Source organism: Beta vulgaris, chromosome 6 (genome assembly GCF_026745355.1).
Source record: "Beta vulgaris subsp. vulgaris cultivar EL10 chromosome 6, EL10.2, whole genome shotgun sequence".
Lineage (NCBI taxonomy): Eukaryota > Viridiplantae > Streptophyta > Magnoliopsida > Caryophyllales > Amaranthaceae > Beta > Beta vulgaris.
In genome coordinates this window covers 44937032-45009120 of record NC_079207.1, presented here as the reverse complement: position 1 = coordinate 45009120, position 72089 = coordinate 44937032, and the positions used below count along the sequence as shown (strand labels likewise).

General features: G+C 36.8%; 1 protein-coding gene across 6 annotated transcripts; it reads left to right on the top strand.

Moving 5' to 3' along the window:
- The first annotated feature begins 34697 nt into the window (after window positions 1–34697).
- On the top strand, window positions 34698–61445 carry LOC104896931 (shaggy-related protein kinase kappa). 6 transcript variants are annotated; one of them, XM_010683718.4, is made up of 13 exons: window positions 34702–34881; window positions 35098–35346; window positions 38404–38496; window positions 38591–38650; window positions 38734–39006; window positions 41069–41143; window positions 46505–46561; window positions 46682–46822; window positions 46926–46976; window positions 48646–48741; window positions 51686–51769; window positions 51894–51996; window positions 60881–61445. In XM_010683718.4, the coding sequence occupies exons 2-13, from the start codon at window positions 35200–35202 to the stop codon at window positions 60967–60969; spliced, it is 1269 nt and encodes a 422-aa protein (XP_010682020.1). In that variant the 5' UTR covers window positions 34702–34881; window positions 35098–35199; the 3' UTR covers window positions 60970–61445. The 6 variants fall into 6 exon arrangements, 4 of the variants coding, with proteins under 4 accessions (XP_010682020.1, XP_019105879.1, XP_019105878.1 ...); XM_019250334.3 differs by having other exon boundaries at window positions 34704–34870; window positions 38401–38496; XM_019250333.3 differs by having other exon boundaries at window positions 34704–34881; window positions 38401–38496.
- Window positions 61446–72089: the final 10644 nt, after the last annotated feature.

The following is a 72089-nucleotide window of genomic DNA, read 5'->3' as shown; positions in this document are numbered from 1 at the left end:
GAGGTATATATGTATTACATCTTTTGTTATTTTCTGATTTACGTTAATTTAATGAATTATTGTTTGGTTATATGATTAGGAATGTATATATGTAAATTGTTTGGTTATTATGTGATTGGGAAAGTATAAGTTGAATCATAACCAAACCTATATGGACATACCTTAGTAGGGTGGGAAGGGAAATCTAAGGAATGGATTGGTTTGTGTTATTTTATTGCAATGTGCATCATTTTCCTAGATACCCGTTTGAGGCTTACTCATTAGGAGTAAGTCTTGAATAGTCCCCAGTTTGGGACTGTCTTTGAGTTTCTGATCTCATTTAGGATGTGAATAAATGTTTGGTTTTTGATTCTAAGAAAGATCCCGCTCATTTCCCTAAGCGTTCTCTGGGTACATATGTTGATAGTTTAACTATTATCTTCATCGTGTACTTGGAGAACTGTAGGGAAGTGCTGCCAGATTTTTCTTAGAATTTAATATCAAATGTTCATTCACTAGCGAGAGGAGAAACTCAATGATGAGTTAGGTTGGAGTGATAAGGACCCAAATGGTCATGACTGCATTTGATAAACCACTTTGAATGATGTGATCGATTGTGTTCTTGCTTGGTGTCTCTAGTGTATGAATATGGATCAAAACTGGATGTATGGTAATCGAATTTCGGTGACATTTCTAGAAGGGGTTAATGAATTTATCAGAGTTGCGTTAGAACATCAATCGCACAATGGGTCAAAGTTAGTCTTGTGTCCTTGTTGTGATTGCAATAACTCAAGGGGTATCGTGATATGGATCAAATTAAAGATCATTTGATTCGTCGTGGGTTTAAGAGTAACTATACTAGGTGGACATGGCATGGAGAGTTTTATGATATGGGTATGAGCTCCACTAGCTTGTGTGATGATTTGCATGTTGATGAGGTTGAGGTTGAGATTGAAGGAGATGCTGATAATGAGAATGATAGGGTAGATGATGAAAATGATATGGTAGATGATGAAAATGATAGAGTAGATGAGATGTTGCACAATTTGGAGGATGAAGGAAACGATTGTCCGCATATGTATGATAGTATTTTTAGTGCAGCGGAAAATCTATGTATCCGGGGTGTAAGAATTTCACTAAACTTTCTGGCATCCTCACATTGTTCAATACACTAGTGGAAAAATAAGGAAGGGCTGCGCTAAAAAAAGCCCTCAGGGCTGCGCTTTTTGACAGCAGCCCTTTCAATAACAGCCCTTCACTTTTTAAGTAGGGCTGCGCTTTTACCTAAAAAGCCCAGCCCTTCCTACCAAAAAAAAAATTGACATTTTTTTTACTCATATATTAATCTCACATTTTCTGGATTTTAACATTTGCATTAAACTTTAAAGTAAACAATCCAAATCCAAAAGGGGAATAGGATATATGATCAGGAAAACTAAAACTAAAACAGGAAATTAAAAAATGTTATCACATAGAGAATTCTACAATGCAACTAAACCCAAACCAAAAAAAAAAGAACGAAACGAAAATGAAAAAAAAAAGGAACAAAAACTAATATACAGAAGAGAAGAAATTATAGATCTGAAAATACAAGAACATTAATCAAAACAATGATTAAGAAATTATAGATCTGAAAAGTCAAAAACTGCCTCCAAACATTGACCTAATAATGTTTAAATACGTAAAACAAAACCCTGATACATAATTAAGGAAATAATAAAATTCAAAAATACTTAAAATGCCTATTTCGAGCCTTAAACGAACTCGGATGGCTTAAATCATCTATACGTCACGGCATAGCGGTGAGTTTGACTCGTTGGCCCGTTCCGCTTCCAGAAAGGTATCACAGTAGGCAATCGGACTCCGTCTGCATGATTAGTGCAAATCATTTCAGGCTTTTTGTTGCGTTTCTGGGAGTTTTTGAGAGAGAAGAGAGGATGAGAGAGAAGGAGGAAAGGGAGGAGGGGACGTGAGAGAGGAGAGAGAAGGAGGAAAAGGGAGGAGGGACGTGAGAGAGGAGAGAAAAGGAGGGATAATATATTTGAAGCCCGCTTAATATTTACAGCCCGCGAATTTTTTATTTCAAATTTTTTTAAGAAGGGCTGCGCTTTTCTTCAAAATTGCAACCCTACATAACAGAAGGGTTGCGCCTTTGAAGAAAAGCGTAGCCCTTCACTTAGTAGGGCTGCGCTTGTAGAAAAAGCGCAGCCCTTCTGAATGTAAAAAGGGTTGCGCTTTTTCTACAAGCGCAACCCTACTAAGTGAAGGGTTGTGCTTTTCTTCAAAGGTGCAGCCCTTATGTTATGTAGGGTTGCGCTTTTGAAGAAAAGCGCAACCCTTCACTAGTAGGGTTGCGCTTGTTGAAAAAGTGCAGCCCTTCCTGCGCAGCCCTTCCTTTTTTTCCCCTAGTGATATGAAATCGAAGCATAGTTGGACAGATAAAAGTCTAAGTGAGTTGTTCACATTTTTACAAGAATTGCTACCTAAAGGGAATGAAATGCCCAACTCTACCTACGAGGCAATGAAACTGTTGTGTCCATTAGGTATGGAATATGAGAAGATACATGCATATCAAAATGATTGTGTGTTGTATCGAAATGGGTACCAGGATTTGCGTGAGTGTCCTAGGTGTGGAAAGTCTCGATAAAGGTAAAAGAGAATAATGATGAGGGGATGAGAAAGAAAGAAACTCCGATGAAGGTTCTTTGGTATCTTCCAATCATTCCGCGATTTAGGCATTTATTTTCGGATGAAAAGAATGCTAAATTATTAAGATGGCATGTGGACGAGAGGAAGAAAGATGGGACGCTTAGACATCCAGCCGATTCTCCGCAATGTAGAAATATCGACCGAAAGTTTCCCGATTTTGGTAAAGAACCTCGAAATCTTAGGCTTGGACTTTGTACAGATGGGATGAACCCATTTGGCACACTAGGTACCCAACATAGCACTTGGCCGGTTCTACTGACAATTTATAATCTCCCTCCCTCATTATGTATGAAGCGTAAATTTATTATGCTATCGCTTCTTACTTCGGGTCCTAAGCAACCCGGAAACGACATAGATGTGTATCTTGACCCACTTCTTCAAGATCTGAAATTGTTGTGGATGAAGGTGTTTCCATGTTCGATGCGTATGCGAAAACTAACTTCACATTGCGTGCCATGATATTTTGCACGATTAATGATTTCCCGCCTTATGGGAATTTGTCAGGGTATACGGTTAAAGGAGCAAAGGCATGCCCTATTTATGATGAGGATATGATTGACAAGCGATTAGATCATTGTAGGAAGAATGTGTACCTGAATTATCGTACATGGCTTCCTTTAGATCATCCATTCCGTAAGAAGAAAAAGTTGTTCAACGCAAAAGTGGAGATGAGAGAAGCCCATGTACCCTTACGTGGAAAAGAGGTTTCTAATAGGGTAAAGGATATTGAAACAATTTTTGGCAAGCCCTTCAAAAGTGTCTCAAAGAACTTATACAAGAAAAGATCTAAGTTTTGGGACCTTCCGTATTGGGAATGTTTGGAAGTCAGACATTGTCTTGATTTAATGCACATTGAGAAAAATGTTTGTGATGCCGTTGTCGGAACATTATTGAATATGCCTGGGAAGACAAAGGATGGAGTTAAAGCTAGGAAAGACATGGCTTAAATGGGCAGACCAGAACTAGCACCTCAAGAGCGAGGAGAACGCTATTATCTTCCACCAGCTTGCTACACTTTGTCTAAAAAGGAGAAAACCAATTTTTGTGAGTCCCTGCATAGGTTAAAGGTTCCTGCTGGATACTCGTCAAATTTCCGAAACCTTGTCTCACTGAAGGACCTGAAACTTTGGTTTGAAATCTCATGATTGTCATATCTTGATGCAGCATTTATTCCTGTTGCAATAAGAGGAATTTTGCCTTCCCAAGTAAGATATACGATCACAAAGTTGTGTTTCTTCTTCAGAACTATCTCTAGCAAGGTGATTGATCCTAACACTCTAGATAACTTGCAAGCCGATGTAATAGAGACGATGTGCCGATTTGAAATGTACCTTCCACCATCGTTCTTTGACATCATGCCTCAATTGATAATCCATCTTGTCAAAGAAATTAAACTTTGTGGGCCCGTTTGTATGAGGTATATGTGGCCTTTTGAAAGACATATGGGTACTCTGAAGGGTAAAGTGATGAATCCAGCTAGACTAGAAGCAACTATTGTCTAAAGAACAGTTGCTGAGGAAGTATCTGAATATGTAAGTCAGTATTTAGCACGTGCATTAGTTCAAGAAAGGTTCATGGCTTTTGCGGCGCAGTTAGGTATTAAAGTACCAACTCCTTCCACTCCAGTCGTTCCTAATAGCTGTCAATCGGGGGCAATGATCCATTTGTGGACTTGCAGGTATATTTTCATTTTATATATGTTCTAATTATTATATTATGCTTCTAAAACACTTAATTGATGTCATTCTTCTCTCATTGGATGTTAAGAGTCAAGTTCCATGTCGCTTGGCAATAGCGGATATCTCGGGACCGATCATTGTAGCTGAGGGTACCGTTCATCCATGACAGGAGTCATCGTCACACTCTACGACCGCCGTGAAAGTGAGTGTTGATGATTTTTATGCGGATTACGCAGATGCTCCAATTCCACTCCCTACTCATTCATCACGGAACTCAGTCAAGCTGAGGGTTCTTTCATAGAATGGTCGAAAGTGTTGGTATTTTTAGTCTCAAATAATCAGGTAACTTATGTTTAGTATTATGATTTTATAATAAGAAATCTAAATGTATATACTTAGAAATCTTGATTTATTATAACGCCCCGAAAATTTATAACCTTAATTAAACACAATTGCTCATACTTAGCAACGGAAATGGAACTTAAGCCTGTGAGATATGGCCCACCAATACAATGCAACCATAAATAGTCCTTGATAATTATACATAAATACTCCACTCAAATAATAATAATAATTTCTCTAACACAGGATATTGTACAAGTTCCCTTGAACACGTTCCTTATTAACAGTGCTCTTGCAATGGCTATGCTCATACCTAAAATAGAAAAAAGAAACATGATGAGCCGAAGTTTAGTAACATACTACCCTAACAACGTCAATTCATTTCAATTCATTTTATTTGCAAACAGGGACAAGAGAATATAGTAAAACATATTTCAAATTCGTAATGAAATAATAGTAAAGTAAACAATTAAAAATAGCATCTTGATACTTCATAAGTTCCCATTATCTTTTCATCTTTTAACATGGTAACTGGCGAGTATGGACATATGGGACGTCTCCCACCATGTGATGACCCTCAAGGAGCCCAGCTCCCTTTTTGGATACACCACCATGCGATGATCCTCAAGGAGCCCCTCTCCCTTTTTGGATACACCACTCGCACCAAAATAGCATGCGGTACCCCTCAAGAAGCCCAGCTCCCTTTTCGGATGTACAGCGGGTGCGAAGGTACGTGCACGACTATAAAGTAGATAAGCGTAACATTATACTGCCAGAACCTCTTTCACTTTTATTTATCATGTTTCGTTTCTTTTGCATTCATCGGCATAAGCCATAGATCTTTCATGAATCATACTTGAGCGTCAATAACTCATAAGATCGTCAATTACGAAACTCATTCGAAAACAATTTAAGTATCCCACAAACCATATAAAGAATCACATCATAAGATTCTTAACATAATTATTAAAAACATCATTTCACAAACACATTTCGAAGGGGATCGTGGGTGTTAGCAATAGATGTTACCTTGATTCCTGCTTAATAATCTTGAAAGCCGGGGGAGGCTGTAATATCCTTTCCATTTAATCTAACCATGAAATGATGCAACAAAATATAAATATTCGATTTATTTTAACAACTGGCCTTTAGTTATTAGTAGTACTTTTATTATGGAGTATCGTTGGTGACGTTACAAAGATTCATTATTTAAGCTTTTATAATTAGCTTTACTTACGTTACTATATTTAATAGAATTATAATTTAACTTATCATTTGTTTATACTACTAGGTACCTTATTCAATTTAATATGTAAATTAGCTTCAATAAGTTTTATAATAATTTAAGTTACCGTGGCTCAACTAATCATAAATTACTAATATTCATTTATTATTTTCATATTACAAGAGTAAATTGATAATTACTAAGTGACGTTATTGCTAAGTTTTCTTGTCAATTCGTAATATTATACGTTTATTATCATAAATAGTTGTCGTAAATTTATAATCTAATATACTAACTTAAGTAAGTCTAATAATTTCATATAACAAAAATAAGGTGAACCACTGATGTGTCCAAGTTATCCGCCAATCTTGGGCGGATTTCGAGGCGTTTTTGGTGTCGGTATGAGCTTAGTGTCGGGATTTAGGAGAGATTTAACGTTAGGAGGTGTTGCCGGAGGATGTTGTGATTTGAGGAGTCTAGGGAGTAGTTGACATGGTGGCACACTCGAGGGCCGATCTTAGCCCTCCGATCACTTTTTGTATCCTGGAGGGAAAGGATGTTAAGTTAGCTTTTAGTTTAGCTTTAACTAAAAAGAAAGGTAGAGAGAGAAAGAGAGTTCCATAGGTTTCTTCTACTCTTCCTTATTAGATTTGTAATGAATTTTATGGCCTTGCTAGCTTAAACTTCCATCTTGGATTTGGTTATTGAAGCTCTAATCTACTTGTGAGAACTTCTTACTCTCTATTTTCTTATGGTCATTGTGATGCTTCTTGTATGTATTTCCATGATATTTGCATAATCTTTGCTAGGAACGTTACTAGTATTGTTGTGTGAATCATCTAATGCTAGTTTTAGGTGCATAATCGGATTGTTGTGTTCCTAGCTCCATGTAGCATACTAGGTGTTTGATTAAATGCTGAACATTAATCTTGTGCACTTAGAGAAGCATAGCTTATTACTTGAATGTTGTTGCTTTAATAACATTAGTAATCCTATTGTGTTCCTCGTTTTTAATGCTACTTTGGTTTGAACTTAAGTGCGATTCATTTGAGTTAATTCATAGTAAGAGCGGTTCAAACCACGCAGATCGTGTGTTAGACCACGATCTAGGAGGATAGAAGTATCGACTTCTCGATAGGTGACCATAGGAAAGGTTGAGGGTTAAGGTTTCGTGATCACAAAGTAGGTTAGGGTGGATGCTAACCGAGTCCAAGGCCTTTTTATATTGTAATCTCTTCGTGTTTTAGTATTGTGAGTAGTTTAGATCACTTACATTGTTCCAAATCCCCCTATTCGGTTACTTTGGCCTTAGCACATACTAGGGTTCTTAATTCACTAATTTCCGATCAAGTTCCTTTGCTCCCTGTGGATACGATCCCTACTTCCATTATACTTGCTTAGTGTGCATGAAAGTAGGTTAATTATATTTGGTTAGGAGTACACGGCAAACGCCTACCAAATTTTGGCGCCGTTGCCGGGGAGCAATGCATTACTTGTTTGTAATTAGTGAATTTTTATTCCTTAGGTTGTATTGCTTTGTAGTTTATGGTTAATACTCGTGCTACTAACCAACATCCTTTGCAGTACGATCGAGATTTGGAATTAACTCTTTTCAGGTTGAGAAGAGAAGGCGTGAAAACTTTAAGGAGCTTCCTTTTGCTATCGAAATAGAAGAAGAGATGCCTCCGAGAGTCGAGCCACGCACATTAAAGGAGCTCACAGCTCCTAACCTTGATCAGCAACCTTTGTGCATTACATTCCCACAGGAAGATGAAGGGGAAAATTTTGAGCTGAAATCGGGATTAATACATTTGCTTCCGACATTCTATGGGCTAAATGGTGAGGATCCGAATAAGCATCTTTCGGAGTTCCATGTGGTGTGTAGCAGCATGAAACCAAGTGGCGTGTCGGAAGAGAAGGTGAAACTCAAGGCATTCCATTCTCATTAAAAGGTGGCGAAATGATTGGCTATATTACCTTCCACCGGGTAGCATTTCTACGTGGGCTGATTTGAAAAAGGCTTTTCTCGAGCAATATTTCCGACTTCAATGTCTTGGTGTTGAAAAAGGAGATAAGCAACATCGAGCAAAAGAGTGATGAAACCTTTTATGAGTACTGGGCTAGATTCAGGAAGTTATGTGCTAGTTGTCCTTATCATGGCTATGCAGATGAAGACTTAGTGCTTACTTCTATAATGGATTAAGTGGTGAAGATGCACGAATGGTGAATGCAGCAAGTGGAGGTTCAATTGTGAATAAAACTGCACAAGCTGCTAAAGATTTGATAAACGAGCTAGCTGAGGGCTCGAGACAATTCACTAGAAGATCAGGAGCTCGTCGTATGGCTACCGAAAGTCCTGGAACTTCTAAGTTAGAGGATCAAGTGCAAGCATTGACATCTATGGTTCGGGAATTCATGACAAAAGACAAGAATACTCAACATGTGAAAGCTTGTGGCATTTCTCTTCAAATCATTCCACAGATTTTTGTCCTCATTTGCAGGAGGAAGCGAGTGAAGAGGTAAAGGCGGCCGGATTTCAGGGCCAAGGTTTTCAGAAGCGGTATGACCCGTATTCCAATACATATAATCCTGGTGGCGGATCACCCCAATTTGAGATATGGTAATGCTTCGGGAAACCAGCAGGGACGCACCAGTATAACCGTCCTCCACCTCCTTACCCGAGACACCAGGAGCAAGGAGCTCCACATTTTAGGCCACAAGGCCAAGTACAGGGACCGAGTACCAGCATGTCAACTGAAGATATGATTAATGCTTTAACTAAAAATGTGACTAACATGCAGGGAAATATGGTTCAATTTCAGGAGGAGACCCGATCGAGCATCAAGAATCTGGAGCAACAAATGAGTCAGGTATCTGGAGCAGTGAGCCGATTAGAGGCTCGAGATTCGGGAAAGCTACCGTCTCAAACGAAGCTCAATCCAAAATAGAATGCAAGTGCAATCACTTTGAGGAGCGGAAAAGAGATAAAAGGAAGAGATAAAGAGGTCGAGGAGGAGATTGTTGTTTATGAGCCAGAGCCGGAGCCTGAGCCAGAGCCCGAGCTCGAACCTGAGCCTTTCACATCTCATGAGAAGTCCAAGCAACCACCACCTCCACCACTTTAGAGCCATTCCTCCTTTTCCAGAAGCACTGCGAGATACTCGGAAAAAAGAATGTGATCGTGATATTTACGAGACTTTCCGTAAGTGTGAGGTAAATATTCCCCTTTTGGATGCTTTAAAGCAAATTCCTAGGTATGCTAAATTTCTTAAAGAAATGTGTACAACAAAAAGGAAACAAAGGTTAAGGGGAGCCCAAAAGGTAAAGGTTAGCGAGCATGTCTCTGCCATGTTCCAAAAGGCACTTCCTCCGAAGTGCAGTGATCCGGGCATGTTCGCTATCCCTTGCGTGATTGGGAACACCACATTTCCTAGGGCTATGCTAGATTTAGGGGCTTCGATTAATGTTATTCCATATTCTTTGTATGAGTCTTTAAAACTAGGCACCCTACATGAAACTTGTTGTGATTCAGTTAGCTGACCGCTCTAATGCTTACCCGAAAGGGATAGTAGAAGACGTGTTGGTTAAGGTCGATAAGTTAATCTTTCCTGCTGACTTTTATGTTTTAGATATGGAGCATGACAAGCACGCTACTCCTATTTTGTTAGGAAGGCCATTTCTAAAAACTGCTAGAACAAAAATTGATGTGCATAGTGGATGTCTTACGATGGAATTTGATGGAAGCCTTGTAGAGTTTAACATCTACGATTCCATGAAATTCCCGAGAGATGACCACTCTTGTTACTCCATAGATGTCATTGATTCATACTCGCAGGTTTTTTCGATATAGGTGGAGAAAATTCTTTGCAGGTAGCTCTTGAACATAGCTTGGAAGGAAATGATGTTGAGTAGGTTTTAAGTGCTAACTTGCAGGAAACAGTCCAGGCTTTGGAGGAACATGTGACTCTTCCACTCGTTCCTTCCTTTGTGGGTCCTTTGCCTTTGACTATCCCTCCGGGGAAGCTTTTACCATCTATTTTGCAGGCACCCGTAGTTGAGCTGAAATCATTGCCTGAGCATTTGAAGTATGCATTCCTTGGAGATGGAGATACACTACCGGTGATTATATCAAGCAAGCTCTCCCAGGAACAGGAAAGAAAACTCATCGAGGTGCTAAAAGAGCATAAGGCGATCGGGTGGGCTATAGCAGATATCAAAGGAATAAGCCCAACCACTTGTATGCACCGGATTTTGTTGGAGGACGATGCAAAGCCCGTGCGACAGCCTCAAAGGCGGCTTAACCCACCTATGATGGAGGTGGTAAAAGCCGAGATTCTGAAACTTCTCCAATCTGGTATGATTTTTCCAATTTCTGATAGCAAATGGGTTAGTCCGACCCAAGTTGTTCCAAAGAAGTCTGGAGTCACAGTTGTAGAGAACAAAGATGGTGTCTTAGTTCCCACCCGTGTCCAAAATGGGTGGCGAGTCTGCATTGATTACCGTAGGCTTAACGCGGTAACTAGGAAGGATCATTTTCCATTGCCTTTTATTGACCAGATGCTTGAGAGATTAGCTGGTCATGCTTATTATTGCTTCCTAGATGGATATTCTGGATATTTTCAGGTGGCCATAGCGCCGGAGGATCAGGAGAAAACAACCTTCACGTGTCCTTTTGGCACGTTTGCTTACCGAAGGATGTCTTTTGGACTATGCAATGCCCCTGTGACTTTTCAGAGGTGTATGGTAAGTATCTTTTCCGAATATATGGAGCGATTTGTCGAAGTTTTCATGGATGATTTTACCGTGCATGGAAACTCCTTTGAAAATTGCTTGGAGCACTTGACTATGGTTTTGAAACGATGTATTGAAACTAACCTTGTGCTTAATTCTGAAAAGTGTCATTTCATGGTTGAGCAGGGAATTGTGTTAGGTCATGTGGTCTCTGTGAAGGGTATAGAAGTTGATAAGGCAAAAATTGATACTATTCAGTCCTTACCTTACCCTACTAATGTGCGAGAAATCCGTTCTTTTCTTGGTCATGCAGGTTTTTACCGCAGGTTTTTACCACAGGTTTATAAAAGATTTCTCGAAGATTTCATCTCCTCTTTGCAGGTTGTTACAAAAAGATGTAGAGTTTGTGATGGATGAAGTATGTAAGAAGGCATTCGAGGATTTGAAGGGGAGGCTAGTTTCGGCTCCTATCATTCAACCTCCAGATTGGTCCCTTCCATTTGAGATTATGTGTGATGCAAGCGACTATGTCGTAGGTGCAGTGCTAGGACAAAGAGTTGGAAGGGTGCCACATGCCATCTATTATGCTTCTATGACACTAAATGAGGCACAGCCTCTCCGTCATTTAATGGCGAAGAAAGAAGCCAAACCTAGGCTAATTCGGTGGATTCTCTTATTGAGCGAGTTTGATTTGGAAGTTCGAGACAAGAAAGGAACTGAGAACTTGGTTGCAGACCATTTGAGTCGATTGGTATCCTCTTATGATCTAGAACCAAGTTCGGAGAAGCCATGGCAAGAGCCTATTCGGGAAGAGTTTCCGGACGAGCAATTGATGGTCCTAGGATGCTTACACCCATGGTATGCCGATATTGTCAATTTTCTTGTTTCTAACTGTTTTCCTCCTCATTTTTCCAAGGCACAGAAAGATAAGCTCAAGAGCGATGCCAAGCACTATGTATGGGACGAGCCTTATCTCTGAAAGCACTGTGCAGATCAAATAGTAAGGAGATGTATTCCTGATGAAGAGGTAGCTTCTATCCTTACCTTTTGTCATTCCCATGCATGTGGGGGTCATTTTGGAGCAAAAAGGACAGCACGAAAGGTATGGAATGTGGTTTTTATTGGCCGAGTCTTCATAGGATGCATTTCATTTCTGCAAATCTTGTGATAATTGTCAAAGGGTCGGGAATATATCCCAAAGAAATGAAATGCCTCAAAGTGCGGTTTTATACTGTGAAATCTTTGATGTGTGGGGCATTGACTTTATGGGACCTTTCCCGACCTCATTTGGTTTCATGTATATTCTTTTAGCAGTGGATTATGTATCAAAATGGGTAGAGGCTAAGGCCACTCGTACTGACGATGCTAAAGTGGTTGCAGATTTTGTGAAATCTAACATATTTTGCAGATTTGGAATTCCAAGGGCATTGATTAGTGACAAGGGAACCCATTTTTGGAATCGAACCATTGGTGCACTGCTAAAAAAATATCATGTGACTCACAAGACCTCAACGGCCTACCATCCACAAACAAATGGCCAAGTGGAGGTATCTAATCGAGAAATCAAATCGATCTTGGAGAAAACGGTGAATCCAAGTAGGAAGGATTGGGCTTGCGATTGGAAGACGCACTATGGGCATATAGGACAGCTTATAAAACCCCATGGTATGTCACCATACCGATTGGTGTTTGGAAAGCCGTGTCACCTTCCAGTAGAGCTTGAGCACAAAGCATACATGGGTCAAAAACTTCAACATGGCCCTGGATGAAGCTGGATTGCACCGGAAGTTACAATTGCAAGAGTTGGAGGAGATAAGGAACGAGGCCTATGAAAACGCGGCAATTTATAAAGCAAAGACTAAGGCATGGCATGATAAGCTAATTATAAGAAAAGAGTTCAAGGTGGGCCAAAAGGTCCTCTTGTTTAGTCCCGCCTACGTCTTTTTCCAGGGAAATTGCGTTCTGGGTGGATCGGGCCATTCATTGTCGTGAAAGTGTTTCCACATGGAGCTGTGGAAATCCAAAGTGAAGCCACCTCAAAAATTTTGAAGGTAAATGGGCAGCGGCTTAAGCCATACTTTGAAGGATTCAAGCAAGTTGGAGCCGAGGATGTTCCTCTCGGTGACCCGGACTATGGTTAGGCCATATGGTTGTAAGTCGTGTCGACGACGGTAAATAAACGAGTTTGTTGTATATAGTGTAAAAAATTAGTTTCGTTTGGTTTTTGGAAGATATTATGCTTTTGGTTTTTCGTTTTGCAGGGAATAGAAGAAAAGCTCGTAGCTTGTGAAGTTGTTGTGTGTGAAATGTGGATGCGTGAATTGGTTATTGATGTGTGAAAAAAAAAAAAGAGAGCATGAAAGAGTAATGAGAGTCATAGGTGGACAAGAGTGAAGAGGGAGCACAAAAAAAAATGAGGGACGTTCTTTAGTTAGGAAGAAAATCAAAGAAGGAAATGAAGAAAAAAAAAACAGAAGACCCTCGCGAGCCGCAACCAACGTCGCAGGTCGAGACTGTGCAGGTCGCGACTCGCGACAGTGATCGCGACTCGCGATGACCCCAGGTCGCGACTCGCGACACTGATCTCGACTCGCGACAGAAGCCTATTTTTTTTAGCCGGCAGCTCACTTAAACCCTCTTTTTCTCCCTTAACCCCATTCATTCGAGCCCCCCTCCTTCCTCTCATACTCTCTCACTCTCAAAACTCACTCAAACTCCTCTTTTCATCTCCCACACTCCAATCTTCACCTCCAATCTCTTCTCCTCTTTCTCTTTCTACACACATTCTACACTTTCTACTCTCCTTCACATCATAATCACTCCACAATTTCTGAAAATTCACACCTTCTACCAAACCCTAGAATTTGGGGGTTTTTGATTTTGAGCACCACCATCCAAATTGAAGCTTGGAGGATCATTCTACATCTTAAGGAAGCTATTCACAAGTTCTAATCATCCTACACAACACTACTTGACCTACATTTTGGTATAACACTCTATTTTCTACTTCTCTTTGATTTTGCTTGAAATATCTCATTCTTGCTTAATTGTAGAGTTGTAGTTTGATTAAGTCATTGTTTGTAGTGATTGATTGAAATTGTTGAGTTGTTTGGTGTTGTTGGTGTGATTGTTGAACTCATTTGGGAATTGGTGGTTGGTTATTGTTGTGTGGAGGGTGTTTGGAGTGTAAGAGTGTCATTGTTGGTATTCTTGTGTTAAACTCCTGCTGTTGATAGTTCTTCTAAGTTGAAAGAACCATGAGCAAAAGAAGCCGAACCGAATCCGTCCCCCACATTAACTCCCGTGGCCTTAAGAAACTTAGTGACCAAGCTAAGAGACGTTGGGACCGCCTTGATAGACCGGGGAGGACAGTACAAGAAACTAAGTTCGCGGATTATCCTACCCTAGAAAAATTGGGGTTAGCTAGCTCAGTTGAATTTCTTCTTAACAAAGTTGGCCTCAAAGACTTTCTATGGAAGAGAGCCCGAACTTATGAAAGGTATACCCTGGAGTTTCTTTCAACCCTTCAAAAATATCCCGAAACTGAAGATGAATCTGCATATATCACTTTTTCTCTTAATGATCACCCATATAAGATGACTTTTGATCAGATAGAAAGTGCTTTTGATTGGGATTTTTTGGCTGAGGATGACTTTTCGGAGACGGAGAACTATAACCCTGCTGTCTTTTGGTATAAAATCACTGGTGGTAGCACGTGGCATAGCCACTGTAAGAGCACCGCCATTCCCCACCCCGCCTTACGCTATGTGCACCGTCTTTTGTCCATGACGGTGTTTTGTGCAGGTGAGCCCACCAATTTACCAGAATTTGATTTGAAATGTCTTTGGGCTATGACACCACAAGGGGAAGGGTGTCCAGATTGGGTCAAAATTTGGGTGGATAAGTGCTTAGCCCAGTCGGCCGAGGGGAAGACATCTGGGAAGTTGAGTATGGGGGCATGATCACCCTTTTAGCATCCCACTTAGGTGTCCAGGTGCCTGTGGACAGGAAGGGCGAACCCACATTGACCCCCTTAGGGACTGCTAGTGGTCGGCTTTCTCGTGATTCCAACTGTTATGATACCATTGCCTTGAGGAGTATTACCATGCTTAACTTCACAACCATAGGCAATGAGACGAGATATGTGTGGCTCTTTGGGTCAAGGAATGTTAGGTATATGACTTTACCGCAGGCGCGGGTGGCCATTACGGATCAGACTACCCATGAGGAGCTCTTCCTTTCCCCTGATGAGAAGTATGCCACCGTGGTGGCGGAGGAGTTAGGTCAGAGGGAACCACAGCCTCAGCCACAGCCACAGCCACAGCAATTCCAATACCAACAGTTTCAGCAGTACCACAAGCAGTATCAGCGGGAACAGGGTTACCTCCCTCACGCCCAATTTCAGGCTCAGGTAACTGAGCAACTATCCAGTGTTAGGGGCGATTTGGGGGAGATGCAGGATAGGATGTACGGAATGGAGGACCAATTTATTCAGTTGGTTCCATGGTTTCGGCCATGAACAACTTCTTGTGTCCCGTTATCCACCTCAGGGACCGGAGAACCAGGACTCTGGTACTCCGATCCCACATCCGAGATTGAGGCGGCGCGCATCTACGCCGCCAGGAGAGAGAGGCCCGTAGGGCAGCCCGCAGTTTGAGCGCGGGGGCCCCTCGGGATCTTAGAGCTTTTCCTTTCCCTTTCCCTCTTATTTGTTTTTGTCCTTTCCACATTGGGGACAATGTGCGTAATTAGCGTGGGGAGAGATTGATTAAATGTGGTGATATTTTAGTTTGTTCTATTTTGGTTTGTTTTGTTTATATTGTGGTAAATTGATGTAATTTGAAAAAAAAAAGTGACAAAAAGAAAAAAAAAAAGAAAAAAGAAGAATCCCGCTGAGTTGAAAACCCGCAAGGGCGGGCGACTCGGGAAAAATTGGGGGCTCGGATAGGTCGAAAACCCAAAAGGGCGGCCTATGCAAAAAGAGCTAGTTGAGCGGGTGAGTTTTGTGAGCCAAAAGAAGAAGAGAGATGAAAAAAAATGAAAATGAGAAGCTAGGATGAAAACCCGAAAGGGCTCCAAGTCAAAATGAGAGAAAAAAAAAGAGAGAAAAGAAAACTTGCTTTGATTCTCATTTGTCGGTGGTGGCGACATAAGGTGGCGGCATTCGGAGTCGGTGTTTTCGGGTTAGCTTAGGTTCTAAAACATCTCTTTTTGGCTTGTTTTTCTTTTGTCGTTTATGGTATGTTTTGGTCGGAGCTAGAAGCTAAGCGTGGGGGAATCACTCACCCTCGTGCCTTAGTTTCCTTGCATTTTGGGTTAGTTGGAGTAGGAGGTCATTGTTGATGATCGTGTCCCGATACCTTTTGGGATTCGAGGGTCATTTGTATAGGATGATTCTTTTGGGGTAGATTTTGTCGTTTGGCTTTTGTGTTTTGTGGTGGGCGAATCCGGAGGTAGAGGTTGGCGTGGTATGGCGTATTTTTGGGGGCTTGGGTGTGTCGAGTTCTCCTTTTCTTTTACTCGAGGTCGAGTAAGGTTTAAGCGTGGGGGAATTTGATGTGTCCAAGTTATCCGCCAATCTTAGGCGGATGTCGAGGCGTTTTTGGTGTCGGTATGAGCTTAGTGTCGGGATTTAGGAGAGATTTGACGTTAGGAGGTGTTGCCGGAGGATGTTGTGATTTGAGGAGTCTAGGGAGTAGTTGACATGGTGGCACACTCGAGGGCCGATCTTAGCCCTCCGATCACTTTTTGTATCCTGGAGTCCTTGTTCGTAGTCCTTTATGATGCATCTTCCGAGGCTTTCCGAGCTTTGCCCGAGTTCCGAGTTTCGAGGTCCGTGGTTCGAGCTTCATTGTTATTCGTCGCCCGAGGATTGATCACACTTCAGTTCTACAGCTCCATGGCTTCCTCAAAAGCCAAGTTATTTCTTCTCTCCTTGTATTTTTGGTGTTTTGGTGCGGTTTGAGGCAGAGAGCTCGTCGCGACCCGCGATCAGTAGTGTCGCGAGTCGCGACCTGCCTATTGTCGCGAGTTACGAGCTCTGGCGCGAGTCGCGACCCCTGCCGCAGCACTTTTTATTTTCTTTTCCTCCCTTGGAGGGAAAGGATGTTAAGTTAGCTTTTAGTTTAGCTTTAACTAAAAAGAAAGGTAGAGAGAGAAAGAGAGTTCCATAGGTTTCTTCTACTTGTGAGAACTTCTTACTCTCTATTTTCTTATGGTCATTGTGATGCTTCTTGTATGTATTTCCATGATATTTGCATAATCTTTGCTAGGAACGTTACTAGTATTGTTGTGTGAATCATCTATTGCTAGTTTTAGGTGCATAATCGGATTGTTGTGTTCCTAGCTCCATGTAGCATACTAGGTGTTTGATTAAATGCTGAACATTAATCTTGTGCACTTAGAGAAGCATAGCTTATTACTTGAATGTTGTTGCTTTAATAACATTAGTAATCCTATTGTGTTCCTCGTTTTTAATGCTACTTTGGTTTGAACTTAAGTGCGATTCATTTGAGTTAATTCATAGTAAGAGCGGTTCAAACCAACGCAGATCGTGTGTTAGACCACGATCTAGGAGGATAGAAGTATCGACTTCTCGATAGGTGACAATAGGAAAGGTTGAGGGTTAAGGTTTCGTGATCACAAAGTAGGTTAGGGTGGATGCTAACCGAGTCCAAGGCCTTTTTATATTGTAATCTCTTCGTGTTTTAGTATTGTGAGTAGTTTAGATCACTTACATTGTTCCAAATCCCCCCTATTCGGTTACTTTGGCCTTAGCACATACTAGGGTTCTTAATTCGCTAATTTCCGATCAAGTTCCTTTGCTCCCTGTGGATACGATCCCTACTTCCATTATACTTGCTTAGTGTGCATGAAAGTAGGTTAATTATATTTGGTTAGGAGTACACGGCAAACGCCTACCAACCATTGATGATAGTTAACTAAATTAGTTTAAGTCTTGTTGCTTGATTAAAACAATTAATTAAGGAAGTAACCTAATTAATTAGCCCATTGTAGCTTAGTTTAATTGAAATTAACAATCATATTTTACTTTAGGCCAACAAGTTGAGTAACATGGTCTATGTTTGGGCTTAGTTCATTTAAACAAACACAAGGAGAATAGAATGAGATTAATAAGTTAAGAGAGGTATTTGTATACCTCTACTCAATTGAGCAGGACCGAAAAGAGAAAGCAAAGGAGGAAGACTGGTTGGCAGCGGGGTCAGGGCTCCGACACAGCGGCACGGTCGTTATTCGTCGGCTTCCGTCGAGCAGCAGCATCTGGTGCAGCAACGTCTGGTGCAGCAGTGGCTGCAGCGTGAAGAAGACGAAGGTGGGGCGCAAGAGAGAAGAAAGAGAAAGGCGAGAGAAGGAGGGAGAATACAACTATGCAGGTGGTTGGCGGTGCGGTGGTGGCGCACAAGAGGCGCGGCGATGGTCTGGTGTGGCTGAATGCAGCGGCGCTGCGGCCTACGAGGGTGGTGGGCAGGGGGTTTGGTTCGAAACAGAGGAGAGAGAGAGGTGGTGTAGGGCGAAAATAACAGAGGTTTTAGGATGGTTTTGGAGACGTTTTTCCGGCGAGGATGGATGTTTTCCGGCGAAGGCAGTGGAATGGTGGTGGTGGTGGTTAACTGAGGGAGGAAATAATGGGTATTTATAGGCATAATTGGGGGGATAAATTTCATGAATTGGGTGGGTTGATTTGATGAAGAAAACTGAAATTTGGATGGGTTTGATTTAATAAATATTAGATTTTTAGGATGGGTTTGATTTGGATTGGAGTTTTTAATTGAAGAATAGATTGTTTGCTTATAAAAATTCATGGGTGGAGTTAAAACTCCATTGTTGGGTTGGTTTGAGAAGGAAATATGAAAATGGCTTGTTGATGAAACCGTAGCATCTGTTTTTGTTTTTGATTTTTCGTTTTCCTTTTTCTTTTTCTTTTCTTTTCTTTTCTCTTTTTCTTTTCTATTCTTTTCTTTTCTTTTCTCTTTTTCTTTTCCTTTTTATTCCTAACAAATTTGTTCCAACATTGGATTAGTAGTACATGCAAAGTTTTAGTGGTTACTTTGATTATTATTTCTTTTCTTGCTTTAACTAATATAATTATTTAATCTAACATAACTTGTTATTATTTGCAACATATATTTATTTAACAAATTAATTATTACTTTACCTAGGTATAGAGTAACAAAATTTAGTTATACCTTGTAATTAAAGGGAAATTTTAATCATTAATTATTATTAATTAATTTAGGCAAGTTTAAATTTTCGGGATATTACATTTATATATACCAAATAATCTTTATTTTATATATAATATGAATTAAAAAGAAGTCGATTTGAATTAGGAACATATACCTAAAGAAGGTGCGACGAAGAAGAAGAAAAAGAAAACAGTTGCTAATGATCCTTGCACCGATGAGTCTGCACATAGATACGTAGATCCGTTGATTAGCTTGTCACTTGAGGATATGTCTGATATGGTCAAGGATATGCATCAAATGTTTTGCAAAAAACCCGCAGATGAGCCTTTTAGTATCGAAGTTAGTCAGAGTTCCTACTTCAACTATACTACTTATCAGAGGATCATTCTCCCCCTACAAGATGTTTTCCAACTTCTGGCGAGAGAATGGCTTAATGTATCCATTTTGCAAGTATTTATGATGTGAGATTTCTCAAACTCTAAACTAATCAAAATTGATATTTATTATTATTATTGGTCTAATTATAAATATTTGGAGTGTAGGTACTTGTCAGATGAGAATGAGTTGAATGGAGATTCAAATATTAGTTTCATGTGTCCTAGTTTAATTTCGGAGACCATGCTACGCACTGAACCATCTGCTGCGACCAACTACATGGCAAGGTCAATGAAAGCCTATCGAGAGATGAGATACATCATGTTTCCGTACATTGAAAAGTATGTTGGTTAAACTAATTTTTACTTTGTTTTATCTTTATATATGAACTTGTAGTTAAATTATATGTTGAACATCACATTTTGTTGCATGCTTTAGGGAACATTGGATTCTTCTCGTCCTTTCTCTATCTAAAAAACCGTATATGTATTTGATTCACTTAGGTTAGATAGATCCTTAGCTATCAAGGACCCGATGCATACGTAAGTTAATAATTCTTATAATTCTTACATGTATTTATGATATTTTAAATAATTTATAACTGTTTGGAGTAATTCTTTTATTGTTAAAATTTTTTTGTACTTAGTGCATATACAAAATTCACGCGCCTTGAAGGTATCAAAAAAGCAACAAAATTGTCTTGGATACCTATAAAGGTAAAGCTCTTATGGTTTTGTATTTGATACGCATTTTATAGTTCTATTTAATATTTCTTTTTCGATTCTAATATGTGTATTTAAATGTGGTGTAGTGTGCTCAACAAACGGGAGGAGATGAATGCGGCTATTTCGTCATGAGATACATGTTTCTAATGTCGCTTTCTCTTTGAGTCAAATGATTTGAAGAGGTATTTATATGTTAAAAATTCGTTACTTTACTTATATAATTTTAAAGTTTATTAACTAAGTTAACATATTTATAGGATTTTCCTTCAAGCATTGAGCCATACACCATAGATGATATCAACGAACTCAAAGACAATTTTGCGCAATACTTTAAACATCTCGTGATGGAAGAAAAGGCCAAGTAACTTGTTAGTGTAGTAGTTGTACATTATTGGTTGAGTATTGCAACATTGGTTGAGTATTGTAACATTGGTTGCTTGCTTGAGATGATTTGAGATGTATTGAAACAGGTTTTGTTATATATATAACTTTTTCCCAACGATTTCTTGGGTTATCCAAATTAAAAAGGAGACTTTACCAAATTTTTCCCTCACAATTGTTAATATAAATGCTTGTTTAGTTTGGAATCATCAAATTTAGTAATATATAAACAAACCAACAAAAAAAGCTGAAAAAAACAAAAAAAAAAAAAACATACATCTGCGTCGCACATGGCAAAAGGTGCGACGCAAATGATAAGTAATGAGCGTCGCACATAGCACAAAGTGCGACACACATCATCAATGTGCGTCGCATAGAGGCAACATGCAACGCACATTGCCCCTGCCATCCAGGCTGGGCTGGGAAAGGTAATGTGCGTCGCACCTTGCCGTTGTGCGACACAAATCAACAATGTGCGTCACACATTGGGCAAGGTGCGATGCACATTGCCCTTCCCAGCCCAGACTCGATGGCAGGGGCAATGTGCGTCGCATGTTGCCTCTGTGCGACGCACATTGATGATGTGTGTCGCACAATGGCAAGGTGCGACGCACATTGCCCTGGGGTGCTAGGGAGGGTATTGTGCGTCGCACGTTGCCTCTGGTGCGACGCACATATTTTCTCCTCTGGGGGGCTGGGGAGGGTATTTTGCGTCGCACCGTATAAATAGTGCGACGCAAATAGCCAAAGTATCTGCGTCATTTTCTCGTACGACGCAGATCATTGTTAGCTCATCTGCGTCAAGACCTGTGTCGTCGGACCAAAGTCCGACGCAAATAGGGGTCCAGGGTTCGACGCAAATTGACCTTTTTCTACTAGTGATTTAAAGATTATAGTTAGATGATTGATTTATGAATCTAACACTAGTGGAAAAATATGCAAGGGTCGCGGTCAATACAGCCCTAAGGGCTGCGTTCTTGGCTAGCAGCCCTTGCTGTAGTAGCCCTTCAGCCAAAAGGAAGGGCTACGGTTTTTACCGCATTAGTACTTGAAGGGTTGCGGTTTAGGGAGAAAAATCGCAGCCTTTCACTTTTAGAAGGGTTGTGGTTTAATAGAAAAAATGCAGCCCTTCATCATCAAAAAGGGTTGTGTTTGTCCATAAACCACGACCCTTAAAATATAGAAGAGCTGCGGTTTATACCCAAAACCGCAACCCTTAAAAATTAAAAAAAAAAAACAATACCCACATGCCACACCCTGCTACCCCCAACCCACACCCACCTGCCCACCCACATACCACCTCCCACACCCCACCGAACCTCTTCCCACCTCCCACACCCCTCTGCCTACCTCTCACAACCCTCTGCCCACCTCCTACACCCCTTTGCCCACCTCCCACAACGCTATGCCTACCCATAGACCACCTCCCACACCCCTCTTCCCACCTCCCACAACCCCTACACACCCACCTCCCCACCCTCTGACCACCTCCTAGCCCAGCCCAGCACCCACCGTGGCAGCCCCCTCCCCTCGCCGAACACCTCCCTTAAAAAAAATAACTGAAATGCAATAAAAAAAACAAATTGTAAATAAATTTTAATATTTTGAAATAATGTATAAAGTTTATATATAATTGATAAAGTGTACATATATTAGGAAAATTATATCGCAAAATCCTCCCAAAATGTTCATAAGCAATCGTCACAAAGGTAAGTCACCAACTTATCCCGAACTTCATTTAATTCCTCTATGGTGAAGCACTTCAAACTTCTATTCATATAAACCTTGCAAAACAACCAACGAATAAAACACATACTATTAGAATTCAATCATTTACGGTAGTTAATAGTTCTCAAAATTACATATACCTTTCCGAAATTCAACCAACAATGAATTGAAGGTTAAAAATCTACACGCTAGTTATATTATCCCTTATATAGTCATATTCATAAAAAAAAATTGGAGTTAAATGACTCAAAATCTAATACTTGGACGCGAAAAGACCAAAATACGCCTAAAATGACATTTACGTTCCCGAAATTCGACCAACAACTAATGCAAGCCTAAAATGTACACAATAGTTACATTATACCTCATATTATCATATTTAAAAAGAATTTGGGGTTAAATGACTCGAGAACTGCAAATTGGACGCGAATCGGCCAAAATAGGCCTGAAATCATGTTTAAATTCCCGAAATTCGACCAACAACAAATGCAAGCCTAAAAATATACACTAGTTATATTATACCTTATATTATCATGTTCAAAAATAATTTGGGGTTAAATGAATCAAAATCTAATATTTGGACGCGAAAAGGCCAAAATATGCCTTAAATGACCTTTGTTGCGAATATGTACTACTTTGGTTTCTAAAGCAATTAACTATTACCCATCAATATAATCTAAACTAACATAATATATATACTAATAAGTTACATACCATTTGAAGATCATCGATGTTAGTGCAATGGTTGACGATATCGAATATGAACCTCATCACGTAATAGCCACATGCAAGTCCATCATCTTATTGCACACTCTCTAAATTTCACCAAAACATGCATCCAAAGACATTCATGTTAGATATGTATAAGTATGTAGCGAAAAATGATGTTTATATATATATGGACAAGCAAATTACTCATATTACCTCGATTGGTATCTAAACAAGAGCTTTTGCTATTGCAAGTCTTCGTCTAATAGTTTTCTTCATCACACTACATCAATACATCATTATAAGATCATGTAATATTAATAAGTACGTATATATTTAGTTTCAGTTAGGCTACCTATTTAACTATGATTTGAGTAGTAAGGACTATGGTGGTTGTCGATGCAATGAATCGAAATGGTAGACTTGGTTAGTTGACAAACATATCGCAACCAGTGTCCAATGAGCGCTACACCAACAAGGAAATATAGTATTAATCATATAACAATTAGAACTTAATTATCGAATAAATAGAAGTAAAGCGGGTTTAATAAACATACCTTTCAAAATAGGGGACAAGGATGATCTAACGAACTCCTAAACGAGATGATGCTTTCAAACTCATTTCGATGTAATCTTTCACTTCGGCTTTGTTTTTCAAGCAATTGTCGTCTCGTAATATGTTTGGATATAACCAACCAAAAAATATTTAGCCCACTTGATCCAATCAATTCATTGTATAATAACCTCATAAATGATATTGATTACTAGTAAACTTACTTATTATTGAAGTTGAATTGAAAACTAATTAGACATATACTTATTATGTATTACCTCATGAAAGTTTATATCATGGAAACACATAAATCGTCCCCACATAATAATTCTTTGATTTCAACCTTAGAAATGAAGGTTGATGACTCCTTAAGGTAGTGGAATCGTTGCGCCCCTAAAATAAACTTTATTGCACTATCGTCGAGTAAAACACTAGCGCACTCATGCAATCAAAAGCATGGAATAGTGAGTCCTCACAACACCTCTGGATCGAGAATAAGTTGGTTCTTTGCACATGAAACATTTGGCTTCACCTTCTTACCAGGTGAACCGGCCTTCTTTGCAACCATGTCATATGAACCGACCTTTCCTGAAACCTAGTAATAAGTTAAAAGTAAAGATATTACTAACTATATATCATAGGAAATAGAAAACAAAAAGGCGCATATATATATAGTATGTTAATCATTGTACATCATCTGAAAACCGCACCAATGAACGCGGCCATGGAACATAGCTGCCAACTGCATGGCTTAGCAAATGTAGACCAGCTTCTGGCTGCGGTAGCGGAGGAGGTAACTCTTCAAAACCAGTGACAATTTTATTTATGGTGACCACATAGTGGTTATCGTCCACTAACTGGTTATGCAAGCGTACTCGGTCACTCGGGGGCTGTGCATGGCCATATGCTACCAGAATGAATTTATCGGGACCATTCCCTCGAGCTAAGAGTTTGAATGCAGTATCCTCCTTTGTGAAAAAACTCCATTTATATTAGTTCATTGAAAAATTTCATTGAAATAAGTACAATAGTTGTTTAATAAAGCAAATGGATGAAGTGATTACCTTCAACTCAGGTACTGGAGGTCGATCCGATAAAAGTGTCATTTGATCATCGGACGCTCGTGGATCACCGGTCGGCTGTAAAATAATGACACAAATTCCCTTCTGCAATGAAAAATTCGGTAAACCCATTTGCTCCAAGATGACGTTGAAGTTATGTGTGTTATCTCCTCCCTCAACTCCTCCCTCAACTCCTCCCATATTGCAGCCTTGATAGACTCCACAACTACAACCGCCGAATTCACACTACTTACACTTGATTTTGTGGTTGTAGTATATTGATCGCCATAACCTTTCTCAAACCGAGGCGGAGACCTCCTACGACTGTCACGCGTCCACTCTGGTCCCATCCTAAAGTTTTGTGCAATGCATCGATGTGTCCTTTAGGAGTGAACTCACCGGATGTCTCTTTTTCCTTCAAGCCAATCTACATAAGGATAAGAGAGAAATGCTCGTGAATGAAAAAGTTATATTATGCCTTATATAACCATAATCAAAAAGAAATTGTGGTTAAATGACTCAAAATCTATGAATCGGACGCGAAATGGTCAAAATAGGCCTAAATCGCATTTACGTTCCCAAAATTCGACCCATAATAAATTTAAGGTAAAAATATAGACACTGTACTACTTATATTATACCTTATATAGTCATAGTCAAAAATAAATTGGGGTAAAATGACTCAAAATCTATGAATTGGATGCAAAATGGCCAAAATAGGCCTAAAATCACATTTAACGTTCCCGAAATTTGACCACCAATGAATTGAAGGTAAAAAAAATTATATTATACCTTATATATTCATAGTCAAAAATAAATTGGGGATAAATGACTGAAAATCTAAGAATTGGACGCGAAATGGCCAAAATAGGCCTAAAATGACATTTACGTTCCCAAAATTCATATAATATGAAGATGTGGACATGATTATTGTAAATATTTACATTTTACCTCAAGATTCATGAATTAGATGTGAAATGGCCAAAATAGGCCTAAAATCATATTTAACGTTCCCGAAATTCGACCAATAATAAATTGAAGGTAAAAAAATTATATTATACCTTATGTAGTCATAGTCAAAAATAAATTGGGATTAAATGACTGAAAATCTAAGAATTGGACGCAAAATGGCCAAAATAGGCCTAAAATCACATTTACGTTCCCAAAATTCATATAATATGAAGATGTGGACATGATTATTGTAAATATTTACATTTTACCTCATATTATCATATTCAACACAAAATTGTGGTTACATCACTTGAAATATAAGCAAAAGAACATTTTTGTGTACTTACAATGGCATTGGCTAGCTGTTGTGTACCGAGATCAGGCAAGACTCTTTTTCCCTTTGCATCAACCCCATGCATCGAACACCACCAATCGAGGACTCTATCTGGTTGTCGAGCCTGTGTAACTGTGGTGGTATAATTAGTCTTTGTTGCCGTTGTCGACCCCATCATGGGGTAATGGGCGAACATCCACTTCTCTCTCGCCTCATTGTACGAATGCGCACACAAATGATGATAATACTTCCTAGCTTTTGCGCTCGCGCTACTTTTCTCACGTCTTGCCTAAAACACAAATTACAAATAAAGGTTAATAATTGGAGCTAAGTGTAGTTAAATATTAGTATAGTATTCTTACTACAGCTTGTGGGGTAGTGTTTTTGGCAACAAATGCTTCTCACTCTATAGTTTTGATATTTGTCCAAATCTGTAATGGTAATTTGGAAGGCTCGAGTGATGCTTTCGGTGAAGCGTGAGAACCGGATGGCGTTTCTACGCCGTAGATTTTCTTCTTCTTTGTACCTACAACTTTCCTCCGCTTAGTTATCCACCCAGACACTAACTTAGCCTTGAAATCTCTGAATCTCTCAGCAACCACGATAGAATAGGCTCTTCTTTGCTTCATCATCTTCGATATTGAAAAGATTCTAAAACAAAACGCATTTCACATATTAGGTTCCGCAATTGTTGTAATTTATATGATATCATTAAAATTACACTTATATATAACTAATTAGTGAAGAAAGTAAATGTTATTGTACGTGAATCTTACTATACTATCCTCCCATAGACACTTCTTCAAGCCCTCGTGTACCTCTTTCCATGAGTGCACAATGGAAATTTTTCACATGCAAAGGCTAATTTGCATGCCATACTTATGTCGCCACTTTCCACAAGGTTGCCCCAAATGATCGTACTCCAAAGTCATTAGGGTGTACCTAGTCACATTGTAGGTTCCCTTCCTTTTCTCTTTTTTGTCTCCGATGATTTCCTACCAATTCTTGAACTACGTTTACATACCTCTTCACGACGAGGCCGATCTTGCATGTAATCCTTTCCCATGAGAGCATTTTCATCCAATAGGCTCTCAAGCGTAGTAATGAAGTCACCCTCAAGATCCCGATCCTCGACATCACCATTATCATGTTCCTTTCTCTCATCATATGACTCATCCTCGGTAGTGTGTTCACTACCCGACCTCTCCGTCATATGCAAATCCCCATCTCCATGAAATTGTACAAATATTACATTAATATATATAGCTCAAGGAAAAAAATTACAAGCCGCACTATGGGGCAAGGGGTGGGGGAGGGGTGTGCACGGGGTTGGGGAGAGGTGTGCAGGGGTGGGGGAGGGGTGTGTTGGGGTTGGGGAAGGGTGTGCAGGGGTCGGGGAGGGGTGGGCAGGGGGTTGGGGGGTGTGCAGGGGTAGGGGAGGGGTGGACAGGGGGTTGGGGGAGGTGGGCTGAGGTGGGGGAGGTGTGGGGTGTGTATCGGTGTGTGCAAGGTGGGCAGAGGTGGCTCGTGCACCTCTTTACGTTCTCGAAATTCGCCAACAATCAATGCAAACCTAAAAATCTACAAAATATTTAGATAATACCTCATATTATTCATGTTTAAAAAAAATTTGGGGTTCAATGACTCGAAAAGTACAAATTAGATGGGAAAAGGTCGAAATAGGCCTAAAATCACATTTAGGTTCTCGAAATTCGACCAACAACTAATGCAAACCTAAAAATCTATGCACTAAATATATAATACCTCATATTATCATGTTCAAAAAGAATTTTGGGGTTAAATGACTCGAAAAGTACAAATTGGACGGGAAAAGGTTGAAATAAGGCTAAAATCACATGACAACTTTATCTAGCTCATCAACAAATCAAACAAAAAATAAACCATGCAAAGAAATTAAACTATTTACCTCTTAACACAAGTGACGAGAAATGAAGAGGGAAGAGATAATTGGAGTTTTATTTGCCTTGCTTAGTCTCTTTTCCTACAATTAACAAATAAGATTACGCATGATCATTCGACATCAATGTGCTACATCAAAAGAGGATTATACGACTAAGTGAGTTGTCAACATAATGCTAGCAATCAATCACTTTATGGCCTCATCCACTCCAAGTAAAACACCTTCTGCCCACCCTCGTTTCACTATATCATCTCTGTTCTCTCTTCTTTGAGAGGTTAATAATTCACCTAATCCAACTAGAGCAACTATAAACCTACCAAAATTAGTTCCCACTACATTATACAAAAAACAACTAACACCCTTAGCTTGGAACCGAATAATTGACATTAATGTTTTTGGAAAGTAAAAAAAATGAAAAAGAGGGGAATTACCGGAAGAGGAGGAGAGGAGAGAGTGAAGGTGGCGCTGCATCCTGGTGGTGGTGTGTGGTGGTGGCGCATGCAACTAGAAACCCGGAACTAGAAACCCACAACTAGAAACTCGCAACGAGCTTGGAGTGTGCGTAAGAGAAGAGGAGAAAGTGAAGGTGGCGTTGCATCGTCGGTGGTTGTTGAATTTGGGCTCCGATGGTTAGTGTGCGTAAGTGAGTGAGAGTGAGACGGAGTGAGTGAGTGAGTAAGTGAGCGAGGAAAATTCGTGTAGATTTTAGTAAATTAGCGTACTCACATTTTTTTTAGTCAAGGGAAGGGTTGCGTTTAGCCCTTCACCGCAACCCTTCTAAAGCGAAGGGATGTGGTTTTCGGGTTAAGTAGTGAAGGGTTGCGGGCGTCATAGAACTGCAACCCTTCGTTTCAGAAGGTCTGCGGTTAATTGGAAAATCGCAGCCCTTCACATAAAGGGTTGCGATTACCTTAAAAACCGCAGCCCTTCGTATCGAAAAGGTTGCGTTTTCAGGAACCACAACCCTTAAAGCGCAACCCTTCCAGTTTTTTCCTCTAGTGTAAGATTATATAGTTTATGTATTAAAGAAATAAAAACTGAGATTTACTTATTATGTTTGAATTGGACTTTAATTATCAAAGAATGAATTTTTAAGGGTTTCAAAGGATAATAATCATAGTAGTATGTCATAGTTTATGAAATTGATTATTTTTATGAGTTCAAAGATGTTTAAATATGTTTTAAGGGAGTATTAACATGTAATATATTGCTGGAAATTTAGAGGGAGTATATATTAATATGGAGCTTTATAACGAGTTTTTACAACTAGTGTAGTAAGTACTATGCTATGAGGTTTAAAAATCAAGTTTTATGATGCGAATTTTTTTAAACACTTTTAATTAAGGTTTAAGATACTTTATTATTGATGTAAATTCATAAAGGATTGATTGTGAATTTATGTTGGTTGTTTTAGGCAGATAATTCTCTTTAGGCGACTTTTAAAGTTGTGAAAGTGGCCACTCATTTTGTCTACACAAGTTATGTACATACCTATGTGTTGTTGGATTAGTATCATGATTCCAAGGATGAGAATATGTAGTATCATGTATAGGAACTACTTTAAGCTCGTATATGATTTCTATTTGCGTGTTTTATGTCGTTCCATGAAATATGTTGATTATGAGATTTATATTATGTTTGTATGGAAGATTGATGCAAGCATATGGGATTCGGGAACTTTATTTTATTAATTCATATGAGGAATTAATATATATTTACTAGTTGGATTATGATTGAATCATGTTGTTCCTTTTTTATTATTTCACTACTTTAGAGTACCGAGGACCTTATTTGGTAAGTTGATATTTTATACATTTGGAAGGTTGGTTGGTTGTTGGCTAGGTTTAACAAATAAGGAAGATTGGATTAAAGTTTGAATTAATCTTGAGTTGTTAAGTTGTTTGATCACCTATCTAATCCTAAGACAAAAATGGAAGTTTATGCTTGTTTGATGATTGCATTATATGTATTGCTTGTGAGTCATAACAAGTAATAAAAGTTAATCATGTAAAGTGAAACGTGGATAGCAATAGCTTTAGACTTGTGCAAATCTGGATTTTTGGACAAGTAGAGAGTTGGAGTACTTGGTGGTAGCCTATGGCTTTTTCTGGGACCGGATTAATCATTGTTTCCTATTTTTATTATAAAAGTTCCTCGATATCGTAGGTCATGGGAGTACGGAGTCGTGCCCATATTTAGTCTTCTAAAGGGAAGGCTGGTTTTTTAGTCAGAGAACTGGTTTCATTGACTATTCTAGTTAAAGTTATTAAATTATTGGTTGTGAATTTTAGTTAAGTAAAAGTTATCTGCAAGGTTATTGTATTATTATTTATTCCTGTTTATTTATGTAATAGTATCATGTTAGGATTATTTATTGGTTATTATGTAATATTCGACTTTGCTAATTATGTGTTTTTGTTTGTGTATGTTGATCATGGTTGTGCCTTATTGATCCTGTGATGACCCATTTTGGTGAGCAGTCTCAAGGGATCAATAGTGCATTGTCCATCTACAGGTTTGAAGATGATGCATCATTGGGTTCGGGATTGGAGAGCTTGTGTAATCTAATTATCATACTTTGAGTTTATAATTTCTACAAGTTGGTTTTGGTTTTAAGTTTGACTTTGACTTTATTGATTTGACTTTTGGAGTTGACTTTGTAGTTGACTACATATTATTTATAAAGTTATTTATTATGTTTTCCGTTGTAAAATTTTGAATAAGTCGATACGTTATCATGTGGGCGATAATGCTTTGATGATTCTCTAAGTTTTTTTATTGAAAACGTATTCTAGAAAAGAGAGAATTATCGGGGTGTTACAGAGTATGGGCACACTGTTCAAAAAGTTACGTTTCTCCTGATTTCAAGGGGACTATTTATAATGTTTGAGGTATGAATGTTGCATTTGAGGTTACCCTAAAATAAGGCACCTTATTGGCCAGACAATCAGATCTCGACATGTGGTACGCAATGATTGCGTGCTGAGCATCAGCCAATAATGTACAACTGTTTTTTGGGATTTGGGCCCTGAATATTCCTTCCGACCAAAATTCGAATTTTATTCCTTTAATAGTAAATAAAATCCAGGATTTTAACCACCCTTTTTCCTCCTTTTGATGGAACACGTGGATGCTCCTGATTGATCCACGTGTCTCATGGTAAGCTGCTAATTATTTAGGTTATAACAATTATATTTAGTGAATTTCTATAAATTTGAAGTTACAAGTAGTAGATGGATTCGTGTGTTTTTATCTTATTCTTTTAATTAAGGTATCAATCACTGTTCATCAATAATTTAGGTAAATAAATGAAATCAGGAAACTAATTGTTACAGTTTGAAACATTTTAATTGAGTCCAGCTTAATACAGTTTGGTTTAGTTTGATTTATTTCAACCTAAAACAATTTTCACTTGAATTTAGTTTATCTTTAGTTCAATTCAGTTTAAAACGGTTTCTCGTGCATATAATTTCAGTTAAGTTTGTTTTCGATTGAATTTCAATTCAGTTAAATGCAGTTCACTTTCCTCTGGTTGACTTCTTCTTATTTCATTTTTCAGTTTCAGGTTAATTCAGTTTAGTTTATTCAATTCAGTTGACAATTAATTTGCATTTTAACCATAGGTTTCAACCAAACTGACAGCTCTAACTATTAGTCTAGCAACTCATCTAGCGTGTGGCTCTGCGCGCGCATCAGTCAACCAACCAGCTCATTTTCAAAATGTCATATCTCACTCATTTCTTATCGGAATCGAGCGTTTGACCAAGCGTTGGAAAGATATCGAGCCAAATTTTTATATCCAACTTGAATTTTCCAAAGATATTGAGTGTACTTTGAGATATGGCCTATTGAAGTTGACCTTTGTGCATAAACTCTTAAGAACAAATGTAGTTACTCTTATGAGCAAATAGAGTTACTTGTACGAGTATGTGGTTACTCTTAACTATAAAAGAGTGTCATTCCTATAAATAGATGTGTATATTTTTGTAATTAAAGGGAATTCTAATCAGTTTACTCTTATAAATGAATGATGTTACTCATATAAGTAATGAGGTTACTTTTGTGAATAATTGGGGTTACTCATACGATTTAATAGGATTGTCATATACTTAAATAAGGTTAATTGTTTGAAGAAATGAGGTTTTGCGAACAATTAGAGTTACTTATTTGATTAAGTGAGGTTGTTCGTAAGAATAATTGGGGTTACTCGTATGAATAAATGGGGTTACTTTTGTGAATAGTTGGGGTTACTCATATAAGTAAATAGCATCATAGTAAGATAAAAAACGATTACTCTTAAGAACAAATGAGGTTACTTGTATGAATAAATGAGATTACTCATATTGATAAATGAGGGCTGCTTTTTTTTTTTAATAATTTGAGTTACTCGTATAAATATATAAGGTTACTCGTATTATAAATGGGGGTTATTTTTGTAAATATTTGGGGTTATCGTTATGAATAAATGAGGTTATTGATATGAATAAATGAGGTTACTCATTAGATTAAACTAAGTTACTCATATGAATAAAACAAGATTACTCATACAATTAAACGAGGTTATTCTATAAATTAAATGAGGTTACAGTAAAAAAAAGAATGGGGTTGCACATATAATATTTCAAGGTTACGCGTAACAATAGAAGGGTGACTCTTATAAACAAAATGGTTTACTTATGTGAATAAAACTGAGTTACTCATATGATTACACGGGGTTACTCCTTATGAACGAATGAAGTTACTCGTATTAATATATATGAGTTACTTGTCTGAACAATTGGGATTACTAATATGAATAAAAGATATTACTCTTATGAACAAATGGGGTTACTCGTATGAATAAAGAGGGGTTAATTACTTTTGTAAATAAGTGGGGTTACTCATATGATCAATTAGAGTCATCATATTATTAAGTGATGTTACTCTTATGAAAGAATGAGGTTACTAGTATGACGTAATTGAGTTACTTTTGTTAATAATTGGGTTACTCGTATGATTATATAAGGTAGCCGTATGATTAATTGAGATTACTCTTATGAACGAGTGAGGTTACTCATATGAATAAATAAGGTCACATTTAATAATAATTGGAGTTACTTGTTTATTGATAAATGGGGGTTACTTGTGTGAACAAGAATAAATGAGGTTACTGGTAGGGGTGTTCGCGGTTTGGGTTGGTGCGGTTTGGCATGTAACCCAACCCAAACCGTAAATATACTGTTTGACATTTTTCCAACCCAAACCGCACCGCGCAAAACGGTTGGGTTTGCGGTTTAACAATTTTTTCCTCCGCGATATTAAATTTGTAATCTAAGAGTAAAACAAAATCGTTAATAAATATGAAGAGTCCAAATAAATATGAAGTTGACTTCATAATTAAACATAAACAATAATTTATCAAAAGTGTCCAAGTTTTTTTTTATCTCAAACATCTTTTTTCAGTTGTATACCTGTATGCCACCTCGTCAATTGTATTCATTTTTTTTTTTGAAAAAATCATATAAAATTGCGGTTTACAGTGCAGTTTCGATTTACAAAAATTAACCCAACACAAACCGCGGTTTGCTTGAAATCATAACCCAAACCGCAATTTTAAGACCGCAAACCAACCCAAACTGCAAAAAAACGACTGGGGTTGCTGTATGGTGCGGTCCAGACCGCACTCTGAACAATCTAGTTACTGGTATGAATAAATGAATTACTAATAAGATAAAATAGGTTATTCATATGATTTAAATAGGTTACTTATATGATTAAATAATGTTACTCCAAAAACTAAACGAGATTGCTGCAAAAAAATAAATGGTAATACTCATATAATATTTTAGGATTACGCATTACAATAGATGGGGTTACCTTTATAAACAATTTTTTTTTTTTAAAAAAAAAATTGGAAAGAAATTTCTTTGGGCTGCTCTCGCACAGAGCTCCTACCCAGAGGCCCATTACAAGCCAAACACCCCCAACCCCCTCCCCCTTAAATCCCAAGCAAATGCTTGGGGTAGGAATTGAACCCTAGACCTTACTAGGGACGATGGAAAAAAATTCAACACTTGAGCCAAACCCAATTCCTACTTTTATAAACAAAATGGGTTACTTATGTAAACAAGAAGGAGTTTCCCTTTTGCATTCTCTATTCTTCTCCATTAATTATTAATCAACATTCAACTGTAGGAACTTGAGACCATATTATTGTTGAAACGAAATCTCATACATGAAGTTCCATTACATTATCAAATCATCATACTTCTAATTTTTACTTTATCGATATTGCATCATAAGTCCACGGATACTCAAAAGAGTATGCAAAAGAGTTCTACAACACATGTTACGATCATCAATATACTCCACATCAAGACCAATAAACCATGAACCAAGGGATACATCTTCATTCAAAAACAATTCATGAGCACAAAATCAAAGCTCCAAAAGTTGAAACTCCTAAATCAATTCAAAGACTCAAAAAGCACTTCAAAAACACGAAATCAGATGAGAAATCAATTTCAGTAGGTAAAGAGCACGAATTTCACGATTTTCTCGCCATTTTCGCCTTGAGAGTTCCATGAATGAATGAGTCTTTGTTTAAGATAAAATATTTTCTTACTACTACTTCGTGAATGCATTTTCGTGTTGAATTTCGTTGCTTTAAGCCTGATTGTTGTGACTTGCTACGATTTGTTGTTTTTGTTCGGGTCAGTTTTGTGATGTTTGTTGTTGAGTGATTTTCCTTTTTCCTAGGAATTATTGTTCTGGAATGAAGGATTTAGAAAGAAGGAAGAGAGAGGAAAAGAGATAATCTGATAAAGAAATTCATCACCCTTAACCTCAGAAATTGAAAGAGGAAAAGAGGAAGGATGAAGAAAAAGGAAAAGAGGAGAGAGCAAATCTAAATCAAGTGGAATCTTTTTAAACTGTAAAACCCCTCTACACCTCATATATGAGCCGGTCACACCTATGTAAATGTGACCGGCTACATATAAGAATTTGTGTTAGTCCAGAAGTAGTCTACTACTATTTTGTTGTAAAAAAAAAAAAAAAAAAGTCTACTACTATTCATTATTGTTTTCTTTCAACTGTGTCACCAGTCACCAGTCACCACTCAGGCACTCACCATACATCTCGATGAAAAAAAAGTCAGTTTCTATTTTAACACCCAAAATTACTTGGACATAGAAAGGAAGAAGAGGAGAGAGAAAGAAAAACAGTGACAGCCTTCACCACTCTGAATTATTCGTGATTGTTCATCAAATCACTCATCAAGGTTGAAAATTGGTAACGATCTGCTTGAATTTCTCGTGAATTTTGCTCATCATCTTTCTTTTCATGATCGTGCTAACTAAAGTAGGTGTCTATTTGCAATTTAAATTTGAAATCAGAATAACCTAATTTTTCCGATTCTACATGTTATGTATCATTTTTTCTGTATAGATGCATGATCATGGGTTGATTTTACTCAATTCAACTGTATTGAAGTTGGAATTACTTTAGGTTGTGAAGAATTTGCTGTTGGAGGTGAATGTAAGAGTAGATGGAGGAAAATTACAGTCAAATTGGTGAACAATACTGGAAGTCGGATTAAGAGGTGCCGGAATGGCGTCGGCGAGTATCGGAAATGGTGGACCAGGGAGTTCAATGGCAAGTGATGGCCATAAGGGGTCATCTAGTTCTGTGGATTGGCTGGGAAAAGAGATGCTTGAATTAAGATTGGGAGACAGAATGGACAATGATGATGATAGAGTAAGTTTCAATTCGTTTTACTTAACACACTTCTATTATTATTTTTTTTAATCTATGTTTTGTTTAGAAGTAGGAATGAAATTGCTGTTTGTTTTTTGTCTCTTGTCTATTACATATGCTTTGGTGGACAATATTTCCTGATTTTTCATTATATAGTTGCTTGTCTAGTATAACGTTCATGAACATTTATTTAGAGCTTGCTAAATTGTTAAGGTTGTTTTTTTTTTTTTTGTTTTGTTGATAAGTTTGGGTGATGGGTTGTGAAAGTAAGGCCCGGGAAATTTTCCTTGTTTCCCCGTGAATTCTGTATCACATCATGTAGTACCCTGAGAAGTCTTTGCCTTTACATCTGGTCTAAAGCCTCTACTTTATTCTTTTCTTCTGTGTCGAAACTAAGTTTCATTTGCATACTGGGAGCAACTCTGTGAACCCAATAATCTATTGTGAGGAAGAAAGGCACCATGAATCGCATTTGTCAGAGCCTGTGTGGTTCGTCCCAGTAGTTGAGAAACAAACAACCTTTACTTTTTACTTGTTTCATATATTTAGCATATTTTATCAGGATTTTATGCAAGTATTATTCTTTATCACAATGGGTAACAATGTTGTTAGGTTTTAACTACATGTAGCCGTGTGAAAGAAATCATCATTTCTTCTTGATTGGGTGGTTTTAACTTTTAATTATTTGTAGCCTTGTCACCTTGTGCAAGAAATCATTATTTCTTCTAGCTTTGGTGTTTACTGACAAAAGATCAGGACTGAAATCTGAGCCATTGCTTTGCATGGAAATGGAACATAAAAGTCTTATGTTTGTTGGAAAGAGGCAACCCTCTCTGTGGTACCCATGTCGCCAATCGATGGTTGATCATCAGTCAGCAGTGAGAGATATGGTTGTCATATAATGGATGGTAGCTGTAGCTTCGTGCCATCACTTTATTTTCCAAAACCCTTTCTTACGAGAGGGTTTTCTTTTACTTTTTATTAGGAGGTATTTATTGGTCAAAGGCATGAGTAACTTCTACTTACGGAATTTTCTTCCTTCCCTTTTTCCCTTTTCTTTTCCTTTAAAATCTTTGGTTCTTTAGTTTACTTCCTTTCTCCAAATAGGAAGCAAGAAGGTTGTCACTTTCGTAAAAGAAAAATCTATATGGTAAAAGAAATATATTGTCACTGTCCTCATGTCCAAATCCTAATTTTTAAGTTGGGCCCTTAATCGATGTAATATACTAGCCTAGGAGCGCAAGGGTATTTTAGTAATATACTCTAGTTAATATGTTAGCTTGGAAAATAAGGCAAGTAGACCGGTGATACAAGGGACGTGGAACGCTTGCCTGATGTGCGATCCGAATCACTTGTCCCCAATCGCGGAACAAACGCGACTCTTGAGTCGCCTCCGTTTGCGAATCAGGTCGAGGCGACGTCCCTGATTTCAACGCAAGAAACCCTAGATCTGAAAATTGTCCTAGAAATACACAATTTATTTCTTGAGATATTGGGGCTTTTACTTGGGAGGGTGAGTCGATTACAATGTTCGAAATTTCTTCATCATTCGTCATCTTACCGGCCACTTCTCCGGCGACGGTAGAGGAGAGAAAGATGGAAATTGCTGCATGCTGCTGTTCTCGAAACCAGATGGTCAAGATCTTTTTTTTTTATCTAATAATCTAATGTGGGGGGTGGGAAATATGAAGGGGGGGGGGGTTTAAAGAACCACGTGAACTGAAAAAGTAAAGCAATAAAACTGACCTATTAAATTCAAGAAGTAGTACAACTTTCAGCTTTACTACATTACATTTACACCTTTTTCTTAGTCAAACTCAGTAGTACTATGGACTCCGAGGTAATTTTTTTTAATACTTTTTTAATAAATATTTATATTATCATTTTTTAATACTTCCTTCGTTTTTTTTAGATGTTACACTTTTCAAATCACGGATTCCTAGGTAATTTTTGGAGAGGAGAGAGATAGAGAGTGAAAAACAAAAGGGTCCCATGTGAACATGTGATAGGACTATAGGAGAGAGATAGAGAGAAGTTATTACCCAAAATAAAAGTGTAACATCTAATTTAAAACTTCCTAAAATAGAAAGTGTAACATCTAAAAAAAAACGGAGGAAGTAATATTTTGATAGGATTACTAAGAGTTCTAATATTTTAAATTTATTAAAAAAATCAGTAAAAAAATGACCCAACATTCCTGATTCACCCAAGGTAGCGTTTCCCGTACCCGTTTCCGTACCACGTTTCGCATCGACTCTCGTTCTTTGTATCATTGAAGTAGACTATAAATATAAGAGATTAGGGGGAGAAGAGGATATGAAGAATATATTTGAGGGTTCATTTTAGTGGTTAGCTTTGGGAGTGTGTCAAGTCACTCGAAAACTTGATAAACTATCTTTATCTTATGTTATTTTCCATTATATAGTATACTTCCTCCGTTTCTTTTTACTTGCAACGGTTTGACTTTTACACTATTCACCAACTCTACTTAATTTATATTTGGTGATTTATAGTTAGAAAAACATATTCATGTTGGATCTTGTTAGATTCGTCTGAATGTATATTTTCCGAATATATACTTTTTATAATTTTTATTTATCGGTAATTAAACTTATTGATGGTTGAAATTATGCATTGGCAAGCGTGAAAGTCAAACTGTTGCAAGTAAAAAGAAACAGAGGAAGTAAAGTATAATTTTTCTATGTTCCCCGTGAGTTTGAACCTATATGAAAATACTGGTATGGAATAGTGTGCCCATATAACTGAATCATAGCAAAACCTTAGAGATCTTTTCAATAATAGTCAAAGATGGACCTAAATTTGGCATCCCTAAAACTTTATAGGCTTAATTGTCATGAGATGATCATTTTATCAATTCACATATGAACTGACACTCACAGTAGTACTGAAGATCGTAATGAACCTTTTGTAAATCTGGATTATGAACTTAATATATGAAGAAGTTTTAAAGGTAAAATGTTATTCTTTTCTGAGATTGGCCTTCCATGCAGGATAAATACGGGTGACTAATAACTTCTAATTTGATTATTTCAGCAGGATAGTGAACCAGATATGATTGATGGCGTTGGTGCAGAAGCAGGACATGTCATCAGGACAACAGTTGGTGGTCGAAATGGTCAACCTAGGCAGGTTGTATGAATTGTATGCATAAACATTTTGAGTTTGTAGGCTGAGAGAGGTGATTGTTGTGATCTCAGTAAGATTATCTGATTTTCTTGCACAGACCATCAATTACATTGCAGAGCACGTGGTTGGAACAGGTTCCTTTGGTGTTGTATTTCAGGTGACTGTAACTTTACTTTGTGTTTCTGTGTAATTCTTTGGCAGTACTGGTCTCTGATAAAGATTGCTGATTTCTGTACATAGGCAAAATGTAGGGAGACGGGAGAGATTGTAGCCATCAAGAAGGTGCTACAGGATAAGCGCTACAAAAACAGGGAGTTGCAGATCATGCAGATGTTGGATCATCCTAATATTGTAGCTCTCAAGCATTGTTTCTTTTCAACAACAGACAAGGAGGAGATATACCTTAATCTTGTTTTAGAATATGTGCCTGAGACCGTCAATCGCATTGCACGAGGATACAACAGGATGCACCAGAGGATGCCTTTAATATATGTGAAGCTCTATACCTATCAGGTATTGGCTATCAAGTAGAATCACACTATCTTTCTTATCTCTTCTACGGTCCTATGTAAGTCTCGTAAGTTTTTAATCATGGAACCTTTATATTATTACTTTATGACTCTTGAATGTGCAAGCAGAAATCTTAATTTTTAGGTAATTTATGTCAAATGCTCAAAAGGGTACAATGGAGGGCTAAAAGTTTATTTATGGTACCAGGGTGAATGGATAGTTTACTCATTTGAATGGATGGGAAGAGGGTGATGATTTCCCGGTGTCTTAAAAGCCACTTCTAATAACCTTGAGTTTGGTCAAACACTTGCCATCATAGGAAACTATGTGCAGGCTGCAGCTTATCTTAGTAGTCATTCTCTATCCTTCTGGTCTCTGCATTTCAGGTTTATGCAGTTCAATTTGGTAGTACACTATTTTGTTATTTTGACACTTTTTACATCATCCCCTCTCTCTCTCTCTCTCTCCCCTCTCTCTTTGTCTCTCTCATGTACACTACCGAATACAAGTATACTGAGCAGCGGATAAGAGCTTCAGTAACAAAAGGGTCCAGTTGTTGAAGACAGTCATATAGGGAATATAAGTATGGTTGTGATCAAAATTTTCTGTCAATATCCGGTCCTTACTAAATCATTAAACAGGAAATCTTTTCCCCTCATCTTCTAAGTTCAAAATTTACCAAGTCCAAAGGTTTCTGCACTTATTTAAAATTGTATAGGCGAGACTGTTTGTTTTGGAATCCAACTGACGGAACAGCTTTGTGTCCGATCGACGAAACACTATTGCATTTGTAGTTGGGACTTTACTTTGTCTACAATTTACTCGTCATGGTAAAGCTTAGTTTGTCTTTTGAACTGATAGCTTTTAACTGGGGAAGTAACAAATAAGGCATATTAGAATCAAAATAAGTGATGGTAGGAATGAAGTTACTTATTTTCTGGTCCTATATGCGACCAGTTAGGCATAACAATTAGTTTACCCAACTTAATAGATAAAAGTTTTGAGATCTCAACATTTTTGTGTCCGCTTCTGTTTTGTCATTAAGTTACTTTATGTTTGTTACTTTATTGATAGTTTAAGGTCATAGCTAGAAGGCTGCAACAATTACCTTTTTCTTGTGCTGAAATTCTATTGAAGTTTCTGTAAGATATGAGGCTATTTGTTAATCAAAACTTATATAAACCTAGACCTTTTGATTGATGGCCTAACGGGTGAATGTTTCTGACCAACTAAATGGGTTAAGAGAACTCAAGACTAGCTTGCTTCAATTATTATTATAATTATTTATTTATTTTTGTGGGAAAACTGGCATGGCTCCGTATCTCGTGTCTAGTTCATGTTGTATTGTGGTGCCAGGTTAAAATTTTACAAAGTTGGTTTAGCTGTACATTTAAGGAAGGGGTCATTGATGGTGGATTTTTTGGAAGCATCTTCATCTAGCATTCTTGAGGTTTGAGCAGAAAAATTGGAACTGGAACTGCGAAAATTGCGGTGCATGTATAGGAATTTGATTTTGTCATCTTGAGGAAACATTTGGTTGGAAGTGTTTTTCGTGATACAAAGTAGTAATACTGGAGTTCCTCCATAGAATAGTTAAAGAATTGTAGCTGACGTCGGTGTTGCAACTATTGCTTAAGAATTGAGTTCTTAGCTAAACTTTTTTAGACCCTCATATCAATCTGGTTATTGTAAAAAAGATAGGGTTTCATTAAGATCTCTCCCCATATGTCCCCCCTCCTACCACAAACACTTTCAAAATCCTTTTTTTATTACTCTCTTTGTCCCAAAACTTATGCTCCATTTGCTTTCTGGAGGTCAAAGTTTATTGATTTTGACTATAAATTCCCACTGTATGTAAGAAAGAACATTTGTAAGTGGAATCTTGCTAGTCTCATTTGAATTTGTGTTTCCAAGATATCAAGTTTTTTGTAATTTTTGATTTAAAGACATCAATGGTCCAAGATGTGTCTTGGAAACTGTGGAAAGGCAATGGGTAATTATTTTAAGACTCAATTTTTTTTTTCCTTTGACTCACCTCTTTATGCTTAATATTATTGGTGTGCAGATCTGCAGGGCACTGGCTTATTTACATAACTGCATTGGCATATGTCATCGGGACATTAAGCCTCAGAATTTGCTGGTAAGATTTTGATAATTGTGAGATTATATAGATTTTGGTTTGTAAATGCGTCTGCTAGTGAAAAGTTGATAAGGACAGAGCCTTGTCATCCCCTTGCTATAGGCCTAAGTCTTTGAATTGTGCAAGATAAAATCAACAGTAAATTTTTGTGGTACCACCATTTCTTCAAAAGCTAGGCTTTCTCATTTGTTTTTGTAGTCCCCCTGTAGTTTACATATATGCTCCGAGAGAGATACTGCAATGGGCTAGCTATTGGGTCTTGCTTCTTTGTTGTTTCCTATGGTTAGCTATATGTTGATGATTAGATATGGGCAGAAAGAGATGTTTATAAGCTGGAAAAGCATGATTCCAAAATCAATCTATATGTCGAGTAATTATTTTAAGATACATATATTATTTTAACAGAGTATAACTGGAAACCTAAAGTATTATTTAGTTGACAAAGATAAAATGATACTACTTAGTGTGGGGTGTAAAAGAATGGTCTTTGTGAATAAAATGGATAAGTATTTCCTATACAGGGAACTATGGAAGTATGAAACTTTATTAGGAGATAGTAGCAAATTAGCATTGCTGCCTATTATGTACAGGACATTATCTTTGGGTATAATGGGTTCAAAGTTCAAGCTAGTCTATTTTGTCGGAAGGAGATGTACTAGTGAATTCTCCAAAACATGTATCAGTAGGGGAAAAATTTGTTCAAAGAGTGGATAATTTTGGCAGCACTAACTTGATGTGGTGTACCCCTTTCCATCAAGGTGCTTTTTGTTCTCCAGAGTCTTGTCATCTTTCCCTTTCTATACAGGTTATTCTTTCAAGGGGAAAAAAAGAAATTCACACTCCTAGCTAGTTTGGATATACTTCCTTTTATCCTTTTTATCAAGTGAGGGTTAGGTGCGTGTGTGTGTGTGTGTGTGTGTGTGTGTTTGTTTTGAAGTACTAGCAACACAAATACACAATTAGTTATTTGGATTCTAATATAATCTCGATATTGCATTGATATGGAATTAATAAATATATGAACAATGAATCCTCTTCATTTCTTAGGGTAAGACTGTATTGTTATGCTCTCTCTATTATAGAATTTATCGTCTCATATGAGGGAGAACACATATACTTATGCTTAGAAAATAAAAAAGAATGATTTATGTTGATGATTGTTAGACTAGATGGAACACCACAAGAGGGCGGAGGGGGGCGAATTCTAATCGTAGCTTATATGGAACTTAAGATATTTTTTGTGGAATTAAGCTAGAAATATTATAAGGAACAAAGAATGCAAGAGAACTATTTTACGTGGAAACTTCTTTTCTCAATACAAGAAGAAAGACCACGACCTCCTCCGAACTTAAACTTCTCGCAATAATAGGGAACACCTCTGCCTATTACATACGTAAGTTCTACCGGGAACTCCAACTCTCGCAAATTCTGCTCCGACCTCCAACTCTTGTAAATTCCACTCGAAACTCCAACTCTTCCCTATATGTTTCCCTTAATCAAAGTACTACTCTTTCTCTTTATATTCTACTAGAATTTTTTGCACGCGATGCGTGCTTGAATTTGTTTCGAAACAGAAACTCAATTTTCTTCGGCATAAGAGTCAAAATTTGAACATTAGACATATGAAGTATAATTGTATTTAGTTGCAAAATTTGATTGGTTTATTTTCTGTCACTTAAGTCTCTCACCATTCTTTTTGTTTCTTTTTTTTACTTTTCAAAGTTAAATTCTATGAACAAAATAGAAGTTTTATTGAATTTATTTATTAATTCTAATCTTATAATTTTTTAGTTGATTTTTGAATTAAGTACAATACTTCATAAATTGTAAAGAAAGTGGACACTTTGATTTCAAGTCAATTTTTTCATATAGGTTGTAGTTTGTAAGTGAATTTTTAAGTTTTTGTAAAGTTTCCTCATTTTAGTGATTTGCATAATGTAAATTATGTAATTTTATGATTTTAGTTGACTTGTGAGTGATTGTTATAATTATATTTTTGGTATTTTGGTTTGAAGCCCCCTTTGATTTGTAAGTGAATTTGTGATTTAGAATGAGAATGGGATAACATAGTCTCTTCATTCGGGGACACCATAGCTCCCCCCTTCCCTTATATAATAGAGATATGTTGTACTTTAATTCTTGAATGATATTTTATATAAACCTTTTTATCTTGATAATTAATTGCTATTATATAATAGAAAAAGATAGGTCCAAATATATGTAAAAGTTTCATCATATATAAGAAACACTATAAAAAGTAAATAATTTTTTTCCTTGTCTAACTTCTAAATTCTGATTTGACTACAAATACACCTCTATTTTTTTATCCTGACCCACCATTAATTGTGAATGATTTTCGAGAATAGTGATTTGCAAGTAAATTTTTGTAAATGTTTTTGTATATATTGACGTTCTAGGTTATTAGTTTTAGTTTGTGTTTTTATTTTAAGTTTTAATAAATTTTCCTGATTATTTGAGTGATTTGCATGATTTTTATAACGTGATTTTCTCAATTGTATGAGTGATTTGTAAAGTTTCTTCTTTTAAGTGATTTGTGAGTGAGTGTTGTAAATTAATTTTTGGTAGTTTTCTTTGAGTGCCAATTTTGATTTTGACATTCCTTTTGTAATTTAGAAAGGGAAGGGGGGTAAAATAGGTATTTCAAAAGAGGACACCATTGCTCCCTCCTTCCCTTATATAATAAAGATAGTTTGGACTTAACTTTAGGTCACTCAAGAGTTTCTTCCCATAACTCTTTCCCAACTTACAACTCTTTGAATAAAAATAAGAACTCTAGTGGTTTGACGCTAAGTATAACATTCGGAACTTTAGGAACTAAGAACATATGACCTAGAAAACGTTTTTACACAATTTTGTTTTATCAATGTCAGTTTTGATTTGTTTTGGTAGGATTCTTCCTCCTTTTATATAGAAAAGTTCCTTTAAAACTTTCTCCAAGTTTCTCTCCACCAACTGCCACTATGCCTAAAACTATGGCATATAACAGTGAGTTTGTTAGAGAAACTTGGGGAACTTTTTTCAAACAAATCCCACGTTTAACAATGCTATTATTAGAGTAAATCTAGGAAAGGTGATAAGATGGTTTTCTTGGTAAATAATCAAAAGATCAATATCCAAAAATGTTTTTCACAAATATTTTCGGAGAATTACTTTAATAATTAGTCATACTTAATTAGTTCCTGATGTTCCATAATACTTTCCTTAGCAATTTAAATAGTCCTCATGTCTTCACAGTTAGAAGTTTCAACAATGACGCTTCATTTTCAGTTCCATCGAACATTCGTACCGTAGTAACCTTCTTAGGAACCTGCCTCTGGATCTGTTTTTGAACGTGGTGAAATCCTTTGTCTCTTGAAGATGAGTCATCTTGGCTCGCCATCTTTCATATTGTAGAAGGCTTCTTAGATACATTATAACATGTTCATTAATAAGAATTTCTCTTCCTAAGGGAAACCAACTCATTAGTAATGTTGGAAGTCTTGTAAACATATCCTCATCTCAATATGTTCATGCTTAGACATTCATACTTAGACATTGAGAGATCAATTTTTGAGTGTTTTACTTAATTAGTTCCTTCATGGATAACTTGAAGACCCATATTTATTTAGTATTCTTGTATCCCATGACCTTATTATGTTCATGGGGTCCAAGGGTACACTGATAGAGCTTAAGAGCTATGACATTAGTTTCCATTTTCTCAAAGTCCTCTTTATCGTTGAACATTAGGGTATGTGTCTAGAGTATCCCTCTTTGAGTTTTTCTTAAGCGTTCATCATATTCTAGGAACTTGTTTCAATAGAGTTGTCTGTTTTGATTGAGTTCTCGATATCAATTGTTGGACGAGATGGTCACTACAAGAGTGGGTGAATTGTAGTTGTAACTTGTTGGAAGTTAATCGATGCTTTTTGGTGAATTAAGCTTCAAACACTATAAAGAAGGAGAATGCAAGAGAGAACTTTGACGTGGAAACTTCTTGTTTTAATACAAGAAGAAAAACTACGACCTCTTCCGGATTTAAACTCTTCACTGAATAGAAAACACCTCCATTACAACCTATTACACGCAAGTTCTACTCGGAACTCCAACTCTCGCATGTTCCACTCAGAACTCAAACTCTTCCCCACTATGAAGCTGCTCTTTCTATCTATACTCTGGACTTAACTCTAAGTCACTCACAACTCGTTGAACAAACATAAAAATTCTAGTGTTAAGACGCTAAGTACAATATTAGGAACTGATTAAGAACATATGACTACTTTTTCGCTCAATTCTTTTTTTTTGCATATGCGAGTTGTGATTTGTTTGGTAGGATTCTTCCTCCTTTTTATGAAAATTTCCTTGAAAACTTTCTCCAAGTTTGTCTCTACTAAACTATAAACTAAGGCATATATTAATCAGTATTAGAGTAAATTTAGAAAACGTGATAAAATGGTTTTCTTGGAGAATAATCAAAAGATTAATATGCAAAATTATTTTTCAAAAATATTTTCCAAAAACTACTTTAATACTCTTTACATTTCTATTTCTCATCCGTTTGAGAATACACTTTACATTTCTATTTTTGGATATGACCCACTATTATTTTATGTTTCTACCTTTTAACCATTGGCCTACACTCTCTCACCTCCAAGTAAAATAATACCACTCTTATAACCTAGTAACTCTAACCATTGGCCCACACACTACCAAATAAAACAATACTACTCCTACTTATTAATGCCTATCACATCTACCTTTTCAATAAAATAACAATTGATAACCAAACAACAACGACTTGTAATCTAAAACTACGTGTCCTGATAAGTGTCGAGAGTATTTTGGGACAAAGGGAGTAGTTCATAATGTTCCATAACACTTTCTTTAGCAATTTACATACTTACATTAATCCTAAAAATAAACTCATAATTTTAGCCTTCATGTCTTCACACTTCGAAGTTTCAACTCCAACGCTTCATCTTGAGATGCAATATAACTTCATGAATCTCCGCAGGAACTTAGTAACCTCCGTAGCAACCTGCTTCTAGAACTTGCACTTGAATTGGTTCTTTATCGACTTGACTTCTATTATGTTGACTGCTTATATTCTAACCGTGGAACTTAGTTGCACTTCCACCTTTGGAATTCCAGTTGCTCTTTTAGGAACTCATAGTGCAAACTTTTCCTCTCTTGAATCTGTTCTGACTCTGGAACTTAACCTTCACTGGCTTCACCTAAAATAAAGTCATTAGATATAAGTTTGATTGTCATCATCAAAACTCCAAGGGTTAGCAATGTAAAACCTGGGTTGCCCTCTGCAGGGACATTATTTTGTTGTACTAATATGCTATTTTCTGGTGCTAGGTGAATCCACATACGCACCAGCTCAAACTTTGTGATTTTGGAAGTGCCAAAGTGTTGGTATGCCTTTCCTTTGTTGAATACTTGATTTGTGCCCGAGCTTATTTTATCCTGTCTTATTTATTTTCTTTTGTTCTTTGTCCCCTTTTTCTTCCCATTTTTGCTTGATTATTCTGTCAGGTTAAAGGAGAAGCCAATGTTTCTTACATATGCTCTAGATACTATCGTGCCCCAGAACTCATTTTTGGTGCGACTGAGTATACCACTGCAATAGATATATGGTCTACAGGATGCGTCATGGCAGAATTACTTCTTGGGCAGGTGGTTGATTATTTTCTTTTCCTACTAATTGGTTTTGGAATTTTTTGCTGCTATGTGGAACGCGATGTCCACTCTCCAACTCTGACTGGAAATTTTTTCGCAGCCATTATTTCCTGGGGAGAGCGGGGTAGATCAATTAGTGGAGATCATTAAGGTAAGATTATCCTCAGCTCATATTATGCTTCTTGAAGTTGTTGGTCGCATTATTATAATTCGAGAATGCACATGGATAAGGGATTTATAGGTGTAAAAGTCATGAAAGGTAGAACGGATAGGTGGTTTTTCTCAAACTTCCTACATGGAAAAGAGGAAAGTACTTAGTAAAGGGAGTTACCCATGCTGCCCCTCTTGGGAGCATAACCTAGAAACCTTAGATCTGGTACTCAGTTGCTGAGCAGCTTGCATAAATCATCCTCGATCCATCATCGCTTGATGTGGGCCTATTATAAATCCACCTGGAAATGCATTTTAGGTTGAAGAAAGAGGAAATACCATTATCGTAGTGGAGACTTAAGTCTAGTTCTGCAAAAGAATTGAGGCTTTCTTCTGGGTTCTCTTTGGTATTAAGCTATCAAGATGAGGTATGGTCTCCAATGGCTTAGTCCAGGCTATGTCAATTTTTGTACTGGGTCTCGTACTCTTAGTGGCTTATTAAGACTAAGATATGAAAGGGACTAGGATAAGCTATGTTTTCCCTGATCCTTAGAATGATGTTTTTTTCACGGGAACTATCACGAGGTAACCTTGTACTTTGAGCTAATTGTTAAGATACTCATACCCCCCTAGTGTTTAAATAAGCTAAGTATTTTCCTTCCTAGTAGATTTCACTTTTTTCATATATGTTGTTGGTAGAGTTGATTTTAGTGTAAGTGTGCCTAGCATAAAATAGTCGGCCTTAAGTGTAATTGCCTAGTACAACTCCAGGCTACATTTATGGGCAAGGAAGAGGAGAGCCCCAACAAAAGCTGGAACTTTGTGTTTTAAGGGGTACCTTGTGAATATACAACACTGTTATCTCGTTATTTACCTTAACGTTGGTGAAAAGATCCTTCTTTTTTATGGACCTTTTCTACTTTGTTTTTCCTTTCCATATTATGAGATGGCCAGTTTCAGATTATTTGGTAAAGGATGATTCTATTTCATGCAACCTCCATTTTAGGAGTGCCAAGATAGGGTAAACAAACTTGTAGGTGTTGTTGGATGCTGAGCTCAGAGCTATGTATATATGCATACATTGTGTTTGTCTCTGTGTGTGTGTGTATTTGGGGGTGGGGTGGATTCTGTAATTGTAATTGCTTGCATGAACCTTCTAAACTGTCTTTTTTCCCAGTTGTATTTAAATATCAAAGATCCCCTACGTTAAAGATCTAGTACATTTGATTTATTTATGGAGGCTCAACACTCAAGTCATATTGCAGCTTTCACGAACTAAATAAGTTGTGTTTGCCTTAATGCCTGTCTGATGTGCTTTGGCTGTTGGAAACTTTGAGTCTTATCTGCCTGCATAATTAAATAGATGTTTTTCTTAACTGCATTGGAATACAATGTTTAGGACTGTGCACTCTAGAGATGTTGTGGATTCGGTCGAGGTGTATTTTGGTTTGCACCTCCAGATTAAAGAGAAATAAAAGAAGAATTTTTTACCTACAACATGGCTGCATGGAGTTTCTTCCAGATTAGTTCTTTGCGGACTCTTAATCTTCTTCTTATGCACTTCTTTCCTCCTCCCCCCCCCCCCTACACTTTTTCGTTAGTTTAAAACAATGCTGGCCTCCATAGTTGACCTTATCTATATGACAATGCGTGTTATAATTTTGCTGCAGGTTCTGGGAACACCAACAAGGGAGGAGATAAAGTGCATGAATCCCAATTACACTGAATTTAAGTTTCCACAAATAAAACCTCATCCATGGCACAAGGTATGGCCAAATATTGTCCATTGTCTCTATCTGTTTTCCTATTCCCATTGCTGGTTAGACAGCTCTTATGGTATTTTTGGTTGCTTTCTGTCTATGCCAACCATCTTTTTTAGGGAGTATTACCCTATAATTGCTTTTGGTGCATAATACATTCACATATGATTGATTCTCTTTTAAGTTTTGTGCTAAGAAACAATGAAATGGTTAACTATGAAGACATACTCAGTGAAGCCTTCAAAACAGAAACTCACGACTTTATGCAGTAGCATAAGAATTGGAGATGAGAGTAACATTGAAGCTCCTTGCTGCCACCAGATGTACAAAACAATCTTTGCGTTGTTCATTCTTTCTTAATTTTCGGTTTCTTCTGTTTCCTGTCTTGAAAATTCTTATTCGTATATGTGTCATTTGGTTCATGTAGAAATAAAGTTATACTGGATGGTTATAATATCTGGGAGTTGATGTTTTTCATAAACTTCCTGGGGAATGCACCTAATGTTTCTGTTAGGCAGTCTGACAATTGTGGCTCTTGAACATAATTTTACATTTGTTTGCTTTATCCATCAACTCTCAGGAAGTATCCCTTCAATGACTTGTGTAAATTTAACATCTGGGAAATGAATATTGGAAAACTCAAATAGAATAAATGAAACACTTCTCTCAAAAAGCTCTCACATAATAGATAGAAGCGTTTCATTTATTTCAAAACGGATGAAGCATCAAATTACTAAGTTGGATCATATTTTTGGCTTTTTGAACATGGAAGATTTGCTTGTTGGGTGGGGTTACGGGAGGCTGGACGGGTGCTCAGGTGAACACTTTTTGCTCAATGTTTACAGGAAAGTTCCACATCACTATGTATGGAGGCCCCACAAAAAGAAAAACTCCTATTGCTCTAGAATGTATTAGTGGTTCTGTTGTATATTATTTCCATCAAATCAACCCTTTTGTCGCTTTATATAAAAAAAGTTCTCTTTTTTCGTCCTTCCATTTTTAGTTAATTTATTAGTAAACAGGTTGGTTGGATTGGAACATGGGGTCAATTCGGTTCTGGTCGAATTGAGTGATCATGAGTCATTCGGTCCATGTCTGGGTCAGCTCAGTCGCTCAGATCGAATTTGTGTTAGGTAAATTCAGACTCATTGTCAGGTAGTATATTCTATTTAAATTTTTTTATGAAATATATCAATTTTGTAGTGAGACCTGTTGGTGTCAAATTCAGGTTATCTAGGTCAGGCTATTTCATGTCAGGTGATTTAGGCTGGGGTCGGTTTTGCAGGTCTATCAAATCCCGTTGAAAAGCCAATACTGGATTTTATTGTGGTCAGAAGGAGTATATTATAAGGAAAGAATGCTCCGAATGGATATTTATTACTCTTGGAATTAGTACTTCTTTCCCTTCCTTAAGCTGACGTATGGAAAATCAGAGTGCGAAGTGGTGACGTGTGATTGAATTGTTTCTTGCTTGTTTTATGACTGAATGGAAAAGTAATCTAGTCCTCACTATGATATGATGTTGGTCCAGTTTACCCACGTTAAATATTACAATAAGGGCTGGCCATGAGTGGAGCCGAGGCGAACTGAATTTCAATATTATTGAAGCTTGAGCCACTTGATCTCACTACATATTCTAGCTTGAGTTTGGCTTAAATGTTCTTGAGTTCATCTTGATAAATAGTGTTCAATCAATAAAGTCAATAATGTAGTTCTGTTTTGGTAGGTTTTGTTTTCCGTGTTGTTTAACCAAGTCCAACATAGAAATCCAATGGGTCAGTTATGACAGGGTCCATATTTGACCCGCCTCTATATGGACTTGAACTTATTTATTCAGATTTAAACTTTATCAATATGATTCGAATCTAATGGGATTTAGGTTGAGAAAGTAGATTGTATGAACCAAAGTGCGGTTAATTGAAAATAAGAGTTTGATAGAATAATATTCTATTTACTTTATATTTTATAAGGCAAACTCAATTATCTTACAAAATTTAATCTTTCATTTATCAGTTAATGAGGGGATAATGAAAAAGCAGATTCATGTTGGATTCAGATCAGATTGTACTTGCAAACCCAATTCTATTTTCATAATTATATAAGATTCTTTTTCTTTGGATTGAGTTGGAGTCAGTTCGGTCGTGGACTAGATTGCATCCCTTATCAAGCATAGTCACTAACTTCTAATCTCATGTATTCCAATAATTCTATTAGAAAAGTACTCTAGAATGTAGGAGTTCAGCAATAATCTTCTTTTGCACTCCACCAAAGGAAACCCAATTCTGAGGTAAATTTGCTTGAATTCAGATTGAGCTGCAAACTCATGAAAACTCTATAAAACAGCCACTCAGCTCACCTTTTCTCAACATAAGCATATTATTGGCCAACTTAAGATGCGTCAATTCAAGCTTCTTACATGTGGGATTTAAGAACTTCAATTTTATGTTCTAATTCATTTGACTTCTGTTCAGTTTTATATTTCTTTTTGTTTTTAAGGGGGGGGGGGGGGGGGGGGGGGGGGGGGGGGGGAGTGTGATGGTCGACTTGGGACGATCTAAGGCAATGGGTCGATGATCATTCTAAACCTCTATGGAATGTCTTTTGACCGGGTTCCTGACATCTATGGTCAAACTATTTTGAAGGGTAACAGATTACTGCTTTATGTTATGGGCAAAGAGATCCACCATTTCTCTGAGCCTGGTCAGCTTGTCTATGAGTCTAATTATTCTGAAGCAGGGAGTATATATATCATTGTAGTTTTGGGAAGTGTTGGGTTTTGGCTTCGAGTACATGTATTAATCACACTATTATACGGTTCTGTTTTGAATATCTGTGTTGTGGAATTGTATTGGTTTCTGTTTACATATCATGGATACCGTTAACATTCCCTGGTATTGGAGCTTTGTTTTTATTTGAAGGCGATTTACAATCTAGTTGTTCGTCTTGTCAGGTCTTTCAGAAACGTTTGCCTCCTGAAGCAGTTGATCTGATTTGTAGGTTTTTTCAGTACTCTCCGAATTTGAGATGCACTGCTGTAAGTTGGTTGCTATTTTTTGCTGCTTAGTGCCATGATTTTGCTTTCTTCTGTCCTCTATAAAACTATAATGAGAATTTTTTCTATCCTTAGTGATACTAACCGTATTTGTCCTGTATTGCAGTTGGAAGCTTGCGTTCACTCTTTCTTTGATGAATTGAGGGATCCAAATACTCGACTTCCTAATGGTCGCCCTCTGCCTCCTTTGTTTAACTTCAAGCCACAAGGTATGAATTTCTGTGCAGGTTGGATTGACTTTTGATTGTGGCCTCTTTTGGGCTGAACTGGTTTTGTGTTTCACCAACTTACGTTGAATTAAGGACTAGTTTGGTGCTCTAGCTTGCACTGGAGTTCTGGAGAGTTGACAGCAGTTTCGAATTGCTTTGGAAATATATTACTCAGTCTTCATCTACCATAAGCTTTGCATGGTAGAACGAAAAGAAAGAAAATAGAAGAAATTAAAAAAATTAATGTTTTGAAAGAAGCCAAAGTGATACGAATCAACTATCGTAATTCGCTTTCTTAGGGTTGTTCCATAGTTGTAATCTTGCTCCACTGTTGTGTGAATCCTTGAGGAATATGTTGCTATGAATCCATATTAGGGAGAAGGGTAATTTAGATATTATCTTCATTAGTTTGCTTGGGGAATAAGGTAGGTAGTTGTGCTAAGGAAATTACTCTATATATATAGGGATAATTAGAGAGAGAAAATTATATTGAAAATAGATGAGAATTTAGGGGAGCTTTTAAGAGTTCATTTGGGAGAGAATTAAGCTTCTCGAGAGTTTGAATATCCTTACAATTGTGTATTTTCAAATTTATTAATCAAATACTTTTCTTCTTCCTTATTTTCTACCATTAATGATGCTCTAAGTTATGTTAATTCATAAAAAAAATGGTATCAGAGCCATATAATTATGGGAGATCATAGAGATGATTTTCGAATTCCCCAAAGAAAACTGCAATGGTTTTCGCCGGAAGCGCTACAAATGAGAATACGGATTCGGGAGGAGTTCACATTTATCACACGTCAAAGAGATCGAGGGGTTTTAGATCTTGAAGAAGAGAGGATAATCCGACAAGAGCTTCAAATTTATGAGTTCAATGGGAGAAACTCGAAGGACTGGATCCTTCAATTGGAGGATTCCTTTAAATTTTTTCAGTTCAACGAGGGGGAGAAGTTGAAGGTTGCCATCATAGGACTTGACGGGCGGTGGTTTGTATGGGAACACTGACTACTACCGTTCTATGACTGCGAAGAGCTAAAGGGCCAGGTTATGCGACAAGCTAATTTTTCACCACCAACCCAACCAACTCCGACGAAGTTTAAGGACAGTGGTTGTGCAAGCCTTGTGGATCCAGCAACAAATAACCAAGAAAATTCGGTTGAGGAAGAGGGGGGGGGGGAGGGAAACCAACATCGTTGACTTTCAAATTTCCGATCACGGGGAGCGTCAAGAAGAAGACAACCAGGCGTGTGCTAAAGGTGAACAATCAGATTTGAAAAGGGGTGCATCTGAAACTAGCTGTGGAGTTTATTACTACGACGATGATCGACTAGACTTGGTCGGCGGAAAATTTTGGGGTAGGCTGAGAGATTTCGGTGATGGATTTACGAGATGAGTGAAAATTTCATGAGAAAGCTAATGCGAAGTATATTCAAACGTGGTGGTGGCGGAGGTAGTGGGTTTGGCGGTGGACCCGGGTCGTCGCCGATGGTGCGGTGAGCGTGGATAGATTTGATGGAGATCCAAGTTTCTTCACTGAAGAAAAGTCAGGTGGTTTCACCGGAAGTCTTCTTGGTGGTCAAGGATGGAGGAATTCATGGGGAAACGTAATGAAAAAATGTTTAAAAATAGAGGATAGGAGAAGAGGGAAGGACCCTTCGCTTGGGAAGAAAGTTAGATCTAGAAGATACTATTAGCAAGGGTAAAACAGTAATTAGCCAAAAAGCCAATTCCCATACAGGTAAAAACTCACGTGACTCCTTTACATTACAAATTTTCACAACTTAAGGGAGAGCCGGGAGAGCCGGTAACACCCCAAAACTTTGGTTTCAAAACTTGTAAAACATTCACTTTTCATTAAAACATCTGACCAAACTTTTAGGGTGTTACCGCCGCATCTATTGTTAAAAATAAATGCAAGGCTAGTTATTAAAAATAAAAATTCAACTTCCAAACCAAAGTATCAAAATAAACCAAACTGAGTTGCCATATTTAAACCAATTTAAAACTAAACAATCCCAAATAATAGTATTGTAATGTTTATTAAACTATGTGAACTTAAAAACTATAAATTCACTCATTCCTGCAACATAGTTCATTTCATTAACCTACACAATTTAAATAGGAGGAGAATAAAAGAAAACAAAAACACAAAAATTAGCGAAAGCTAAGTAAGTACAACTCCATCCCATAAAATAATAATAATAATAGTTATATTTTAAAAATAATTTTTGTAGCATAATACAGACAAGTATAACATACTACAGACGAGTATAACAGAATACATACAGACAAGTATATAATATGATTAACCATTTCAATTATTTCAAGTTTATATGAGTCATACAACAACAAATTTAATTATTAGAAGGGAATTGAACGTCAGTAGGCCAGGACTAATTCCAGTATCCACCTACTTCAACATGGGTCGTCACCCAAATAAATTAAGAATAATGGCCAATATCGTTTTGCCAGACGTCCCTAGTGTGCACACCCCTCACTAATTTAATGGGCATCCGCAATGCGCACCAATAGTATTAGGAGGAAGACAACAAAGAGTTGTAACAGAATAAAATCAAATACTGTTCATCACCTACGGAGGATTCAAGTCCACAGGATAATTCCCTCAATAATATTTCCACTTTATGTGATTAATATATTTTAATAGTTATGACACATCGAATATCACAGTAACATTAACATGAACGTCTTCAATTCAATAAATATTTTTTTACAACTTAACCACTTTATAGAATTAAAATACTCAACGTCCATAATTCATAGTAACCAATACGTCCATCATTAGAACCTCATAAAGTCACAATACCAACTTTTAGAACCGTTCGAAACATCAATAACTCACTAGTTGTACCCGTTAAGTTACATTACCAACATTAATATAATTTCTAATATGGTGATTACATATGTATATTATAAATCCGAAGGTAATAACAAAATACTAGTCGATACATATGTATTATACGCAGGGATAGTAGTACTAAAATTAATTAATAATAATAATTTTAGCCATAACAAGTACTAATAATATTCATGCACATAATATACATCTAACATAAACATAGAATCACATAAACCACATGTATTACACATAGCACATACAATTCCTAACGGGATTCTAGTTGTTGATGGACATTGTGAATTACCTCGAACACGTCCCAAATATAGCAATATCACCTAAAATTCGCCTCCTACGAAGTTTTCGTCTACAACAAATAATATTACCTAAAGTTAGACGTGTGATATAATATCCCAAAAATATAAAGGTAAAGTTTAAAACTTTATTTATAACTATTAATCAAAGTTACATATGGGACAAACAAAAGTATTTGTAAAAATTAAATATTATATGAGAAACTTTTAGAATATGTAAGCCACTTGTGAGTTGGCAGATGAACAATACGTCATGGAAGTTGTTTGTTGCCTCACTAAAAACAAAACTCATTAAAACCTATTGTTAAAAATTAGGAAATCAAAATCTGTATTCAAAGTAACACTTTTATAGCAACTTTATTTCAAAGGCTTTGTTAAAGGTAGGAACTCAAAGTTCCTATACTAAATCGAGCACTAGACTCGAAAACTTCAGAGCACGCAAAAAGAGACGAATAAAGAAAAGAAGGAAGGAAGAGAAGAAGACCAAGACTGGCGTCGATACTCCGGCCAAGCCACTGGAGTCACGATGGCGGGATTTTCAAAATTTATTTATTTATTTTTTTTGTTTGAGAGCTTCGAAAAGTAACAATGGTGGGTTTAGATCTGAAATTTAGAACTTACCAAAAAGATGGAGAAAATGAATTACGTGGAGATTTTTTTCGGTGTTTGGGGTATATATATATATGTATAAATCTTAGGGTTTCACCAAAAGATAATATTTACAAAAAATCTAATCCTTTTCTAAAACCAACTCAAATTATAATTTCAGAATTTTCTTTTTTCTCTATCTTTCTTTTTGAACGAAAAAGATGATAAAATAAAGTCTGATTTTCTTCTAACAATTTTCAAAATTTTATTTATTTATTTTTAAATGATAAAAAAAATCTGGTATTATTAAAAAACGAATTTCTAGAAAAATTTGATTTACTATAATCATAATTTATTTTTCAGAATTTTATATTTATAAAATCTTATTATATCAAAATCAAACTTAATAAAAATAATTGTTAAAATTTGGGATATTACAGAGCCCACTTATGAGATTTCTAACACGCAGCCAAAATTATTGCCCCAAGCCCCCAATACTTTCAACCCAATTACCCAACCCAGCGCATAACCCAAAACAATCCATCTTTTGACAAATTAAATTACACCAACCAGCTTACAGACCAACCCAACCTTTTTTCTTAAAAACCAACCCAACTAGGCTATCATAATACTAGGCCCATTTTTACAACCCAGCCTCCTCAACCCAAGGTTCCTACTCTTACAAACCACTGCACCCCATTTTCCAGTGAACCCACTCAGTTTTCAAAACAAAATCTCGCCCACTCCAATCGTCCAAGACACTACAACATTCTAAATATGACTCATAGACTCATGGAAAATCCACCAAAGTTTTTTCCCATCATTCAGCCAATCATACCCATACTAAACTTCACCATTAAGCAACAGCATCACTAGTGACCAGCAGCAGAGTCATTCTTTCACGGGTGACGTGAAGTGGAATCTCGCTCATGATTGTCGACGCCGGGAAGATGAAGCCGATTAGTACCCACCTTGAGGACAAGGTGGAAGTTTGGGCGGCCGGTAATGCTATGAATCCATATTTAGGAAAAGGGTAATGTAGATATTATCTTCTTTAGTTAGCTTGGGGAATAAGCTAAGTAGTTGTTCTAAGGAAATTACTTTATATATAGGGATATTTAGAGAGAAAATTATGTTAAAAATAGATGAGAATTTGGGTGAGCTTTTAAAATTTCATTTGGGAAAGAATCAAGCCTCTCGGGAGCTTGAATATCTTTACAATTGCTTATTTCCTACCATTAATGATGCTCAAGTTATATTAATTCATAACATCCCTGTGTTTTTGTTAAAGAAAGTTTTTGTATATCTTTTCTAAATCTAATTATTCCTTAATTTTAGGCTTGCTTCAATGGTAAGTTTCCTTCTTTCTTTCTCTTGTATTTTCGACTATCCATGTGCTTTGTTAGCAAGGTTCTTTTGCTTACTCCTTTAAATAATACACGCCTTCCTCATCAAAGGGTTAGAGTTGACTTTGATGAATTGTGAGCGTTTCTTATTTCGGTTGCTAATGAAAATCAATGCTTGTTGCGACTTGTATTCATCTTCTAATTGAGATTAGGAAGAGAACCTCTAATTCTTGCAAGAACCAAGAGTATTATCCTTGTTTTATCTCTTATTTTCAGAACTTCGTCACTAAATATCATAAGTTGTTACTTAGATCTCAAGATTCTTTTACAGTATTCTTATTTTTTTGGACCCAAATCACATCACATTGTTAATTCCAATAAACCCAATTTTGAAATCACATGTACAATGCATTAAGATTGGTTAAGAGCAGTTCAGACTTCAATAAGTAATTATAAATAAAAGTGAAGAGAATATACCCTAAGTCAAAGTAACTTTGTTCGTGAACAATGGATTGGAGCAAACATTATGAATTGGTTTGAAAGAGGCTGTCTGAACTTGGAAGCAAGTCATCGCATATGTTGCGACGCAAATAATTCTCTTCACCTTATTTTAGGAACTTGTCACCTTATTGGCTTATTCTTGTTCAGATCAAACCAAACAATTGTAAATGATTCATTTCATAATTCAGAGTTCAGACCATACCATACAGATAAAAATTACACCAAACTCATTCTTCTTATCTATGAAGCACGGGGTACTTCTCCGAAGTGCCGTTTCCCGTACCGGGCACGATACGGGAAAGGGACTGATACGTCGGAAAAATGTCCCCTTAACGACTCTTGAATGTTGGGGACGTCGGGTGCAGTAAGGGACTGGTAGGGAGGTTGATGGGGACAGATCTTGAAGCTTTTAGACATACCCTCCCCTCTGCTACTTCCTCTCTTTTTCTCAGTTGAGACTTTCAGTCGAGCTTTTGCTAGCCAATGCTGGTTCTCTATCCGGAAAGTGCGTCTTGCCTACGAGATGTGTGTGCCTTCGCCTTGCTGTGCGCCTAGCGCCTTTTAAAACTAAGCATGTTTAAAGTTTGGCAGCGAATAATATGATGTATTAATGTACCTAGATTGTTGTGGAGATTTGTAGTAATTGATTCCTATTTTTATAGCATAATCTTTCTTGAGGACGAGTATACAGCTGAGGGGTGATGCGGTCAAAATTTTAAGAATCATAAAGGTTTGAGGAGAAAAATGTGGCTATTTGGTAACTCTCTCCTCACTGTTCACAAAATTTGCAGGGGTTGGTAGAAGAACATGGAGGAGGTAGCACAAGGGAGGGTTTGGTGATTGTGTTAGAGACTAAAGGGGAAAAGAAAAGTTTGGGGGGTCTCTTTCTCTCCCCAAAAAAAGAGAATAGAGAACATGGATTTTTTTTCGTGATCAAAATGTTTTGAAAGATCCCTTTTGGCAAAAAGATCCAAGAAAAACACCTTTCATAAAAGGAAAACTTACAAAAAACTAACTTTTATAACCAACATTTTCAAAAAAACTATCTTTTAAAAAACTATCTTATATAACAAATTTGTTTCAATATACTACCATTTTACCCTATATGGGGTTTAATTACTTATAATTGAGTCACCATAGATTGCTTTTTTCCCCCTCTCGTTACTCTCCTCTTTTCTCGCTACTCCACCGGCAGTAACACGTACGACGACTGTCATTTATTGATTGTATTAAATATAAACGTAAAATAGTAGTATATTGAAAGGAATTTGTTATATAAGGTTGTTTTTTGAAAGAAAATTTTTAAAAGGTAGTTCTTTGAAAAAAGTTGATTATAAAAGGTAGTTGTTTGAAATTTTTCCTTGATAAAATTAATATGTCAATCTAAACCTTTAGTTTTTGATACAGTGGCTAATTGTTAGAGGGAATATAATAGATGTGAATCTAAACCTTTAGTTTTTGATTAAGTGGCTAGTTGCTTGAGAAAATATAATAGATGTCAATCTAAACCTTTAGTTTTTGATATAGTGATCAAGGTTGCTAAGGATTTTTGTGTGTTAAAGATAGTGATTTTTGCCCTATGACAATGAATTTTGATCTGACATTGGTTTTTTTTTTTTTTTCGGGAGGAAATTGAAGTGAGAGAGAGGGGATATGAGGAGAAGAGCAAAAATGATGAACTTTGTGGTTGCGGAAGAATAATTGAGGGAGAGAGAGGGATTTGAAGGAGAGGAGTTGCAGGAACAAAAGATGATCCTGCCATAGCAGAAAGAGGAGAGAAAAGGGGTGACGAGAGGGGTTTATATCTAACAGACTAACACGTGAGATTTAGGAGGGGAAGAGGTGATTAAATGAAGTCAACTGCTGGAAAGTTGACTTCATTGCGGAATATGACCACTGGGCCCTAAACAACAAATAAAAGTGCGCAATTGGGTCCTTGTTCATAATTTATTTTGGTCCCTCACAACCAAAATATTTTAAAAGGTCCGTTTTGACAAAAAAATCTTTTCTTGTGAATTATCTAGTGTAATAATATCTTTTATGGTATTGGGATTTATTTTTTTGGTTTTTGGAGAAGATTTGGTGACAGAATATTAAGCCAAAGTTGAGCACCAAATATGCCAATCCAAGCCAATCTTCCTTCACCTTTTTGTGGCATTTGAGTGACTTTATAAATCCACATCATAAATATTGTCAAGGAAGCTATTTTATTTACATTGGAATTTTTGTTTGAATTTCGCTTTGTATGAAGCTAGTACCTATTAGACAAATTACATTTGAGTGCCCAATTGACAAGAGACACTTTATTGTTAGTTCTACTAATGCGTTAGTTACTTGGTTTATTTTCTTGCATTATTTATGAATTTTGTGGATTTATAGATTTGATAATTTGTGATAAGTGAATTCTAAATAATAGGCAATTTCTGATGTTGTGCTGTAAGTTTTGATTTCCGAGATTGTTTATTTTGGGTTCTATTCTTGAATTATAATGGGACTGAGAATGATTCTAGTTGTGTTCATTAGTGAATTCTTGGGTAATTGATTAATTAGACATTGTGTTATGTGTGTAAATGCATTTCAAAATCATGAAGAGAAAACTAGAAAGCTGTAATTTCTTTCTTTTTTTCATAAAGGGAGCCCTAAAGCAAATGGAAATTATCTTAATCCAAAAATGACTAATTCTTCTCCAACTTAACAAAGCTTAAAAAATTCTTCTCCATCAAAAATTAGTTTATCTAAATGACTGAATTATTGCTTTGGCTTGTTCAGTTTTTCCAACTGAATTTTTTCTGGTGATGACAAGTTTTTTTTTTTTTTAACCTGATTTGAACTATTGCAATTTTCTCGTATTAAAAAACTTTTAGAGGTTTTTTATAGATTTTACAACGGAAAATTTCAGTTTTTTTTTTTGTATTATATGCTACCGCAACATTACGCTACCCCTCATCCGGATCCACCACTGCCATGTATGGACAAAAATATGTAGAGATACTTCAACAACCATGGCAATCAATTAATATCCGGCAACTGTTGTGGGCCTGTCTTTTAGTTCTGATTTTTGTGATATCAGGATAATTTAATAGTTGCTGTGAGCTCATCACAGTATGCTGTGCTCTATTCATATTAAAGTTGGCTATTTAAGTGCATGTGCTCTGCATATAATTCTGATTCGGGGTTTTTCTTTGCTGCCCTTGCAATTGAGCATTGTTTCATTGCATTTCTTAATAAGATGTGAAAGGTATTTTTCTTTAACTTGTATCTCTGTTATGAGCGCACAGAGCTCTCAGGCATCCCACAAGATATGGCGAACCGTCTCATCCCGGAGCATGCTCGAAGACAGAATCTATTCATGGCATTAAACTCATGAGAAGCTGATGGACGTGTTTATGCCAACCTTTGCATGGAGAATCTGCTGCGACTGTATGGGCATTTGTCTAATATTCTTATGTTGAATATTATGATGTGCTCATGATCATAGTGAGCATAGTAAAGAAAATTGTTTGTTAGCCAATGGAGTTCCTGCAAGATCCTGCTCGGACATGAAGGAATTCAGATGGCTGGAGTTGATTTCATGGTGTTAATGGTCAAGTATGATTATGGCATACGTGTATTTTTACGCAACCGTCTTGAGATATTTGCGTAGTTTAGTAGCTCAGTACAAATCACAGGAGAATATATCCAATATTTCGTTTGTGACTGAAGTGAGCTAGGCATGATTATGTCTTCTGGTGTCTCTTGTTAGGTAGTTGCAAATAGCCTATACTTGTGGAAGATTGTACTCTGGTATAGCAAATGATGTCGAGTTTCGGAGGGTGTATTTCAATAGGATATTTTTCTAAACAAGACTTGACTGATGAAATTTTAGATCTGCCAGTTATTTTGTCATCAAAGTTGCAGATTAGGTAATGGGACACCAGCAATGAGAGACCCATTGATTGGGGTCGATGCGCAGAGGGCATAATTGTGCTATGGATCTGAGCTAGAAAGGGAGGCAGATATCTAGTAGCTGACTGGACTGTTGAAGCGGTTATCTATATCTGGTGAATCTAGTTGTTAATCAGAGGCGATGTCTCCTATTTGATCAAGTAATTGTTTATACCGGTAAATCTAGTTGGTCTTTTTTTGACAACAGGTTAATCTAGTTGTCAATCAGAGGCAATGTCTCCTATTTGATCCATTGTATCACTCAGTTGGAGAGGAAGGGGGTCATTACTCATCACCATGATGCACACAACCTAAAATATTAGGAAAATTTGTGAGGAACAAATTATTCGTTTTGTTTAAACTACCTTGCAAAAGTTGTGAGAAATTACGTTTGATACTAATGTCATATTGGTGGCAAAAAGGTTCCAAACCTCCAACCCTCCATGTCAGTGGATCAGATTCATCGGTGTGGACTTTTCTCCTCCTTATTCCTCCTTTATCCTTTATATTTATATTTCTCTTTTGCACTTGAGAGAAACAAAAAGGAAAAGACGAGCGAACAATCATTAGCTCTACATTGTCTTCTCGGTGGTGGGTGATGTATGGTTACTGCATCTGCAATACTCACCACGGAGAAAGTTTGCGAAGAGTAGGAGAGAACCTAACTTTTGGTCAATTGGCTCGTCTAGTGGTTGATACCTTTTTGTTACCAAAATTTTATGAAAAATGGCTTTTCAAGACTTATTTTGAAGTTTACTTTTGAGAAATGGAATGTGTTCTATAGTTTGTTCATTGCCGATTTCTAAACTAAACTATTAAGAACTATTTCTGTAGGCAGCTTTTAAGCATACTCGATTTAAGGGCAATGGCTAATTTTATTAAAGGGTCCTATTTTTTAAAAAGTAAAGAAGTCGCCAACAAGTCTCTAAAATAAGAACTAGAAATCTAACTGGATAATGAAGTATCAATGATTAGGATTTCAATGAAGTTTTTCCCGTTACGACTTCAAATCTAAGTCAATGAACTAAAGAGTGAGTTCAGGCGTGAGGCAACAAGTGAGATCATGAATCAAACTTACCTATTGCTACTTTATTGAACACAATCAATTCATAAATTTGCTAATAAACAACCGTATAATGTTGATTCAAAAACCCTAAATATATATTTCTAAAAAAGACTAGTTATTGGTAACATATTCATTAAGTAATTAAGTTACAAGGAATCCAGATTCGGCTGTTCGAAATATGTTATTAGAAGTCATAAACATGAAAGTTTATCTTTGTATTAATTTAGCAATAATAAATAATAGGATGTGACTCAAAGCAATAGATCAAATTAAATCATCATAACTAAAAAAATGACTAAGAAACATACAAAAACGAAGATTATTTTAGAAACTACATGGAAGTTAAAAGGGGAATAGAAGAGTTAAACTGTACCTTTGTCACATAGGTCTTCAAGAGCAACGAATGTCTAAAGGAACAATCTTCAAGCCTTGAAGCATTTTTGTATAGCTTCTTCATTTCTTGAAATGTTTGACAAGGTATGAATCCTGCAAGCGACGCCGTATAAATAGTGCCGCCACAACTTCAAAGCAAATATCACCGCTGCCAATTCTAGATCATGTACCGGGTAATTTCTTTCGTGCGACTTCAACTGTCTAGACGTATAGGCTATTACTCGCTGGTTCTGCATCAATACACATCCGAGTCCTTCCTGAGATGCATCAGTACAAACCTCAAACCCCTCCGTACCCGATGGCAATGCTAAGACAGGTGCCCTGGTTAATCTGTTTTTGAGCTCCCGGAACGCATACTCACATTTTTCTGTCCATTGAAAATTCGTGCTTTTCTTGATCAAATTTGTAATCGAAAGGGCGATTCGAGAAAAATTTTTCACAAATTTCCGATAATACCCAGCGAGTCCTAAGAAACTCCTAACCTCCGCCACATTAGTCGGGGTAGGCCAATCTTTCACTGCCTTGATCTTCTCTGGGTCTACTGCGACTCCTTCCTTGGTTACCACATGCCCTAGGAAACCGACCTTCTCCAACCAGAAATCACATTTGCTAAACTTCGCATACAATTTTTCCTTCCTCAATAGCTCCAACACGCTTCTCAGATGATCTTCATGCTCCTCTCGATTCTTATAGTATACCAGTATATCATCTATGAATACCACCACAAACTAGTCCAAGAAGGGTTTAAAATACCTTTGCATCAAGTCCATGAAAGCTGCTGGCGCGTTAGTTAATCCAAAAGGCATCATAACAAATTCATAATGGCCATGTCTAGTTCGGAAGGCGGTCTTGGGTATATCCTCATCCGCAATTCGCATATGATGATACCCCGATCTTAGATCTATCTTGGAGAATACTCCAGCCCCTTTTAACTGGTCGAATAAATCGTCAATTCTGGGTAATGGATAACGATTTCGGATCGTGATCTTATTGATTTCCCGATAGTCAATGCACAATCTCATGGATCCATCTTTCTTCTGAACAAATAACACTGGCGCTCCCCATGGAGACACACTGGGTCTGATGTATCCCTTCTGCAACAACTCCTCAAGTTGTTTTTTCAATTCCGTCATTTCCGCTGGGGCCATCCTGTACGGAGCCCGAGATATCGGGGTTGCACCTGGGACTAAATCTATATGAAAATCTACTACTCTGTATGGTGGTAGTCCAGGTAAGTCATCAGGAAATACATCCACAAATTCCTTTACTACTGAGATTTCTTCTATCTTAGGGGTAGTGGACTTAGTTTGCTCTAATTGCCCCAAACTGCCCTTGTTTTCGAACGACACTCCAAGCTTAACTTTCTTAGTGTAACATTCAATGATGGCTTTGTTCTGACTTAGCCAATCAATTCCCAATATCACATCATAGTTCCTCAACTCAATAGGAACTAAATCGACCTTCAAACCTGCTCCCGCTATCTGAATATTACAATCCCTGAATACCCATTGACAGTGTACCAGACTCCCGTTGGGGGTGCTAATTACCAGCTCTAAGGGTTGCACCTGGGGTAGAAGTACCAATCTTTCAACACATGCATGAGAGATAAAAGAGTGGGACGCCCCTGTATCTAGTAATACATAAGCAGGAATATTACAAACTGGAAATATCCCAGTGATCATGTTACCTTCAGTTTCCTGTATCTCAGGTCCTGTAGCTACTTCTGCCTTGACAGCGAACATTTTCCCAGAGCCCTTGCCTGATTGACGATATGCGCCATCCTTGGGCTCCCTTGTCGCACTTGCTTCACTTCCTTTGATCATCAGGGTGCTTCCAGTCCTTGCAGCTCCCTCCATCACTTTTTGTGAACCCCCCATCGGGCACTCCTTGAGTCGATGCCCCACATTCTTGCATTTGAAACATACAATCTGCCCTGTGCAGCTCCTTCCAAAGTGCCCCTTGCCACACTTCTTGCACTTCCATTCTGCCTTATCATTTCTAAGGTTCCCAATCGAACCCCTTGCAGGTGAGGCAATTGCTTCTATTTTAGGTTTTTTCGAAACAACTCCCCTCATTCCGTCTCCGTTTCTTTTCCTTCGGAATTCCTCGTCCTTCATCTCTATGCTTTCATGCTCAAGAGCACGATTATACAAGTCTTCAAATGAGGTGTACACACCTATCCTTTTTTGATATTTTAAATTCAAACCTTCGAAAAACCGCATGGCTTGCAATCTTTCACATTTTATAATATCACTAGCGAATCGAGAGAGCTCAATAAACTTTGCAGCATACTCTAGCACGATCATTTTTCCTTGTCTTAAACTCAAGAACTCGCTCTCTTTCATCCTCCTCAAGGCTGGAGGAAAGAACTTCTCTCTTAATTTTTCGACATACCGTTCCCATGTAAACTCAGGCTGTTTGGCAATTTCTTTTAAGGTGAGCCACCATAAATTAGCCGGCCCCTCCAAATACAAGGAAGCCAACCTCACTTTCATCCCCTCAAGACAGTTTACTACATCCAGCAACTTACTCATATAGCTTACCCAGTCTTCAAATTTGACTGGATCAGCCTCTCCATCATAACTTCGCGGCTTATGTGCCGCCAATCGTTTATAAATTTTGCCTTCATCATCATGCTTGTTAGCTCCCTGTGTTTCCAAGATAGCTAATAACTTAGCATTCATCTCACGAAGTTCCCTGATTTGATCGTCCTTACTTGATTCTCGGGTTGCCTCGTCAACTTGGGAAGGGTTTGATTTGTCCATTTCCTACATACATTTATCACCAATTAGCAGTGTTTCCATATTGATATTAATGCTTTAATTCACCCATCTTTCACAAACACAAAGGTATTATTCATTAACTTAAAAGAATTTTTTTTTTCACACTCCATACATAACGATATTATTCCACCTTCGCATAGCAACTTACATACTTAATATATAATTGTAATTCATGTCAAAATCTAGGCTCATTTGCATCTTAATTAATGTAAACCTTAATCTATCTCAAGCCTAGTCCAAGTCTAATCCAAGTCTATTCCAATGTCGAGCCCATCTGCATTTTCAAGTCTAACTTCAAACCAATATAGGACTAAGTCCAAAATTAGGTCCATATAAGGCCCAACTCATTTCCTAACTCAATCAAGTCCATTTTCAAAACACATATAGGACGATGTCCAAACCCTTTCATCTAGCGAAGCTAGTTATCACCAAGACCATAAAGGCACCCCTTGAATTTAGCGAAACCACTCACCTTGAAGTCCATAATGGCACCATTTAGACCTAGTGAAGCTAATTATCACTAAGACCATAAAGGCACCCCTTTGAGTGTAGGGAAACTACTGACCTTTAAGACCATAATGGCACCCTTCAGGCCTAGCGAAGCTAGTTATCCATAAGACCATAAAGGCACCCATTGAGTTTAGCGAAGCTATTCACCCTTTAAGACCATAAGGATACCGTTTGACCTAATAAAGCTAGTTGTCCTCAAGACTATAAAGGCAACCTTTGAATTTAGCAAAGCTACTCACCCTTAAGACCATAATGGCACCCTTGGCCTAGCGAAGCTAGCCACCTTAAGAGGATAATGACACCCTTTGACCTAGCGAAGCTAGTATGATGTGGAATGAAAGGCTCCCCTAGAATAAATTATAGTTAATGTTTGGATTTGTTTATTTTTCCTAATTCTAGTAGGAATAGGACTCTTGAAATCCTAATCCTAGTAGGATTCGAACTCCTAGTTCTGTTAGGAGTCTTAAAGTTTAGTTGGTTTGTGATACCAATTGTGTTAGAATACTACATCAAACATTAAAGGGATTCTTTAAATGAACAAAAATCGCTCAGATCTACGTTATGTCAAGCGCACTAGAATGCATTGACGTAACATATATAGGTTGTTTATGAAACGAAGAAACGCGTTGAAGCTTGCAATAATGCACGAACCATGTGCTGGACGTATGGCTTGTGTGCCGAGCGCATGCTCTGTGCCTAGAAGCATGGATGTTCTTATCCTTTCCACGTGATTTTTCGGTCTCGACTTTGTTATGAATAGCTTTGTTTGAGGAACATGCTTTGACATATGATTTTAATACACTTTTCACACATACTTCATAGTCTTACATACTTTTCCATACTACACACAAACATTCAAACTCACATTTAAATGTACATTCAAACCCACATTGGTTTCCATTCAAACTCCATTTAAGCTTCAGGATTTCTACTCTCAAGAATCGTTATATAAGACCTAGGTAACAAAGGTATAATTCCTCAAGGTTAATTCCAAGTTAATTCTTATCTTACTAACAACCTATTTGTCATGATGTAGATCGTTAAAAGAATTAACGTTATCCTGTACATTCTTCTCTAATCTCTCTTTTTTATTTTTTTTTATTCTTCTAATTTATTATAGTTCATATGCAGGATTTTATGGTTTATTGCTTCTCATCACGCCACATATTTTTTAGAGCTGATTACGAGACCTAAATAAAATTTTCAACGCTAAACTCATATAGTTTTTGCAATTGGATTAGGTTCCGTGTAATTTGATTACTTAAATAACATGTTACCGAAAATCAATCTTTTATGTGTTTAACGAATTAATATAGATTAAATTTTAGATTGCATTAACATAATACTCGGCTATTTAATTGCATAACACTTGACATGAATCGTATTAAATAGAAGTCATCAATGGGATAATTTAATTCCTGAGTATATTCATACACTCACCCCCAAACTCAATCTTTGATTTACTGACCAAATATGGAGTCATGACGGAAAAATTTACATTGAATAAACCCATAAGTTGTCCCTTTGATTTTCCAAAATTCAATTAGGTTTATATATCTTCCTTTAAAAACTTGTTGGCGACGTTAATATAATTTTCAAAAATGTTTACAAAGAGGTAGTTAAAATCACGTCCATCCCTCATAGGCAATAAAACACGCCTAAAACTACTACAAGCATAAATAATATTAATGTATTATTTAATTAATAGCAAATCTACTTATTTAATACTTTAAAACAAATTTCACATGAATGATATGAAAATCAAATACTCAATGACTTATGTTTTAAGAAAATAAGTAAATTTAAATATGTAATAGTCTAAAGATTTTCTAGAGTACTGAATAATAAACTCACAATACTGGTGTTAGCTCAAATCTTATACTTCCTCCATTTCTAAATAAGTGCAACACTTCTTGTTTTCACGTTTGCCAATGCATTATTTTAACCAGTAATATCTTCAATTATCAATAAGTAAGAATTATAAAAAGTTGATATTAAAAAAATTCACATTCAGACGAATCTAACAAGATCCCACATGACTATGTTTTTCCTAAAATGTAAATCACCAAAATCAATTAAAGTTTAAATTGTGAATAGTAAACACTATACAAATGTTGCACTTATTTAGAAACGGAGGAAGTAATATCAATCATGCTCCTTCCCGAATAAAATGATATGGGAAATTTTGATATTAAACGCGAATCATATTTTCTTATTCTACAACTTTTTCATTTTCTTCTATATTGTTGTATAATATGAGCACTATAAGAGGGGGGGGGGGTAAATTATAGTGAGAGAATAAGCTATACTTTTTGCGGAATTAAAAGTAAACTTGGGAACAAACAATAGGAACATGAGAGATTTAGCGAGGAAAAACTTCCTAGGCCTAGTAGGAAGAAACAACCTCGACCACAAGGGATTTTAAAACAACTTTCCACTCTAATAGGCCAAAACAACTCTGATTACAACCTATTACTTTTCTCTCAATTCTCAACTTAAGTCACTCAACTCAGGTTCCCAACGACAGTTCCCACAACTGACGTTCCTCTCAAACTTCACTAGAAGTTCCTTTCTCTTTCTCTTTCTCTTGCTTCACTCAAAGCTTCTCACACTTACAAGAGTTCACTCAAACCCTTTTCTCAAAAATACACTTTGTAAAACATTGGAAGAGTAATAAACTCGATTAATGTAAGTATGAATTCCTTAATGAAAAGGCACTGACTCTTTTAGACAACTAAGACAAATTAGCTAAGTCAGACACAAATTGTTCTAAGGTTTCAGGCGTCTATTTATAGACAATTAAGACAAGACATTTTATCCACTAATTAATCTACTAACCCATGATCTCCATGTCTTTAATTAATTTAATTTTAGATATTCCTTGATAAGTAATTAACCCACTAATCCACTACTTAACTAAATAAGAGAAGCAGTAACATATTACGTGGTTTTACAAATTTGAGGAATAATTGAACTTATTTAAATTAATTAAATACTTGGGAGATAATTATCCAATTCACTAAACCCACTAACTACATAACCATGTAGCAATAACTTTAGGCGTGTAATCTCTTTTTAGGAAATAAATAAAACAATTACTTTTAGCTAGATTTTAGGAAAATATCTTTTCAAAATAACTTTAATAAAATCGAAAACCAGTTTTATATTTTAAAATGAAATCTTTTTTTAAAAACCGGAAAGATATTTTATTTTGAAAAATCTTTTAAATAAAATATAAAAGATAACGGTTAGATATTTTTCTAAATAAAATTCGAAAATCAATTTTAAAATATTTTCCTAACGACCTTATAACTAATTCCCTAAAATAGTGGATCTTAATTAAGATAACCCTAAAAACTCTAACTAACATATTGGGCGCATACTTAGAGTTTGGCGCACAACTTTAGAGACTTTTAGGTGTTCCTAAACCAGTTTTAAGTCTTGTTCCCTAACCTTGTTCCTAATAGTGCCAGGTCTGTTCCTGTCATGGGAACATAACCAAGTTCCTTTGAGAATTCACCAAAACTTAATTGAGCTTTCACTCAACCTTTACATGAAGATAATAAATACACCCGAATGTATTCTAATCTTCATTCCATGCTTGATACTTCATCACTCGAACATCTTTACTCCGATCTTTGATTAATTCTCCGTTTTAATCTTCAATCAAGTATTCTCTTTGCTCGAGAATGAATTAACTTGCATCAACAAAAATAAAATACACTATGTCTTTTGTGGTTAAGTCATCTTCAAAACTCAAGTGTCAGCGATTTCCCCCTTTTTGAGGATGGCCATAAAAGGCATACAATATAATATGTAATGCACATAAGTTATATAAAACCTTTTTAACAAAGTATAAAACTAAGTTAAATTAATTATTATAGACTCCTTATTTTAGTTTTGTAAAGAAACATGAGATCATAAACCATGACAAAAAAAATTTACTCTGATTGTCTTTCTCTTTCCCCCTCTGGCATCTTCAAAAACATTAGTCCCCGATTTCAAAAAAGATGAAATTATCTATTAAAACACATCAAACCACCAAACTTGTGAGAAACAATTTGGTTAGTATAAGTAAATAAAGCATTCAACTCTCAAAACCGCAATCCAAGAATATTAGCCATTCAAGAGACGCACACATGCAACAAGATTAAACATAGAATTATCTAATTAACATAGTTCCATTGTAGCATGCTTAAGAAAGAAAGATAGAAAAGGCAAAGATTAAAAAGTTCATGTTCCCACAAAACTAAACGAAGAAGAGTTTAAGGTTTAGGAGAGGAAGGTTGCTCGATAACTTCTTCCACCATATCATTTAGCTTAGCCATCACCTCCTTATGGTTTTCGGCCATGGTGTGATCAATCTTGAGCACATCATCCTCCAACTTCATCAATCTTGAGTTCATCATTTGGAGAGATGTAGTGATATGATTACTAAACTAAGAAGTCTAATAATCAAAGATGAATATGAATCTTTAAGCTATGAACTTCAAGAAACTCGAACAAACAAGCAAGAACTCGAACAAGGATATGAATTTATTCAAGAACACTCCTGAACCTTGAATAAAGACTCTTAAACACTCTTAAACCACTCCTGGAATTAAGATGTTTAACACTAAGTATTCAACACTCCTGAAGAATAATTAATGGCTTTCAATTGTAAGCATACAAGCACACAATCAAGAAGATCGAAAATAACTAAAAATACTCTAAGTTTATTGAACGAAATCAGCTCCCTTATATAGGGTACAACTTATTCTACTTTAACTAGGAAAACATAAACTTATCCTACTCCTACTTTACTTTAGACTCCTAATTCGACTCCTAAAGATAACATGTACAAGTCACATGTTTATCTTTTTAACAACTTTAAAACATAAAACATAAAGATAAACATAGCAATCCTAATAGAACTAGGATTCTATGTAGTAAGCTAGGAGTAATCCTAATAAGACTAGGACTCCTCTTCACTCCTTTTCACGCCATCCTCTAGGTCCCATGTTAGCACACAAGCTAAGACTTGGTTCTTGTTCTTGATTTGAAACCCTAAAGTTTCCATGGTCAAGTCAATAGGCTCATGGTTAACAAGTGCCTTTGCATCCATATCATTCTCCCCCTCCACAAAAGAATTTGCCCTCAAATTCTCATCATCATAGTAAGGAGATAGATCACCCACATTGAAAGTAGCACTTACATTCCCATACTCATCTGGTAAATCAATTTTGTAAGCACTATCTCCAATGACTCCAACAACCTCAAACGGTCTATCAGCTTGAGGCATAAGTTTGTTCTTCCTTTTGCTAGGAAACCTCTCTTTCCTCAAATGTATCCATACAAGATCACCAACCTTGAATCTAGGTTGTTTGCGCCCCTTGTTTGCCCTTGTCTTGTATTGGATGTTCATCTTTTCAATCCTTGCCTTCACTTGTTCACAAGTTTTGTTGAATGCTTCTAACCTCTTCTTTGCATCCATGTGTATCTCATGTTTAAGCATTGCAACAAAATCAATAGGAAGTAAAGGATTAATACCATACACTACCTCAAATGGTGAATGAGATGTAGTAGAAGAATGTGCTCTATTATAAGCAAATTCTGTATGAGCAAGCTTGATATCCCAATCCTTTTGAGTCTTACTCACCAATCCCCTTAGCAAAGCTCCTACAGTGCGATTTGTTACCTCAGTTTGACCATCTGTTTGAGGATGATGACTTGTACTAAAGAGTAACTTAGTACCTAGCATGCGCCACAAACACCTCCAAAAATGACTTAGGAATTTAGAATCCCTATCAGATACAATGCTCCTTGGTATTC

Bases quoted from the DNA above. Each gene is read 5' to 3' on its own strand.
- LOC104896931 (XM_019250334.3), top strand. From the start codon at position 35,200: ATGGCGTCGGCGAGTATCGGAAATGGTGGACCAGGGAGTTCAATGGCA. The intron at 38,497-38,590 runs GTTGTATGAATT...TTTCTTGCACAG, and splicing joins GAAATGGTCAACCTAGGCAG to ACCATCAATTACATTGCAGA. The intron at 46,977-48,645 runs GTAAGATTATCC...ATTTTGCTGCAG, and splicing joins AATTAGTGGAGATCATTAAG to GTTCTGGGAACACCAACAAG.